At 35.7% G+C, this 72089-nt stretch overlaps 1 long non-coding RNA gene across 2 annotated transcripts; it reads left to right on the forward strand.

The window, feature by feature from the left end:
• The first annotated feature begins 24862 nt into the window (after nucleotides 1–24862).
• Nucleotides 24863–54074, forward strand: LOC143240287 (uncharacterized). Of its 2 annotated transcripts, none has more exons than XR_013021698.1 (4): nucleotides 24863–25126; nucleotides 28090–28189; nucleotides 30479–30575; nucleotides 45999–54074. It is a non-coding gene; the product is annotated as an uncharacterized LOC143240287 (long non-coding RNA). The 2 variants fall into 2 exon arrangements; XR_013021699.1 differs by having other exon boundaries at nucleotides 47784–54074.
• Nucleotides 54075–72089: the final 18015 nt, after the last annotated feature.

The raw sequence follows: 72089 nt of genomic DNA on the forward strand, positions 1-72089 counted from the left end.
GATCAGTGTTGCCATAACAAAGTCAGAAATAAATGTACTTTGAAATTGAAACCATTGATTCTGCATGTAATTGCATCACAATGTTTCACATTTGAACAAGTTTCAGCTATTTTTACTTCATTTATATTTGGTATGTAAAGCCCAAAAAATATCTTTACCATATAATATTTAATTTGCTTGTGGGGTATATCTATCATAAAGAACAATACACTACAAAGATAAATCTGTAAAACAACTCAAACTTACACTTGAGATAATAAGGCCATAATGTTATGAATTCAAGAATACCAAATATTCCACAACAGTTCTCTGTAGATTATTAATAAATTTGAATATTAGCAATTTTTCAGTGTTGTTTATTAACAGAAAAATACATCAGGCATCCTTTAAGTAATGTCCGATTTCAGTTCCAGAAAAAGATAAAAAATTTCAAATGCTTGTAATGCTATTTAATCAATAATATATCTTCCATTATTATAAAAGATTCGAAATGCTTGTAATGTTATTTAATCAATAATATATGTTCCATTATTATTAATTACTTCTTTCCAACGATTCACAAGCTTCTCTAACTGAATCACACCAATAATATCCCACCAAATGCTTAACAAGGCTTTCCTAGGGTGGAGATCCATTTTGAGCTGAGCTTTAGCCAGTGTACCCACACTGATCCATTGTCTGCGGCACTTAACAATTTCATAAAATATCCACTTTTCATTCCCAGTCACTAACCTGCCGAAAAAAAGTGAGTTACATTAACGAGAATCAAGATAAGTGCAAATGTCCACTTTTGCTCTGAGGTTGGCTTCTGTAAAATGATGGAGGACACATTTTCCAAGTTTTGACACCTTTCCAAGTTGTTGCAGATGACGATGAACTGTTGTGGGTTGAATTAAGCTTCTGTGCTAGTTCTTCAACTGTTACAGCACAATCTTCATCAAGTGCAGCCAGCAGCAAGTCATCATTAAATACGACGGGACGACCTGAACGTGGCGCATCACTTAAGCTGTTGTCACCTGATCTGAACTTCTGAAACCACTTTCGACATTTTCTTTCATTGAGAAACTCCGCAGCATAAACACCTTGAATGTTACGTGTAGTTTCTACTGCACTATTACCTTTTTTAAACTCATAAAGCATTATATGCCTAATGTGTTCCTCAGATACATTCTTCTTCATAAAGGTTTATTTGATTAATGATCTAAAAAAGTGGAGTTGAGTTAGATTCTTTTATTTGTCTGAACATTTTTGTACACGTCCTACTACATATTTTAGTCATTAAAGCTTTCTACAAAGACATAAATGATGATGCACTTTCTGAATTAAAATTTCGGACCTTGCTTGTGGAATGACCTGATATTTACTGTTATTAATTTTATGTTTCGACTGGCTTGCATGTATTCATAAATATTAGCTTGACTAATCGTGTAAGAAAAAATCGTAGGACTTATAAATGGAGAATTAATTACATGCATGTCACGTGAAAGCTTATCAATGTAAAAGGGATGGCACTATACACAGGCTCCGCCTTTACACTGGATTATCAGCTGATTGAAATATAAAATGTTCATACAGTAGTGTCATTTATTGGTATAAATCAATAACAATTAGCAATGGATACTGAAAACCGAAGTTTAATTGTGAAGATAAAGATGGTTGGTAAAACATGAAACATTTTATTTACAAGGTTTGGAATAACTTATCTTCAGAGAAACCTGAAAACATTGTTACAAAGATGATTATTACTAAAATTATAATCATTAGATTACTTAGTTATGCAGAAAAGCGGTAATGGACAGATAAAACAATGTTTATATATATTACACAACAGCCGAGTTAAGTTTGAAAATGTAAAACAATATTAAATCTAAAGATCGTGAATTGTCTGACGGTCTTACTTTCCTCTCATTATCTCATTTCCTTTTTATGGGATCGCTACCAATTAAAAACCAACTCTATTCCCTAATAAAATACTACATTTCTGAAATTCAGCTTAGAATGATATACAAATCTAGCCTCCGCGTTAAACACCTATTTCGGTACAAAGATCAAGCACCTAAACTTCTTCGTTCATGGACAAAACAAGACGACATTTAAAAACTTGAGCTTGTGAACATTTACAAGTATCTCGCAGAACACCACTACTTAAAACCAGCCACTTAACCATTCGTACAGATTCTGAAACCATAGGTCATACTAGTTCATTTAACAATTTCTCTTTCATCACCACAGGATCTTCAGACCTTGAAATAAACGTTAAATAAAGTCTATTGATAGATGAAGACCGCGAAGCCCTTGACGATTCACAAAACTCTCTAGATCTTTTTTTCAACTGATTGTATATATATATATATATATACAGCATTGTTTTATCCGTCCATTTACTGCTTTTCTTAATAACTAAGTAAACTTATGATTAAATTATTATATTATAATTTAGTATTAATCATCTTCATACGACGATTTTCAGATTTTGCTGAAGATGACATAAGTTATTCCGGAACCCTCGAACCTAGTAATAATTAGCTCTGAAGAAAACACATTATGTACCAATAGGCCGAACACATCAGAAACATCAACAATTTGATTATCAAAACGAATCGCTTATCTGAAACTAATTGCAGTACAAAACATAGGATGCAACTCAGCCATCAATATCAAACTATACTTAGCTTATATACGCCCCTGAATCAAATATGGGTGACACCTATAATATGTCCAGCAGAACAATCAAGAAGTTTCAACTTGCAGAAAACAGGAATTTAAAATTGGCCCTACGGTTTCCAAAATTTACACTTGCCAATAAAAATTACATACAAAAAACACGCAGCATGCAATTAATCAGCTAAATATTAAAATATCTAACTTTTAATTACCACAGAAAAACACAAGCAAGAAATCTTTTAACATAAACCCTGCACACAAAACAATTTTCCTACACAATAAGCATTTAACATCAAACAGCACTCACAAAAACACTTCTTTTTTAACCCATTAACTCCAAGTGCTGTAGAATTTTGTATCTCAGAAGGCTGGTATTGGTATTAACACTTTTATTGATGAGCAGAGAACAATATTTCAAATTAATAGAGAGAGAGTTTGCAAATGACCGTTACGCATGTCTGAGGAACGAAAGTATAAACAAGTACGGAATTGTAGGGGCGTTGCACTTGGATGTTAGGTTATTAATTAGTAAAGGTTTAAAGGTGTTCCTTTATATTGATTTTTACTTGTTGTATAAATATGGCTTCTTTGATTTTCCCTTTGTTTATACATGTACATTTGTTTCCCTACTTAGTATCTGGGAGTTTTCTACGGTTTTGTTGTGTTTATTTTATTTCAAGTGTTCAAAAACCTGCGAAGGTGTTTCTTTTGTGTGTGTGTGTTTTGAATCTAGTTTCCATTTTTCTGTTTCATTTTCCAATGTACAAGCAGTGGCAGCTGTAACATTGTATTTTATAAATTATGTTGGTGTTGTGTTTGTCAGTTTAGTTTTTACATAATATGGACTTTAGTTTGTTCCTGGTTTTTGAATACATTTGGTGTTTACTGGAATGTTGTGTTTTGTTATAAGTTTTTTCAAATGTTGATAAATTTGTACTGATGTCAGGAACATATGGTATGCAACAGTATAAGGTATCGAAGTTTGTTGAATCTTGGTATTTATTGTTGTTTGTTTGTTGTTGGTTTAGGTGTGTGCGTGTAATTCTTTCCACGGTTTTGGAGGAAATTTGTTGATGTTTAGTTTGTTTTATTTCATCGTTACTTTTACCTGGTGAACATTGTTTTGTGGCTGTGTTTATTTGGTTTCTTAATATGTTGAGATTTTGTTTTGTTTCATGTGCTGAGTCCCAGGAAATGTATAATCCAGTATGGGTGATTTTGCTGTGGATTTGTGTTTTGAATTGTGTATCAATTCTAGTGATTTTGAGGTAAAGAAATGCTATTTGGCTAGTTTTTCCTGTTCACAGGTGAACTTAATGTTAGGGTATATCGATTTAATGTGGTTGCAAAAGCTAAGTGTGTGTTCTGTAGAGGTGAATCCAGCAGTTATGTCATCAACATATCTGTACCAGTATAGTGGTGAGTGTTAGGCTGAATTGATAGCTTCAGATCCAATCTGTGTCACAAAAATGTTAGCTTGAACTGGTGGCACGGGATTCCCCATACTTAGGCTATTTATTTGTAGGTAGTTTTGGTCATGAACATAAAGATAGTTTGGGTGGTAATGAATTATATAAGGGTTGCTAACTCTTTGCTGGAGATGTGTATCAACGAATTGAAGTCTTGGATATAAAGCTTTAAAGTTATCTTGCAGGCTTCAGTCGTTGGAACTTCTGTGAAGAGGAAGATTACATCAAAACTGGCCATTAAGGCTTTATGATTTAGTTGATTAAGAATATATATAAAGTTAAAAAATTCTTTTAAAAAGGAACCGGCTGATGTTATATATTTAGAAAATGACCACGTTATATATTTACTGAGGTTGTAGTTAAATGATTCATAGGTTGATATTATGAATCATAATGGACAATCGGGCTTGTGTTTGTTTGTTTATAAATTTGGCGCAAAGCTACACGTTAGCTGTCACTAATTTAGCAACTAGTCATCACCACTAACCGCTAACTCTTGGGCTACTCTTTTACCAACGAATAGTGGGATTGACCATACATTATAACACCCCCACGGCTGAAAGGGCGAGCATGTTTTGTGCGACGGGTATTCGAACCCGCTACCCTTGGATAACGTGTTTCGAATGCCTTAAATCACCTGGACAGCCTAGGGTTTGTGAGATTTGTGGGTGCCGTATAGTTTTGGTGTGTGTGATTCGCTCTTTCGTTAGTAAGAATAAAGTGTTCTGAAATTGAATTGGTTTTATTTCATCTGCAGTAGTATTTTCTTTAGTTGGTTTTAATGTGTTTTTGTTGGATTTGTGTTTATTAGTTTAAATTTGTTTGTATTTGATAAGATGATAAATTTTTGAATATATTCATTTGTGTTCTTTATAACTATAGCATTGCTTTATTTCTGCACATCATTTAGTTCTTTATATTTCGAGTTTAACATGACTTTTAGTAGTTTTTCTGTAAATTACAACCCCCCCCGGCAAATACAGCGGTATGTCTCTGGATTTACAACGCTAAAATCAACGGTTCGATTCCCCTCGGTGGGCTCAGCAGATAGCCCGATGTGGCTTTGCTGTAAGGAAACAAACACACACTGTAAATTATGGATAAGAAGTAAATCCGCGTGTAACGTTTCATGACGTCATACTTGTACTTCCAGTGTTTGTAAACAAATAGCACGGTTACCAAAATTTTTCTCAATTTCTGGCCACAAATGAGTTTCTCACTTGAATACTCGGTAGACACTTAAAAAACTGATAATACGGAATTACTTCTGACGCTATTCATCAATTTATAACTCTGTAAACGTCGAATTTACGTTTGACCTCTTCACCTTCGTTTTGCTCCACCACACGCAGCAAATTCAGCTGCCATTACTTGTTCTGTACATTTAAATGCAGAAAAGTAAAGTTCTCCGTTATTGGAAACGGAGGGAAAACAGGAAAATGGTGACCCAATATTGCAAATCTACATGCACACAGGATAAACATTTATATGTTGAAGTTTGCACATCGGGTAATAAAAAAGCTTTTTTCCAGTATCATACATATAAGCAAGAGTTTCATTATTGTATGATGTTACAATATTTTATTACTCTGTCCAGACTAGTTTAACACTTAAATTAGATTCATTTGCATTTTAATATTCTATAAATAGCCTTATAAATGTATTTCATTCTTCTTTAGGATGAAGTAAGATCACAGGATACAATGTTTTTGATAATTTCTTCACCAATGACAAAAGGAAGGCGTGAACTTGCCTGACAGTTCTTTGAAAAGAAAATGGTTGAACTACCAAAGTGTTATGAAGAAGAGTTTCTAATACACAACTCGTTGAGGTAGGTAGAATAAAATTAAATAATTTACAAAATTACAATAGAAACTGTTATACCAAAAATATCAGGAATAATATTTCAATGGTGAGTTTTTAGGCCATAAATCTGAATTGCATTTGTCCTTGGAGAAACACCGTATAGGGAAGAAATAACAACTGGACATCTCTTCTGAAGTATGCAAATTAAATACGAGAATAAATATCGCAATTTTAATAAACAGTATTCACTAAATGAAGCAGAATTGATTTAAAACTTGTCTTTGGGAGAGTGTTTTATGATGTATTACTGAGAATGAGTAGAAATTTAAATGAAAACATAAATATACTTGTGTCTTAATTGGCTGTAGAGTTTTAGTGCAGTATAATTTAAACCTACGATACCATAGAAAAACTACTAGATGTTGTAAATTGTAATATGTTCAGAAGTACTGATCTCTAGCAATTTTTTTATTAGGAATTGTAATGTACACACAAATTAAAATTAAAATCAGGTGTCTAGTCATTTAAACTTCTAGTGATAAAAGAAAGAATGACGTACAACTTATAAAGACGAATCTAAACGTTTACTAAAAATTTAAGTGCATACATTTTCACATCAAATTTTGAAGTAAAATAACAGAATAGAGATGTAAAACAATTTTTGTTAAACATTACTTTAAGATAATGTGTTACAAATCATAACAAAGTAATAAAAAACAAATAAATAAAACATGTTTTTTTTTCAAATATTGATGTATCTATCATCTTCCTCTGAATATGCAACTTTCGAAAATATTCATTACGTGATAGATGAACATAAAAAAGAAAATTAGTAAAAGAAACAACACTATTTTGATATTTCTACGTATTTTTTTTTCAAACCTGTCCACCTAAATAAAAAATTGAAAACATGAATGAAGTGTTTCAATAAAAGTTGTATAATTAACTGCATAAGAAAAAAGAAATTCCTGGTGATTATATAAACAAGATTTTTAGAGAAGAAACATTCTTAAAAACAATTGTAATGATATATTATTTTAGTAAAGTTTCAAGCCTGAAGGTGAAAAAATAAATTAGACTTTTCAAGAAGTTGTTTTTTTTAGTTCAAATATATATTGGGCTATTGGCTATGTCCAACGTGGGAAGTCGAATCCCTGGTTTTACCATTGCTGGTAACCTACCATTGTTCTGTCGAGAAAGAATATTAAGAGATAACAGTTATTGCTTATTAACAGTTCTAAATAGTACGCTTGGTGTGCTTGTTCGTTGTTTTTTTTTAATTCGCACAAAGCTACACAAGAGCTATCTGCGCTACTCTTCCCTACTTTAACAGTGTAAAACTAGAGGGAAGGCAGTTAGTCATCACCACCCGTCGTCAAATCTTGGGCTACTCTTTTACCAACGAATAGTGGGATTGACCGTCACATTATAACGCCCCCATGGCTAAAAGAGCGAGGATTCAGAAAGAAGTATCAGAGATTAAAAGAAGCAACGCTCAACTACAGATACCACAAAATTTAAAAAGTCAGTTGTAACATTTGCGCATTCCATTATTATAGATACCTACAGATGATGTCACTACAAACTCAGATACAATAGTAGTAATGCATACACTGCTGGACTAAATGTTAAGGCCAATGAACAAAAAGAAAAAAAAAAATATGCATTTTGCATTGTTAGACTCAACCACTTATTTGAGTTGAGCTGCGAAAAATGAAAATAAGAAGAGGGAAAATAAAAATTAAAACTTTTTTAGCATTTAATTGGGAAAATGTGAACACTACGAAATTAGCCTAAAAGCCCTCGCTTGTGTGGAAATGATTGGATCTTTCAGCAGGACAACGCTGCAATCCACAACGCTTGTAGGACAAAGGACATTTTAATGGCGAATAACGTGATTATTTTGGACCATACAGCCTGTTCGCCCAAACTAATCCCCTTTGAAAATGTTTGGGAGTGGATGGCAAGGGAAGACTATAGAAATGGACGTCAATTCCAAACAGTGCATGATCTTCGTCAAGTCATCTTCACCTCTTGGAATAACATTCCAGCCAGTCTTCTGCAAACGCTTATATCGACCATACCAAAGCGAATGTTTGCAGTTATTCGCAATGACGGCTGTGCAACTCACTACTGAGACCTCTTGTTAGGCATTTCCTGTTTAGAACTTATTTTTGGTATGATCTTAAACTTTTGACCAGCTAGTATTTGTGCTAATTTTATAGTGTTCACATTTTCCCTATTAAATGCTAAATAGTGTTTTATTTTTATTTTCCATTTTTCTTATTTTCATCTTTCGAAGCTCTACTCAAATAAGTGGTTGAGCATAACAACGCAAAATGCATATTTGTTCTTTATGTTCATTGGCATTAAGATTTTAGCCAGCAGTCTATAAAGAATTAGTTTAAAATAGAACAAAACACTGGTCATTTCATTTTACCCTTTATGTCTGTTAATACAGGAAACGATGGATGTAGATAATCTGTTCATGATGGAATAATAAGAACTACTTTCAGTGTTTTGAGGTGTTATTAGTGAAACTGTTTAAAGAATCTTTTTCTTTCAAAACAATAAATCGTATGTTGTGAATTGGTTGAATAAATTATATTGAAACTGTTTTTTAATCTTACCACATTATTATTATTTGTGATTCTACTTCTATCGCAACAGTTTTATTTCTTTTTAGAATGATTGCATGTTGTACCATGTTATCACAAGTGTTTCAGTTTCATTTGAATTTCATTTTTTCTTTACCTAATAAGTTTCTACTTTTTACACTTAGTTATATTTTTAATATAAAATTTAAAAAACACATAAAACAATAAATAAAACGGTACTTTTTAAACCTGTTATTTAAACAAGCTAGTCTAGTTGGTTCAGTAGAAACAATACTTCTCTTCTGCTCGTTATAAATAACAAAAGTAAATCTACACGATAACTACTTTTTTGAAAGACAGGATGTGATTTAAAGGATAGGTTTGACAGTTTGTATTTCTTACTTTAAATATCAATAAAGCAAGAAGCTTAAAAGCTTCAAACTAACTTTATGGTTTCACGTTGTTTACAGTACTAATGTATTTGGTCCTTGCTGTTTGATGCCCATTTGAAATGATTGTTGTTGTGGAAACTACTGCGTAAGTAGTTGTTATTCTAACATTTATAACGAAGAATTTAAGTTTAAGATGCCACTCATTCTATATATAATCTTTTGCTTTAAACTGTTCAATTCTGTATTAAGACAGCTGTATAAGGTGTTCCAGTTTAAGTTAATCGGGAGATATAAGTTAAGACCATCTGATTATTACATGATAAATGCTTCATTTTCCTTAAGAACTCCATAAAAAAGTTATAAAGTAATTTGATGCACAATGCTACCAGGTAATGAATAGTTACATACGTCCAAGACCATCTTGAAATGTTTTAATTTTTCACCATACCAGTTGTAAGTGGATTTTGCTACTGCATGCAATATTTATAGATTTATACACTTTATGGTATTATTGACAGTTATATATTTCTGAAATTCAGTTTTCCAGTCCTTGAATGTACTGGAATTTTGTGAACTGTTAATTCAAATTAAACTTCTATCTAATTAAAACTATATGTTTTTTCAAAAAATTGTGGTTAAATTAGTTTGTTGCTAGGGGTGTGTATTAATAGGTTGGGGTCTTGGATATAGAGTTCTATAGCTGCCTTACAGGCTTCAGTAGTTGAGATTTCTAGAAAAAGAGATTATATCAAAACTGTCTATCAAAGCTTTATGGTTTAGTTGATCAATAATATGTTTAAAGTTAAAAGGTTTTTTTAAAAAGGAGCCAGCTCATGTTACATACTTCGGTAATGTCCATGATATGTATTTAGTGAAGTTGTAGTTGAATGATTCATAGGCTGACATTATAGATTGCATTTTGTATAGTTGATTCTCATGTGTTTTGTGTGTATTGGCTTATATTTGTTTGTATCTGATGAGATGTTATTCGTTCTTTTAATGTACTGATTTGTGTTCAATATATCTTGCACTGCCTTTGATTGTCAATGAAATTGCGGTCAAACCTTTCTTTTTTCTGGTGGCTTTTTATGTTCTTATGTTGGTGTTATCAGTTTCTATAGAATAGATCATTAGTCTTCTGGCTTAGCCTTCTAGACAGGCTTTGATTTTGATGGATGGATTACTTCATGGTGTTATTGCATGCAAAATTCCGTCCTTTTTTAAGCATATGTATCTCTTCAGTGTTTAATTGTTGGTCATATCAGTTAATTATGGCGTTGGTTCATAGTTTCTCGTGTCAGCATCGTTTTGTTTGTTGACACCTTAGCTGATCTAGTTTCTTGTTGTAGCAGGTCTTCTTGACACCTTAGCTGATCTAGTTTCTTGTTGTAGCAGGTCTTCTTGACACCTTAGCTGATCTAGTTTCTTGTTGTAGCTGGTCTTCTTTTCCTTGTCTTTCTTACTGTTGGTTAGATTGATGTTACACTGTATGAGTCCGCAAATGTCTGATTGAATGCAACAGGTCAGTTGATGGTCTAGATTCATCTTGTTCCTTTTGCAAGTCATTGAGTTCTTTGCATTTTGACTTTAACAAAACTGTTAACAGTTTTTATCTTGGCTAGGTTTTAACAGAACGTATTGTCAATTTCATTGTACTTTATTGCAAAAAAAAAAACTACTGGGTGAAATTGTTTGAAGTTTGACAATAATGTTCATCAAAGTATGTAGTTGTAAAGAAATACGATATTAAACTTTGATTTTTTCTATTACTTCACCTAAAAGATGATTTTCATTTGAGTATGAAAATATTATTTATTAAATCAGTTTTCACATTTCAATTGCGTAATCTCTAGAACCTCTTAAATTGACATCAAAAGTCTTAAGGTAAATGTATGTATTTTAACAAGTAATTTTCTTTTTTATCACTAAATCTATCTACTTATTCTCAGTTATTATTTAAGCTGATTATATTAACTAATATCCTTGTGACTATAAGAAGTTATTCTTGATACAATCTAATTATAGATGTGCTTGTGTTAACCAAATGGCATTTGCTCATGTCCTGTAAACTCGTGAACGTAACGCACCTTTTTGGGACAGGTTATTGACTGGAGATCAAAAATGGGTATTTTATAAAACTGTTAAGCGCCGAGAAAATGGTTCAGAGCAGGTAAACTGGCTAAAGCACAGCCCAAAATGGACCTCCACCTAAGGAAGCCTTGTTAAGCGTTTGGTGGGATATTGTTGATGTGATCAATTTTGAGTTGCTGTCACTAAATGTAACGAGTACATCACATTTATATTGTATAAAGTTAGAGCGCTTATATGTTGCACTGTAAGTTCTGCCGGATACATTTTAAGCTTTTAATTAGTAAGTGGACTTACTAAACATAATTCAGACTTTGTGGACTTAATAGGTGTGAGTATCTTGTCCACTGTTTCTAATTTTTTCTTTACTGGACTCCTTTAGGAAGCTTCAGACACTGAGGGCATAACAGAGTTGGCCAGATCTTTAATATTATATAGAAATGCATCCATAAGACTTTTAGTATTTTGGTTTTCTATTAAATGCATTCTAAAAGTTTCTCCAATGGGTTTCATATCCTAAAAGCTTTGATAATGTTAGTAAATTTTAACTGTACAACCCAAATAAAGAAGAGTGTCCATTTTGTTTTTTATGATGTTTCTTCCAATAGTTTTGGCATGTTATTAAGCAGCACTTCTAGCTTCAACTACCAGTTTTCAAATTACTGATTTAGGTGATACTTTCTCTATAGTCTTTTCTTGTACATTTTTTACTAGTTTTATTATTTCATAATATAATTTCTTCACTATAGGAATGAAAGAGATGATGAGTGGAACATCATTCAAGCAATTTATATGATTCTGAGAAAAAGATACATGTGTGTATGTGTGTGAATATATCTATACGTATATATAAAATAAGCATAAGAATTTAGTAAAGAATCCGTTGTGAGTCCTAACTGTCACCTTGAAGTCATAATGGATAATGCTTATGGCAATAGCTCCCTAATGCATTGAAGGTGTCACAGCTACCAGACAAAATCCAAGTGTTGATATTAAACTAGTCGTCAAATATGAAAAATCAACTAAACGTGTGTAGTTATCTGGTTTCACATGCACATCTCAACTCCTATTGCCTTTCACCGTCTTCAGCCAGTAGTTGGAAGACAGTTACCCGTACTTTATTATAGTTGCTAAACTAAAAATGAAACCAATTTAACACTTTCTTTCTATACAGTAATAAACTCTTCTATTACAAAATTAATAAAAGAAAATAATAAAAGCCCTTACATAAAACTACAATTCCTATTATTATGTTTCCTACATTTCCAACTTCCTCCTTATTCATTGAAAAGTCCCATCTGTGTGAATTCTTGTACGTGGTGAGGGGACCTCCCAGAGAAGGTTCTGTTCTTTCAATTTACTTCGTATGGGATCTAAACATACACCCACGTCGTTTTGCCATGCATGAAGACCCGTGAAGAGGAGAAAAGGATCTTAGTGATTGAGGGGTCTAACCCTAACACACCACGTTGGCTTTGAATTCCTGTAGACGGGCGGCCTTTAGGTGACTCCCCAGGGTCAATCAACTGTTCCACTTGGGCTAAGGTCAAACAAGTACCAGTGTTGGATGTTTGTAATAGGTGTTGTGGACATTATATCAGATGCTAGAGTTTGGGCCTAGTGCTCGTGAAACCCTGGCGTTGCTGCAGTGTACTTGTTTGGCACTGTAGTGTGTCCCCTTGTATGGCTCCATGGTGGGTGGAGTCAGTAAACAATGAAAATTTCTTACCTTATTATGGATCCTCCAAATATGAATTTAAATAAAATAATAAAATAGTGAAAAATCAGTCCATAGATGAATGACAACGTCTTGAAGATTCTGAGCAGCAATCTTCAACCTCTGTGCCATCTGTACCTCATTTTCTTTTACTACATTCTCTTTCAAACACATCTTTAGTGCAAATGTCTTCCTTTTTATTCATAATGGACTAGAGGAATTTGCCTGATCTCCTAAATCAGTCAAAAACCTTCACACTGGTGGCACGTTGGTGAAAACATGCACTTTTAAACATAGTGAACTCTTCTTTCATTCGAAGGCCATTGGGGATTAGACCCATTGAGGTTACTACCCATGCTATTTTGAATTCTGCTCAAGGAGTTATTGCTGAGAGGGATTTGAAGAACATCTCCGAGTCAGAGATCCTCGTTGGTTTCTTCACCCAAGAATTTGCTGCAGTGAGGTGCGTCTCCAGTTGCAAATATGAAATTATGATGCCGACCAATGTTTTAATTTTAACGGTTACATCACCACGTTCACCTGCCACCATCAAGATAGGTTATCTTAACTGCAAGGTGGAGCCATATGTTCTGAACTGTTTCGGAAGTTTTCAATGTCAGCAGTTTGGTCATGCAAGACATGTCATGGTTCCTTGCAGTGTGCTCGTTGCAGTAACAAGGATCATGATGCCTATGAGTGTGAAACAGACACTCATTGTGTTAGCTGTAATGGTTTTCACCCATCCTACTTTCGTTCATGTCCCAAGTGGGTGAAAGAAAAACAGGTATAGCATTTAAGAACGATTCAAAACATTTTTTACCCTGAGACTTGGAAGTTATTGTCTACCACTTCACCTCAGACGTTTGCTGCTGCACTTCGTTCTTCTACTACAGTGGGAGTGCAGTCGGATCTCTCTGTGTTTCCAAAAGAATCGTTCTCCAAACAAATGAAAAGTGTTTTGAGCTCCATGGTTAAAAAGTTGATGAATCAACTTCAACACCCATTTTGCCCCTTACATATATTCAAACAAACCTCAAAATCCACATCATTTGGTTTCAGGTACAGGAATTTTATCGGACACAGCTTCTTTCCCACCCCAGGATGCAAAACAATCATTTGCACATTTCCTCAGTCACTGGATTCCCCTTCTAACAGCAAAGACCTGCCCAAGTGACCCAGGGCCGGATCCATGGAGGTCCATAGACCTACCCCGACTAAGGACAGTAAGGAAGAAAGACGTGGTCATAAACAGAAGGGTCCTCCACCCAATTCGCCTACACGTAAATAAAAATGGCCACCGTGATACAATGGAACTGTCGAGGTTTACGTACTGACTTGTTCAAAAGGTAGCATCCTATGACAGTGTCCCGTTGAAAGTCACTGAGCTCTTCAGTACGGCCCTTTCTACTGCCAGTGTTTATCTACGGAGATTGCATGGCTGTATGCTTGATTTTATGCACCTGTTAGCAATGGTTATGGCTGAAATAGCAAAACCCACTAATTAGAAGGGGTGTCCATATACTTTTAGCCAGGTTGTGTATATTGTGCTCTTACTCGGTCAAACTAGAGTACGGGTCTCTGGTCTATGGCTCTGCCAGAACCTCGGCCTTAAAGATGTTGGACCCAGTTCATCATCAGAGACTTCGGCTCTCTTCCAGGGCTTTCCTCACCTCTCCAGTCTAGAGCTTGTACACAGAGTCTCATAAACCTCCTCTACACCTCTGCTGTTTGCGACTGTCTTCACTTTATGCTCCGAAACTTCAATCCTTATCACAGCATGCTACCTGGGGATGTGTTTTTCTTCCTCAGTTGGCCATGCATTATCAGAACAGACGATCTGTCACTGCTCCTTTTGGTTTTTGTATCCAGATGCAGTGGATGAATTGGGTCTGTCTTGGATAACATTGTTTTATCCACTGGTTATCGCATCCCACTATGAATTATTACCATCTCCTAATGTTACCTTTCTTTAAGACACCTGAGAAAAGCGGATACTCACGACTGGAAGTACCATCTTTTATTTACTGGCCATCTTTCGAACCATCGCTCACTGCTAGTAACAGTTTTTGGCAATAAAATACTGAGAATGTTCATCTTTAGTTTGAAGTACCTCAATATTTTGATCATTTATTTCGATTTATTTTGGAGTATGAAAGGCTTTTATTTTCAAAGTTATTGTTTTCAACCACAAATCCATGGGATATATATATTTATTAGATTTATATCGCAAAAGTATGAATAAAAACACTTTTGTTTCAACTTGGAACCAGTGTAGACACTAGATACGTGAAATATCAGGAAGTAGAGCCTGCAGCGCCCTTGCATTCATAGTTTGCAGCACCAGCAAATACTTATTTGAATATTATTTATTTATTTATTTAATCAAATTATACACTAATGGCTTTTTACATTTTCATGTTCATAATGTTTTAGGTACAAAACTCTTCACCAAGATACGATCCCGGCATGGCCAAGTGTGTTAAGGCGTTCGACTCGTAATCCAAGGGTTGCTGGTTCGAATCTCGGTCGCACCAAACATGCTCACCCTTTCAGCTGTGGGGCGTTATAATGTGATAGTCAATCCCACTATCCTTTGATAAAAGAGTAGCTCAAGAGTTGTCGTTGGGTGGTGATGATTAGCTGCCTTCCCTCTAGTCTCACACTGCTAAATTAGGGACGGCTAGTGCAGATAGCACTCTTGTGGCTTTGCGCGAAAATTCCAAAATCTAAAAACCCAAACCAATCATTTCAAGATTTATCTTCTATATTCTTGTGAAACACCTTCTTGGGAAGTTGCTGAAAGTAATTAATCATTATTAATTACAAAGAAAACCTATAAAGCAATTTCAAAATATACTTTTTTGATCAATATCCAGTGTAACTGTTTCTGTATTTTAAAATATCATGTATTCCTGAAATCTAATACATATGAAACTCAGAGATTACATACATATATTTTGTTATAAATAAAACCAAGTCAAAACAAAAGTCAAAAACACTACACCAGCTGTTATAAAAAAAAGAGGAGCCCAGTCACCTTCCCATAACTGTCTGCAGGCAGTGAAAGGTGATATAAATGTGTGAGGTTATACGCTTCAGCACCCACATCTTGCTCTTCTAATTTTTATTTCTTTGATGGGCCCGACATGGCCTAGCGCGTTAAGGCGCGCGCTTCGTAATCTGAGGGTCGCAGGTTCGCGCCCGAGTCGCGCCAAACATGCTCGCCCTCCCAGCCGTGGGGGCGTTATAATGTGACGATCAATCCCACTATTCGGTGGTAAAAGAGTAGCCCAAGAGTTGGCGGTGGGTGGTGATGACTAGCTGCCTTCCCTCTAGTCTTACACTGCTAAATTATGGACGGCTAGCACAGATAGCCATCGAGTAGCTTTCTGCGAAATTCAAAAAACAAAAAAAAAACATTTCTTTGATTATTTTATGTCAATATTTTTCATGTGAGACTAACAAGTGGAGGTTTAGACTGATAGATAGTGTATGCCCATCAAAATGTGTGCCCCATTTCTTCAATCACCTCCAAAACCTAGGGTACATTTTATTTCCCATGATAAAGCTTGTATCCTGGGAATCTTTCCAATTGGTGGAGCGTTTGTACATTTCTTTGTGCTTGTTTTTGTTTCGTACAAACTGATATTAGTCACAGCTTTGGATTTGCTTTTTTAATATAGTCGTTCTATTTAATTTTGTTTTAGTTTATTTCACTAAACTCTTCAGTATTACGGTTCTATATATGCTCAACGAGTATGAATTGTTGCACGTTATGTCAACAAATATGAAAATATTTATAAAATAAATTTTCTATACAAGAATACCTTTTTCGTCACTATAGCAGTATTTCCCAAACTATGTCCCACACAACAATGTTCAATTTTATTTAAATAGTTAAGTTAATACTTTTTGTATTGTAACTTATTATGAAATATTTTCCTATGTATTAGAATTAGATAATAATGATTTTACATTGAAGAACAATTATAGAAGATGCTGTATCTATTACATATCTTTGTGTTTGTTTTTTGAATTTCGCGCAAAGCTAGTCATCACAACTCACCGCCAACTCGTGGGCTACCCTTTTACCAACGATTAGCGGGATTGATAGTCACAATTATAACGCCCCCCACAGCTGAAAGGGAGAGCATGTTTAGTGCGACTGGGATTTGAACCCGCGACCTTTAGATTACGAGTCGAACGCCTAAGCCCACCTGACCATGCCTGGCGTTCCTGAACTGAGGTGTTTACTGAAAAACAACAACTTGTGTTACAATATATTCTATTTAAGAAGCAGTACATGATGTGCAGGTATACAGAAACAACTACACTGGATTTTGATCAACAAATATATATTAAAATTACTGAACAGATACTGTATATATATTAAACGTTAATTATTAACATTCACGTAAGTATGCCAGAAAGTTAGTTACAATCTCCAATTATGAGATAGAAGACAGCAAGATGATTATTAGAGAATACTCTAGTTACAAGACCTTGAAAACTAAGAGCAAAACCAGAACTAACAGAATTTAATAGATGGTAGTAAAACTTCAGTTTTTTTTTGGTTTGCAAACGTACGTTGTGAGATGATTTGTATTTAGTTTTTGATGGAGAAATGTAAATTGTGACAAAAAGTATAAGGTCTGTTGTGTTGAAGGTTCTGTTATAAATTGACATCTTTGTTGTCGTTGGACTTCACACACATTCTCAACTTTACGGTACCATGTCTATACCAATTTGCATTGTTTGAACATCAAGTCCACATCCCTATGTTTACTTTAATTTTTTTCTCAGAACAAGAAACAAGTATGAATTAGTGCTGAATGTGTGTTTACATTTTTTGAGACACCCTTTTATGTTGGAATTGATTTTGGGGGTTAGTTTTCACAATTTAAAGCTGGTAATGATTATCTTGTTTGATAACATCGCTGAAATTCTGCTCCTGATAAAAGCTCAAAATTGTGTTTTTCTTTCACTAGAGTTTCATTTCGTGGAATAATGTCAATGTCTAAGCTGCAGCAGAGTTTCTAAAGTTTAAACTTCTTATGAGTTAAATCTTCTTGTGTACAACTGATACCAATTGTTAGTTACTGGAATATTGTTCTCATGCATCTATTATAAAGATAGAAGTCTGAGGCAGAACAGATCTCTTTATACACTTGTGGCACAGTGGCTGGAATGGAACCTGTGAAACATGAACAGAGCCTCAACAACGAAAGTAACTAAGATGTTCAATAAATCTCTTATCTAAAGTCTTCAAGAAGGGGTAGTCTTTTTCTGTGGATGATTGTTCTTCATGGTATTTGCATGTGAGGTTGTGGTGTGAGACGACGCTTCTGTGAGTGTATCTCGTGATTGAGGAGGTTGTTTGCTGTAAGAAATCATGGTGTTAGTGAGCTGACCTGAATGTTTTATGTAAAAACATGCAGTAAAGGTTTATGAGGTTTGGTATAGCTTTGCACATGGCACAGATAGCACTAAAATGCTATAACTGGTGATGACAATTTGACCATCTCAATGGGATATCTTGTGAATCAGAGGGAGGGCTGTTGGTCACCAGGTTATCCATTTGGTTCGAGTCCTAAAGGGAAAGTGTAAAGAATTGTATATACCTGTTTTATAAAACCCAATTCATACAGTTATGGTAGGCTGGATGTAAGGCCAGATTAAGCTAGTGCGGGGCCTGTAACATTTATAAAGGGGCCCTAAATTCAAAGAACAAACATAAATATTAAAATAAAAATTTTTAACTTGCATAAAGAATTGTATTTTTTCATTTGTTATACAGCCAGATAATACCAGAAATATATCTGACTTTTCAGTAATAGTATTACTTACATGTAGGTAACAGTTTCAAACGTCAAAAGTAACAAAACTGCAATTTAAAAGTTACATTTGTTAGAGTTAGCATGAGCAAATTTGTTCATGATACTGAAAATGTCTATTTCACGTAGAAGTTGATGAAAGTCTTAGTTAAATTAATTCATAAAATGTCGTTCCTTCTTCTAAAATAAAATATGTATATATTCTAACTTTGCTTGCAAAACCCTGTGATATAAGGCTAAAACCGCTAACCTCACACACCCAGTCGTTCATAAAAGGTGAAGGCAGTACAGTACTATAGTAAAAATTTGGTTTGTTTTGAACTTCGCGCAAAGGTACACGAAGGCTATCTGCGCTAGCCATCTTTCATGTTTGGTGCGACTGGGATCCAAACCCGCGACCCTCGGATTACGAGTCGAGTACCTTAACCACCTGGCTATGCTGGGACCCTGTAGTAATAGAGAAAGTACATACGGAATTGGTATGCGATCACACAGCCACTGATATTGTTTGATTTTTCATTTTTCATTGGTAGTTTGTCATTTAAACTGGTTTTTGTAATAGTAGGCCCAATTACATGATCTATTTTGTATATAACACTAACATCATATTGGGTTATTTTGCAAAAGCAAGGTGTTCTCGTGAGTTTGTTTGTTTGTTTTTCAATATCGTACAAAGCTACTCGATGGCTATCTGTGTTAGTCGTCCCTAATTTAGCAGTGTAAGACTAGAGGGAGGGCAGCTAGTCATCACCACCCACTGCCAACTCTTGGGCTACTCTTTTACCAACGAATAGTGGGATTGACCGTCACATTATAATGCCTAATGCCCCCACGGCTGGGAGGGCGAGCATGTTTGACGCGACGGGAATGCGAACCCGCGACCCTCAGATTACGAGTCGCACGCCTTAACACGCTTGGCCATGTCGGGCCGTTCTCGTGAGAAAGGAAAGGTTTCCGCAGGCTTTAATATGTACGTTAAACATGCTAACTTCTTCAGATCTCGCAGATGATATTTAGGCCTAGCACAAATAAAATATTTGGCGGTGTCAACTGAAAGCAGGAAACTTACTTTTCCTTAGGCCATAGGAATATACATATATATATATATATATATACACATAAATCATAAAAATATGTCCCTTGTACGGCTGAGCTATGTAGATGATGTTTTGAATTAAGCATAAAGCTACACAAAGGGCTATCTGTGCTCTGCTACCACGGGTATCTAAACTAATTTTAGAGTTGTTAGTATGCAGACATACAAGCTGTTTAGAACCATTATAATATGGATTGAATATAAAACTAAAACTTCAACTAAACGGTTAGTTAATTTTTCGCGGCTCAGCAATGGGATGAGACACACAGAAAAATATGTTTATCGATTATGTGCTTCTCGTAGTTTCATATGCAGCCAATTATTACGATGAAATAAAAGTCAGTTGTATCCAAAACAGCTTAGAAGAGAGAGGGTTTTTTAAAGCTTTATATTTAACGATTATTTACCTGCTTTTGCTTCTCATATTAAGAAACTTTAAAATAATAATTTATAGCCTTCTGCTCTAACTTTAGTTACGTAGGCTTTTCTGCTTAGTGTTGTAGTAGCAAATTAGAAAAATGACTGTGTATCTGAAGTTAGCGGTTTCGACGTTTTACTTTCACCTTCTACTGGGACAACGTTTTTGCATGCGAGTGTGGTATCTATGTGTGTATGATCTTAGTATATGTCCTACCAGTTTTCACTGGTTGCCAGCAAATTTCGGCGTAAATTCTCTTTGTCAAACTATTTTCAGCCATGAAACGCCAAGAATACAAATACGCAAATACTTCATTTTTCGGCATGTAACGGCACGTAAATTTTAAACATTTTCAAAAAACCACTTACAGAGCGTTTCATCTATATTTTGTTTAATCAGAAACGATTGATGGACTTTTGTCTTTCGCTTAAAGTGCATAACAAAATGAACAATCCAATTTTATCAACATAAAATTTGGGAATGATCAACCCATATTGACAGCTTAAAAACATTTACCACGGGCCCTTGAAAGTGCGGGGCCCGTAGCATATGATGCTTTTGCTATTAGAATAATCCGACATTGGCCGGATGTCAGATAGCTTGAATTCTTATTTGATCTCCTCTGTGGTGATGTTTGTGATAACTATGAAAGTCTCTGGAGACCCCAGCAATATGAGTAGTGATCTTGCTTCCTTTGAAGCCAGGCACAATTTGATGTAGTCCTGTGGTTAGCAACATTTGGTTACTATACCACCTTTGGGTAAATATGACTTCTGAAAAGGAAATACAGGGAAAACAGACTTTTTCCTCTTTAGCGATGTCTGGTTGCCTAACTCAGAGGGGACCACTTTGACAGCTGGTGATATCCGTGTAGAGTTTTGTTTCTTGGACATATTAGTGACGTTCTGCTGAGTCTCAACGTGGTATGATTTGTGTTGTTTATGCCTGCAGGGAGATGTTATTAGTTTGCTTTGTTTTGATGGTTTCTGTGTATTATCAGAGCTGGGTCAAGATGTTTCTTTGAAACGTGCTGATAGAAGATCATCAAGTGTTTTGCTTGTCTGGGATCTGAGTTGATTGGTTGTAATTCTATGTCATTCACTTTCATGGTAGTACAGTGTAAAATATCTGTGCTAGGGAGTGGGCAACTCCATGGCCATTGGCCAGCTCGAGTTTCGGAATCAATTTTTCCATCATTTATTTTTATCGGAACTTTGGTTATCAGCAACTGCACTGCCTCACGTAATCGCTAAAGTTGCGCGCTTCATCACTGCCACAAACTCCGCCCGTTTTTTAACGTCAGTCTGATTTAGATGTTTGTTATCAAGTGTGCGTTGTTTTCCATGCGCTTGCAAACATATTTTTATTGCACAACTTTTAAGTGTTTAAATGTATTTTGTTTTTAATCCCATAATATGGATAAGTGGATAATTCGAAAACGAAAGAATTTGGATGATTGTGAACGCTCAGAAAATAAAGACAATTTAATTCATTCTGGCATTACTGCGGAGAAAAGAATGGCACGTGACTGGAAAAACGTGAAACGAGAATTTAATGAAAGTTGAGAGTTGGAATTTGCAGTGATTGAAGGAAATAATAAACCAGTTTGTCTTTTGTGTAACAAAGTTTTTAGGAATAATAAAGTACACAACATTTAAGTAAGCAACATTTAATAATTTTCAGAACGAATTTGATGTAAAATTTCCAGTTGATTGCAAAAATCGTATGAATGAAATAGTACGGCTTCATGAACAAAATGGGGGTCTGAAAGATTTTTATCATTGATAGAACTAGTTAAGTTAGCTAGCTATAAAGTAACTTGGATTCTAGTTAAAAAAAAAATCATTTACTGATGCTGAACTAGTAAAAGAAATATTGGTTGTGATCATTGAAACACTGTTGGAGAATTATGATTCAAAAACAAAAGATGGTATTCTTCAAAAGGTAAAGAATTTGCAATTAACTCGAAGAACAATTATCCGCAGAATGCTAGAGCTAGCGAAAGGCAACTTGCTTGAACAAAAAGACTGTTTGTATTTTTCTTTTAGCACTAGATGAACCAACAGATGTTAGTGACACTGCACAGTTGATATTTTGGATTCGATATGTAACTTCATATCTTCAAGTGAGGATAAAAATGCTTGGCCTTTGTGGATTACGAGATCGAACATGTGGAAAAAATCTTTGAAATGTGAAAATAATTCAATCTGGATTTTAAAAAAACTGCCTTCTCTCACAACAGGCAGTGCTCCCGCCATGACTGGGACGAAATTGGAATTTATTTCTCTTTTGAAGCAGCACTTAATTAAAAATAATCTGAAGTTTACGCTGCCATCTTTCCATTGCATTTTGCAACGGGAAAATGTATGTGCTCAGATGTCTAACAGTGATGAATTTAAACATTAGATGGACATTTTTGTAACAATTGTGAATTATATTAGAAGTGGGAGCTCTCTTATCCATCGACAGTTTGTTGAATCTTTGAAGAAAAGCAGTGACTGTACTTTTGATGATCTTACTGATTTTGCAAATGTAAGAAGGTTAGGTAGAGGAAAAGTCTTGGAACGATTTACGTCCTTATTTCCTCAAATAAAAGAGTATCTTGTTAAAAGAGGTAAGATTGAAAATTTCCCTCAAATTGAAAGTTTGTCACGACAGTGTGATTTGTACTTTCTGTACGACATAATGGCTCACTTGAATAATTTGAATACTAAGCTTCAGGGAAGAAGTAAAATAATAAGCGAGCAATTACAGTCTATTCATGAATTTAAAGTAAAGCTAAACCTACTTGCGGAACAAGTACAAAAGAATGATTTGACACATTTTGAAAGATTGAATAGTTTTCTAGAAAATAATAAGAACTGTGATTTCTCTGAGGTTAAAGATGATCTTTGTGTAAACTGTATCAAAAATCTATGTTAAAAATTTGAATTACGTTTCTCGGAATTTAAAAATTTGAAATTGATATTTGACTTTTTGCAGATCCATTTCAGTTTGCTTAGGACATTTCAGTAAGGATTTTTTTTTTTTTGTCATTGGATAAGAGTGGATTTGAAGACGAGATGCTTACCCTGCAAAGTGCAGAACACATAAAAGGTAAACGAGAATGATCTATCAAAGAGATGTGGCTTACTATTCTGATAAATGAGAGTCTTCCAAATTTAAAGAGAGCAATTTCAAAATTATTTTCCATGTTTGGATCCACATAGGTGTGTGAGTCAACATTTTCTACACTAGATTTTTCAAGTCTAGATATAGATCCTGGCTTACTGACATAAATTTAGAGGCAGAGCTATAATGCTCATTGAGCATAGATATCAAGCCAAATTTCACGAAACTTGTTGATGAAAACCCCATCAATTTTCACATTGAGGGTTAGCTGAAATGCAATTATTTCGATTAAACTAACATCATTTTTTCTTTTTTTGAATAGTGTTACCAACGTTGTTTTCATTAGCCACAGCTGTTGCCACTGTGAAAATAAGTTGCCCACACCTGCCTTAGTACAAGTATATGTGAATTCTAAATAATGCAATGTATAATCACCTTGACTTGTTAAGTTGTTAACAGGATCGGTGAAACTTTGCTATAGTGTTGAAATTTACATTCTGTGATGTTTTGGAAGAAACATCTTGATAAAATATTCTCTGTTACTAACACTTTTGCACAGTGCTGTAATAACACGGAAAAAAGGAACACAATCTCAAACACAACAACTAATTATTAATTGTCTAGACAAAAATATTTTTCAATAAATTTATTTATTTTTGGTTACAATGTCATGAAAATCATTTTGAAAAAAAAATGTTTTGTTCTAAGGAAAGAATTTAATAATGAAAAAGTTCATGACACTTATGATGAACAACACTGGTTATTTATTTAAAATGAGAAACATAAAGGTTTCGGAGTTCTATAGGTATGCAGATTTTTTCAGTTCAAATCTCCTGACACGATCCAAAGGAGAGGTTCAGTTCATAAGCAATTTCTTGGATAGTTAATCATTCATCACTTCGGATTTTTTCTTTCACCTTAGCGACCGTTTCGTCAATGGACGATGTCGACGATCACCCAGAACGTGGGTCATCTTTCACCGATTTCTGGGAATCTTGGAAGAATTTTATCCGCTGATAAACGACAGACTTATTTAAGTAGTCATCGCCAAAAGCATTTTTTAACATTTCGAAAATTTCTGTTCCTCCTTTACCATTTTTCACAAAAAACTTAATGCAAACGCGTTACTCTTCTTTTCTGTTTATTTCTGTTACGACAGGGGCAAGAGATACGTCTGTCTTTGAAGACGTTTTTCGCAACACGGGAATAAGATCTGGAGAAATGGTTTGTTCGTGAGGCAGATCACCATTTGTACTTTGTACACACCTTAGTGAAGCTCAGTATTTCTGTACTGGCACATGTAACAAAAGAAGTCCTGAAACTTTTTTATTAGACCTCGTACTATGTAAAAACATCAACATTATTTATGAAATGTAATGCAACAACTGCCGCGACTTATATGTCAGAGAAACAAGTATAAAAGTGAAAACCAGATCCAAAGAACATAAGAAAACATCTCACGATTTTGAACACTCATATAAGCTCAACATAACCATTGGAAACATCAACATACTAAGTAGCGAAATAAATACTAACAAACACAAAATCAAAAATGCCTTACTTGTACAAGAAATGAAACCAATAGAAAATAACCACTTTATATTTATATTAATTAATAACCTAACATCTAAGTGCTTCGCCCTCTTGAATTTAGTAACAATTTTACCTCTCGATTCTGAGATACGTGTAGTGCGTTTCTAATAACGTTCGGTTGGAAACTATATGTTAATCTGAAGATGATTTTAGAAAGTCAAAACTTTGTTCTGTACTTTATTTTAATTGAAGTACTATTACTTACGATATTCGGTTTTAGAATACATTCGAACCAGTATTATAAATGCAATTTATTAAAAGATGACCTTTCAGCTGAAGATTGCAGTGTACGTTCTTTGTACTGTTGAGAGTGAATTGGCGATGAGTGGAATGGAATTGAGGTATTTAGTAAAGTTTATAAAAATTTCTAACATTTAAATGACACTGAAGAACACGTGGTATATTTTCTAAAATATATTTGGAATATCATTTCAATATAATTTTTAAATATTTGTTTTATGTTTCTGTTCATATTCATAAAAATACCAATATAGTCCTAACTATAGTATTAACATTAATTTCAAGTTTTATCCAGGGAAGTTCAAGTGATTGTGTACTTATCGGCAGCTTCTTAGTTTTATTGATATTAGTACCAGACAGAAACGTAGTGTTTCTTGTTGTTGGTTTTTGTTAAATACCATGTATAAATTATAAAGTTTAGCTAACTCATTCAGTAATTGAAAAGCTTTTTTTTTATAGTTTAATTGCATGGTTTGAAGTTATATAGCTGAGACCGAGTTTCTGTTAAAACATCATAAATGTATTCCCTAGTTCTGACTTTATCAAACCCGAATGAGAATCTTTTTAAAACTGTTGTTAATAAACTGCTGCAAGTGCAAGTTGACTCACTGGTAGTCGTGCTTCCCTGCTATTGCCATATAGTTTTGTATAATACCAGCTGTGATAGGAGAAGAATGACATGAGATTGGTTTTTCCCTTAATTTAATTTGTAGAACAATTAGCGTGGAGGCTAGAGTTTAGGTTATATAACAGCATCATTTATTATACGAGTGATTTGTGCCAAGCTCAAATAAAACTATATAACAAAATTTTTACTTTTTCGTGTTCCTGGGCAGAAAGTGTTATTTCCCAATTGCTTCTGCCTAAAGTAAATGGAAAATATCTATTTTTCTCTTCAAACTTTGTTTTTGTGAGCTGGGTAATGAAATTTTCAAATTAGCTCATCTTTCAGAACATTCCAGGTAGATTCAGTGCTGAGTAGCTGACAGAGAATTTTCAAAAATTTTCTGGAATGTTGTAGAAACCTCAAAGCTATGCAGCTCTATAACAGGAATAAGTATCCATCTATTCCCCTGGCTCATTCAGTGCACCTCAAAGAGGAATGCAACAGCATCAAGACCTTGCTAGAATCCTTGAAGTATGATGAGTATGGCTGGAAGGTTGTCAGAAGCTTCAAAATGGTGACATTCCTGATGTGTCTCCAAGGAGGTTTTACTAAGTTTTCCTGTTATCTTTGCCTTTTGGACAGCAGGGGCACTGCAACACACTACAACAGGAAGCACTGGCCATAACAGACAGAGTTCTTTGTGGGAAGGCACAAAGTCAAGTGTGAGCCACTAGTGGACCTCCAGAAGGTGTTGTTCCTTCCACTTCACATAAAATTGGGTCTAATGAAACAGTTTGGCACAGCTCTTGATAAGGAGTCTGCAGCCTTCAAGTGCCTTCAAGACTTCTTCCCTAAGCTGCCTGGGGCAAAGGTCAAAGCTAGTGTCTTTGTTGGACCACAAATAAAGAAGATTCTGGATTGCACAAAATTCCTCAAGAAACTCAGTAGAAAGGAAAAAAGCTTGGGGCAGCTTTGTTGCAGTGGTTCGGAACTTCTTTGGCAATAACAAGGCCAAAGGTTATGTGGAACTGATTGAGGCTCTTTGTGAAGAACTAAGGCAAAATGGACTGCAGGATGTCTCTAAAAGTCCATGTCCTTGATGCTCATCGTGATAAGTTCAAGGAGAACATGGGAGCATGTTCAGAGGAGCTAGGTGAGCGCTTCCACCAAGATATACTGGACTTTGAACGCCGCTACCAAGGAGTGTATAACGAAAACATGATGGGAGATTATGTTTGGGGGCTGATACATGAAAATGATTTACATTACAGTTGCAAATCTCAAAAAACTACTCACCTCTAAACACTTTTGCTCATTTTTATGTAACATTAGTATAAATACATGTAAATCTTGACTTATATGTTTTGTTCAGACCTTATTTAAATGAAAATGTCCAAGTTTGCCTGTTTTTGCATAGAAAATAGGTTAATTTCTAAATTTCTTTATCCACATCACAAAAGCAAAGTTTGAAGGGAATAATGGCCATTTTCTGTACTTTTAGAACATAGCAGTTAAGAAATAACACATACTGTCCAGGAACAACATTTGTGTTGTGTAGTGTAATCAGCTTGTTACTGTGTGGATGGGACATCTTTTCTGATGGGGAAAGAATACATCAATCTGAGAATAATAAAGTTAAATAGGTTGCTGATTTTAAACAGTTAATTGGAACACAAATGCAACTAAGTCAAAGGAAGTAAAAAAATATATATATCCTGAGTATCAAAGGATTTTTTTCTTGGAAAGAATTTGTTTTGCTTAATAATTAACATAAAAGTTCAGCTTATTTTGAGTTGTAAGACATTAAACAATATTTTTTATATTTATGGCCAAATAAATTCTGAAGTTGATGGTATAGATACTTGCAGTTGATGTTAGTACAAACTGAGTTACAAAAGTAGTAATACGTATAAAGAATTACAGTTAAAAGTATAATAAAACTGATAATTTCATGTTATCTTCTAGGTCTGTCAATACAAAAGATGAAGTTGATAATCTGTTTATGTTGGAAAAATAAGAATTACTCTTGGTATTGTAAAGTATTATTAGTGAAACAGTTTAAAGGGTCTTTTTTTCTTTCAAAACGATATACATTGTGAATTGGGTTAAATACATTATATTTGAAACTGTATTGAAGTTAAGAAATTCTATTAACTGTTTGATTAATTCTTTCCATTATCAAATAATGAAACTGAGGTTGAGTATTTCAAACCTGTCATTTAAACAAGCTGGTCTAATAAATTCAGTAGAGAGAATATTTCTTTTCTACTGGTTATAAATAACACAAAAGTAAATCCTTGATGTTTGTTGCACATTTGAAATGATGTCTAAACATGTTAGACTTCTGAGAAATCTGAGTGACATTATTTAACTGATCAGTTGTGCACAAGTGTGTTTAAACTGGTTATAACAAGCTACATAGAAGGCTACCTTTCTTCAGTGTTGTATTTCTTACAGGTACTGTAGTCCATCAGATATTGGTTCAAAGAATAGAACAAGTGGAAGAACTGAAATTTGGAAAATGAGTTTGAATAACAAGTAAATCCAAGTCCGTTATGTAAGTGTTAGTGGTTTATTCATTGTTTTAATAGGAACTAATCTGTAAGTGTTTACTGTTTTAACATTTACTGTAAAAAATTTAAATTTCAGATGCCACTTATTCTATATTTGATCTTTTGCTTCAAACTGTTGAATTCACTATTAAAACAGCTGCATAAGGTGTCACACTTTATGTTAATGAGAAGATGCAAGTTGAGACCATGTGATATGTTACATGATAATATATAATGCTTGCTTTTCTTTAAGGAATCAAAAAAAATTTGTAAACCCATTTAATACACAGTTTTTTTACTACATAATGAACAGTCAAGTGTGTTTAGCACCACCTTGAAATGTAATATTTTACCTTACAAGGTGTAAGTGGATTTTCCTACTGCATGCAGTATTTATAGATTTCATACAGGTCACAGAACTTTAGATAGTTATATAATTCTGAAGTTTTGTTTTCCATGCCTTGAAAGCAGTGGAATTTTGTGAACTGCTAAGTAAATTACAATTCTATCTAATTAAAACATTGTGTGTTATTTTTTTTTAACTTTAGTTAAGTTCATTTCTGGATGAATGTCTTAGGGTCAATATTCTAAAAAGATACAAAATTGTAGAATATGCCACACTTAGATGTTAGATTATTAACTATAGGATTGAAGGTGCTACTTTGTGTTGGCTTAATTTTAGTTTGGGTTCTTGTTTAAGTAGGAATTATTTGATTGTACTTTTGTTTGTTTTTCTATCCCTTCTTAGTATGTTGGTGTTTTCTGTGGTTATGTTGGGCTTATATTATTTGCAGTTTTTAAAAATGTGCTAAGATGTTTTATTGTGTTGTTTTGAATCTGGTTTCTATTTTTCTGCTTCTTTCCCTAATATAAGAGTAATTGCAGTTGTCCTATTGTTTTTTCTAAATAGTGTTTGTCAGTGTCATTTTTACATAACATGGATTATAGTTTTGTACTTGTTTTTTTTTTTTAAATAAATTCAAGTGTTTACTGAAATGTATTGTTCCAAGTTTTTCCAAATGATGGTTATTTCTTTGCTAATATCAGAAATGTATGATATGCAGCAGTTTAAGGTTTTATAGTTGTTTCATTGCATTTTAGTGTTTGTTGTTAAGTATGTTGTTGGTCTAGGTGTGTGTATATAATATTTTCAATGGTTTTTGAAGTAAATTTGTTGGTGTTGATTAAGTTTTGTTTTATTTGGTTGGTTTCATCATTAATTTTATTGGGTGAACATAGATTTGTGGCTGTCTTCACTTCATTTCTTAACAAAACACAATTCCATGTTATCCTTTACTTTCATTACAAGAGAAGATGGAACTTTATAATCTGTTGATGTTGGAAGAATAAACATACTTTCATTATTGTGAGGTATTTTAGTGAAACATTTTGAATAGTTTTTTATTTGTAGGAAGCATAGACATTGTGAAGAGGTTGAATGCATTTTATTGAAATTATTTTGAAGTCTTATCACATAACTACAGTCACTTCCTCAATTTCTAATCTGCTGTTTTGTCCCTTTTTAGAATGATTACATATTGTAACACCCTATTACAACTATTTTAACTTTATTTAAATATTTTCATAACCTAATATGTTTCTAATTTACATATTTAGTTTTTTTAATACAAAAAAATGCAAACATAAAAACAATAAATTCACTGTATTTTGTGTTGATCATTGGTTTTGGTGTCCAGAAGATGAAAAAAAGGTAACTGTACTTTTATGTGATGATGCTGGTGTAAAACATTAAAATATGAAGTGTGAAATTTAAAACAATTTTAGTACCAATAATAAAAAAATGTTTAAAACCATTATAGTTTAACTGGCTTTATACTTAATCTATTGAAGTATTAAAATTCCATTTGCTGTTTGATTAATTCTTCTTATTGTTAGAAAATAAAACAGAAACCAAATCTTTCAAACCTGTTAGTTGAACAAGCTAGTGAAGTAAATTGGTTATAAATAACAATAACAAATTCACAAAATAATTACCTTTTTCAAAAGACAGGATGCGATTGGAAGAATATATTTTAGAGTTTACTGTTTTCATTTACATCTCGGTAAAGCAAAAACCTTAAGCTATAAAATTTCTTTATGGTTTAACATTGTTTTTAATACAAACATACTTGGTTCTTGCTGTTTGTTGCACATGTGAAATGATGTCTATATATATGTTAGACTTCTGAGAAACATGACTGACATTTTTTAACTTATCAGTTGTGCACTGGTATGTTCAAAATATATTAAATGATCCATGTAGAAAACAACCTTCAGCAACTTCTTTCTTACAGGACTATATCATCAGTTATGGGTTCAAAGAATGGAAAAGGTGGAAGAACTAAAGTGTGGAAAACAAGAGTGAAAAGCAAGTAAATCCAAGTTTTTATAGTAAGTGTAATGTTTTATTCATTGTTGTAATAGAAACTAAACTGTAAATAGTTATTCTAATGTTTACTACAAAAAATTTAAATTTAAGATGCCACTTTCTATATATTTTGCTTTAAACTGTTGAATTAAGTATTAAGACACCTGTATAAGGTGTTCCAGTTTAAGTTAGTGGGGAGATACAAGTTGAGACCACCTGATTATTGCATGATAAATGCTCAGTTTTCTGTAAGGACTCCATAAAATGAAAGTTACAAAGTAATTTGATGCACAATGCTACCAGGTAATGTATAGTAACATACATTCAAAACCATCTTTTAATTTTTCACTGTACCAGTTGTAAGTGGATTTTACTACGGCATGCAATATTTATGGGTTTTGTAAACTTTATAGAATTATTGATAGTTATATAATTCTGAAATTTTTTTTTCTAGGCCTTGAAAGTAGTGGAATTTTGTGAATTGTTAATTCAAATTAAAATTCTATCTAATCAAAACTTCATTTTTTAAATTTGAGTTAAATTAGTTGGTGGTTGCTTGTCTTAGGGAGAAGACTGAATGGGTATGAGATTGTAGAAAGTGCTGCACTTAGATGTTAGGTTATTAATTAACATCGGGATAAAGGTGTTTTGTATTAACTTAATTTTAGTTTGAGTTCTTGTTTAAGTAGGGCTTCATCAGTGTTGGAGTTGTTTGTATTTGTTAACTTATGTTGGTGTGTTTTATGGTTATGTTGTACTTCTCATTTGTTTTCTTTGAAACTGGTTTAAATAATTTCTTGTTTTTCTGATATAGAAATAATTGTAGTTGTTGCATTGTATTATATAATTAATATTGGTATTTGTCAATGTAGTTTGTACATAATATGATTTTTAGTTTTGTGAACTGGTTTTCAAATAAATGTAATGTTTTGATGTGAGTTTTTCTCCAGCTGTGATTATTTTTTGATAATATCAGGAGTATATAATATGCAGCAGTGTAAGGTTTTACAGCTGTTTCAATGAGTTTATTACTGTTTATTTGTTGTTGACTATGTTGCTGGTTGAGGTGTGTGTATAATTTTTTTTAATGGTTTATTTGAAGGAAATTTATTGTTGTTAATGAAGTGTTCTTTCATTTCATTGAAATGTTCCATTTGGTTGATTTCATCATTAATTTTATTGGGTGAGCATAATTTTGTGGCTATGAATATTTGAGTTTTAATTTGTGTCATGTGCTGATTCAAAGTTGTGTGTAGTCCAGTGTGGGTGACTTTTCTTCTGAACTGTTTATTGATTTTTGTAATATTGAGATTGAGAAATATTATTTAGTTAGATTTCTTAGAGAAATTTTACAATTTTAAATTTCGTGTTTCTTAAAAAAAAAGTCTTAACCTTTATATCCATTGTTGTTTGTTTCCAAATACCTTCAAAGTTTACCAAGCACTAAGAAACTGTTTGACAGTATTTTGTTGCACACCATGAATGTGCATCAGGGCAATCTTTATTTCCAAGACACACAAAGCTAGATGACCAAACTTCATCATACTTTTGTTTCATTTTTTTTATCTGTTGTTTCTAATTTTATGCTTTTACCTGAATTTTCTCTTACCTTAAACAGCTCACTGCTAGTAACAGTTTTTGGCAATAAAATACTGAGAATGTTCATCCTCAGTTTGAACTGCCTCAATATTTTGATCATTTATTTCAATTTCTTTTGGAGACTGAAAGGCTTTTATTTTCAAAGTTGTTGTTTTCAGCAACAAATCCATAGGCCGTTTATATTTATTGGATTTATATCTTAAAAGTATCAAACTTTTGTTTCAACTCGGAACTTGTGTAGACACTAGATCTGAAATATCAGGGTGAGAGAGTGGGCTGGGCACGTAACGCCCTCTGCACCCATATTTTGTAGCACTAGCAAATACCTATCTAATATTAGATTTGTATGCTTATCATTTATTCATTTAATGAAATTATATGTAAATGAATTTTTACATTGTTTTAGGTACAATCTCTTCAAGATATATAATAGATACAGCATCTTCAATGTGAAATCATTATTATCTAATTCTAGTACATAAGGAAATATTTTATTATAAGTTATAATCATACAAAAAGTATTAACTATTTTAATCAGTGATGAGAAAACCCACTTCTAGAGAAAAATATATATGTAGAAACGGCTGGTTTGGGTTGAGAAAATGTTTTATGTAGAGGAGCGAACAATGTTTCAACCTTCTTCGGTCATCGTCAGGTTCACAAAGAAAGAAAGAAGTAACTGACCAATATCTGACCACATGTTTGAAGGGGGTTGTGTAACTGAGTGTAGGAATGTAGATGTTTGATTATATTTATTAATATATAGGTATAAAGGTGTTCCTTTGTATTGATTTATTTTGGGCTTGAGTTGTTGTATAAGTAAGGCTGTTTAATTTTGCGTTTGTTTATGTTTGTTTCTTTATTTAGTATTTGAGTGTTTTCTATGGTTATGTTGTGTTTATTTGACTTGCAGTGTTCGAAAACGTGTGAAGGTGACTTTTTATGTTCTTTGAATCTGGTTTCCATTTTCCTACTTGTTTCTCCAATATAGAAGTCATGGCAGTTATCACATTGTATTTTATAAATAATGTTGGTGTGGTGTTTGTCAGTGTAGTCTTTACACAGTATAGACCTCAGTTTTGTGCCTGGTTTTTGAATAAATTTGGTATGAACTGGAATGTTATATTTTGTTACTAGTTTTTGCCAAATGTTGGTTATTTTACAGCTGATGTTGGGAATATATGGTATGCAGCAGTATATGATTTTATGATTTTTTAATTCATGGGATATATTTACTTTTGTTACTGTTTTTTTTATCTGAAATGTGACATCATTGTTCTGTGGGATGTAGTTTGGGAAACACTGCTATAGTATTTTTTGTATAGAAAATTTTTAAAAAATATTTTCATATTTGTTGACATAATGTAGAATGATTCATATTCATTGAACACATATAAAGCAAATGTTAATACTGCAGTGTTTAGTAAAATAAAATCAAAACAAATCTGAACCTCTGACTATTACTTTGTAATAAAGAAAAACAAGCCAAACTCAAAATACAAAAGCTGCACCAACTGAAAGGATTCCCAGGGTACAAGTTTAATCATGAGATATAAAATGTACCCTAGGTTTTGGAAGTGATTGAAGAGAGGGCTCACATTGTGGAGGGGATACACCATCTGTCTGTCTTACCCTCCACTTCTTAGTCTCACATGAAAAATAATAACATAAGAAAATAATCAAAGAAATAGAAATTAGAAGAGCAAGATGTGAGTGCCAAAGTCTACAACCTCACACATCTATATCACCTTTCACTGCCTGCAGACAGTTATGGAAAGATCACTGATCTCCTCTTTTTTTCTATAACAGCTGGTGTAGTGATTTTGATTTTTGTTTTGACTTGGTTTTATTTATAACAAACTATATGTATGTAATAACACATTGAGTTTGTTTCATATGTATTAGATTTCAGGAGTACATGATATTTAAAAATACAGAAACAGTTACAGTGGATTTTGATCAAATATTATATCTTGAAATTGCTAAATAGGTTTTCATTATTACTACATACATATAGTTTGTTATAAATAAAACCAAGTCAAAACAAAAATGAACCCTGAATTGAGGTGTTTACTGAAAAAGAAATAAAACTTGTGTTACAATATATTCTGTGATGTGTGTAATGTGTTCCACAAGCAGTATATGATATTCTGATATGTAGAAACAACTGCACTGGATATTGATCAACACGTATATATTAAAATTACTGACCAGACACTCTTTATGTATTAAACACTGATTATTTACATTCATGTAAATACTCTAGAAGGTGTTTTACAAACTCCAGTTCCAAGATGGAAGAAGGGAAAATGATTATTAGAAAAAGACTAGTTACAAGACTTTGAAAATTTAGTAGATGATAGTGGAACCTCAGTTTCTATTGGTTGGCAAATGTATGTGGTGAAATGACTTTAGTTTTTTGTGGGGGACTGTAAATTGTGGCAAAAGGTATTAAGTTCTATGTCAAAATGGTCTATTGTGTTGGAGGTTCTGTCATAAATTTATGCCTCCATTGTTTGACTTCACATACATTCTCAAATTTCCAGTGCCATGTCAATACCAATTTGCATTGCTCAAACATCAAGTCTGCATCCCCTATGTTTACCTTAATTTTTTTATCAAAATAAGAAATAAGTATGAATTAGTGCTGAATGTGTGTATACATTTTTTGAGACACCCTTTGATATATGAATAGATTTTGGGGGTTAGTTTTCACAATTTTAAGTTGATAATGATTCTCTTGTTTAGTAATGCTGCTGAAATTATGCTTCTGGTTGAAGCTAAAAATTGTGTTTTTCTTTTAGTGGAATAATGTCAATGTGTAAGCTGCTGCAGAGTTAAAACTCACTTCTTGTGAGTTAAATCTTGAATATTTATGTGTAAACTAAATACCAATTGTTAGTTACTGGAATATTGTTCTCATGCATCTGTTATCAAGATAGAGGTTTGAGGCAGAACATCTCTTTATGCAGTTGTGGCACAGTGGCTGAATTGGAACTTGTGAAACATGTCAACACAGCCTCAGAAACTGAGATGGTTAATGAGTCCCACACACATTCTTTCTGGGGTCTTCTAGAAGGGGTTGTCTTTTCATCTAGATGGTTGTTCTTCATGGTATTTGCATGTGAGGTTGTGTTCTCCTCCAAAATATCCATCAAATGACTTTGATAGTATTTCCAAATGATCCAAAATTTCTTCACACACACATGGAATTAGGGGCTTATCCTCATTTACCATTTCTTCGAGTGATGAAAAATTCGAAAGATTCCCTCTTAACTCGTTGACACCAAAGATGTAACTTTTTGCAGCATTTCAATATGTTTATGTTTTTTTCTTGAAGAGATACACTCAAATAGGCTAGCATTTGGTTGAATTCTTATAATTCTATTTCTCTGGGCAGATCATAGTCACGCTCCTTCAGAAAAGTTTTGACTTCTTCTCGCAGTTGAAAGAAGCGCATTAAAGTTCTCTCATGTGACAGCCAGCAGACTTCTGTGTGGAAAAGCAAAAGTGAATGCTCACTTCCAAAACCTTCACAAAGCAACTTGAAGAGGCAGTTGTTCAGAGCACAACCCCTAATCCAGTTGATGGTCTTCACAGAAGTGTCAAGGACCTTCTTCAACTTTGGAGGCAATGTTTTTGATGCCAAAGCATATTGATGAAAAAAACAGTGAGTACCTTGCAAGTGCGGAATCTCTTGTTTCATCAGTGCAAAAAATCCTGATTTATTTCCTAGCATAGTATGGGCACTGTCGGTACACACAGAACCAATGATTTGGATATCTAAATCATATTTCACAAAGAAGTCCTTCACACACTGGAAGACATCTTTCCCTTTTGTGGTTTTTTTCAGATCTTCACAGAACAGGAAATTTTCCATTATGGTGTCATCATGAAGATACCTCACTAGTGCAATGAGTTGACTGCAGTTTGCAACATCAGTTGTTTTGTCCAATTGAGAGAGATTTTCAAGAGACTATCCATGATATATGGGATAACTTGGTCCAAAATGTTCAAACTCAAATCACCAATTTGGTTTTGAATAACATAATTTGATAACAGCACTAGTTTAAGCTAGTTTGAGGCTTCTTTTCCCAGAACAATTGTTGCCATTTCTAATGCACATGGTTTTATCACCTCTTTTGCAATTCTATGGGGCTTCTTTGATGTGGCTACTTTATACACCACATGGTATGAAGCCATCAGCAATGGTTTGTTAGCAGATATAAAACCTAATTTTTGAAGGGTTGCTCGAGAATCAAAGTGGGCCCTTCTACCTTTCAACGATTTAACATCATGGCCTGCAACAGCTGCTCCACCATGCCGGTTGTTGAAGTGTTCCTGCAGCTTAGATGGCTTCAAATCTGCATTTGAAAGGGCAGCGTCACAAAGCATGCACTGGGGTTTTTGCAGATCCTCAGTTGTTCAGAAGCAAGTGAAACCAAACTTCACATAATCATCATTCCATTTCCTTTTCTCTGACATAATGAAGTTTTTTGCACAAACACAGAATCAACAATGCACTGACTACCATAGCATCACTCATGGGTTTATATACTCTGTGAAACTTTCTAGAACGTTTTCAAACGTATGTCGCATGACGTCATCAATTAATTCTGGATACTTTTGGAAATTTCTTGAGTCACGATCACGTGAATACATGACATAAATAAATAACAGACACTTTATGAAGGCATTCACAAACCTAACCTAATTAGTTGTGCCAAGTATTTAGGTCACGTGTCATGTGTTTGTTTACAGTTGTAGATTAAGATTTCGGTCTGCGCTGGTGACAGTAGAAATGATAGTTTATCGTAACAAGGTAAGCTAAGGTAAAAAGCTAAGTCTGTAACAAGAAAAACAAGAAATAAAAAATCGAATGTAATTTTTGAATATATAGGACAGTACCCTTAATATAAACAAAAAAAACTGAAATGTTATCTTGCATCCCCTGGAACACTATTTTGCACCCCTGGTTGGGAACCACTACTGTAAGGAAATAGAACATGACCAATTTTCATAAAACAGAATAGTCTTCTTTGAGACACCAGTATTTTATCTATACAAGACTCACAAATTACCACAGATTATTCTTGACCAAATGAATTTGTGGTTAGTTGGAAAACTATAACAGTAAAGATGAACTATATCAAATGAATTTAAAACTTCATGTAATACTGTTTGGGATCTGTCATTAATGTGATGTGATGAAATGGGTTTTTATCTAACCTTTCATTTAAAACAATTGAAGTCCACGCTCACCAGTTGAAGTTTAACGTCACTCAACGTCAATAACGAGTATGCCCCCCGTGAGCATCAATAACTGTTTGGCATCTCCTGCCCATGGAAGCAATGAGATGATGAACCACATCCTGTGGAATGGCTGTCCACTCATCCTTCAAAGCTACTGCAAGCTCAGGTAGAGTCTGCAGTTCAGGTTGTCGCCGTCGCAGACGTTGGTCCAACTCATCCCAAAGATGTTCGATGGGGTTAAAATCTGGTGATCTGGAGGGCCAGGGAAGAACGTTGATGTTGTGGTGTCTCAAGAAGACAGTGGTGAGGACGGGCGTCGTTGAAAAATGTTGTTGACGTGATGGGTTGCACATGCGCCTAAGAATCTCGTCGACGTATCGTTGAGCCGTAAGATTCCCTCGAATGTGCAAAAGGTCTGTTCTGGCATTGTAGGCGATGGCAGCCCACAACATGATGCTGCCACCACCAAATCTGTCAACTTCCTGCACACAGTTTGCTGCAAAACGTTCTTATTAAAGAATAAGATTTACTGCTTTCATCATGAGGGTTTAAGAAGTGTTTCTCCAATTGTGTGAGGCTTTTTTTGTTTAGCAATTTCGAATGCAATCTCACATGAAGCTTCCACTACGGCTGCACTCTGCTGCTGAAACGACCCACTTCTATCGATTCTTTGGCTTTTAAGACACTGTTCATGCCGTTTGAAGAATTTCAAACCCTTCTTTGCGTGTTCTGGATGTTTCGTCTCGAGATGACGCTTGAGTTTTGATGGTTTCATTGACTCTGCACTCAGGACAGCATGGCACAAAACACACTGTGGTTTCTCTATGCCGTCGTTGGTGAGCACAGTGGTGAAGCCAATGTAGAGGTAGCATTTTGAGTATCTGCGCCGTTTAGCCATGGACACAACTCACCTCTACTGCTTACTTATCTCCTTGTTAAAATAGAATAAAAATGTTGAATAATGAACGCTTTGCCAACTGTAGATCTTACACTGACTACTTGTGGGGGGCACAGGTAGAGTAATGATGGGGTAAGTATTGGGAGGGAAGGGAGCGTGGCCAGTCGTGCAATTCGTCATCCACCAATCAGCAACGGACATGTGACGTGTCAACAGCGAGCACACACACTTAATCACAGCTAAACAGACACACAAGTATAGGTATATGCGCGTGCACTCACATACTCACTACTCACTAGTACACACATACATACAGTTGCAGACACATACACATTCACACAGGCACATTCACTCACAGGCATGCATACATACACCTATAATATCACCTAATGACATTGAACTAATGTAGCACATGTTTTGCTTTGCACCGAAACAAAAAAAATGTAAGAGCATGAAAATGTAATTGATGAAATAAAATTAATGTTATCCCAAGCTACTTCTAACAAGGCTTCGCAACTCCCCTGCCAAGGCTTTGCTACTCCCCTGTCAAGGCTAAGCGACTCCCCTGCCAAGGCTAAGTGACTCCCCTGCCAAGGCTTTGCGACCCACCAGTTGGGAACCCCTGATCTACAGGGTTGCATGGTGGCCCATAAGCCCCTAACCATCCATATATCTTATATATCCAGTGTATCTGTGTGCTGTCCCTCATTCTCACTGCATAATATTATGTGACACCAAGTTCTGTGAGACATTTTCCTCAACAACAGGGGTTATTGTTCCAAATGCCACGGTAACAGCTGCCTTCAACTCATCATTAATATTATAACATTGTGTAGACACGATGTCCTTGATGTATCCCCAAAGAGAGTTATTACATGTTGTCAAGTCTGGACTTCTTGTGGGTCATTTCATGGGTGCCAGGGATGTTACAGAACCATGACCTATCCATTTGTCTGGAAAAGTGTCATTAAGATAATCTCGCACAGTGAGGGCAAAATGAGTCAGAGTACCATCTAGTTGAAACCAAACCTCCTCTCTGATTCCAAGTTCATCGATTTTTAGTATAAGCCATTGTTGTAACATATTTAGATATGAGGTATGGTTTAGTGGCTCGTCAAAGAAGTATGGTCCAATAACATGATGCACATTAAGTGCTGCCTATATCATGACATGTAGAGTGTTGTATTCAATTTTTTCATAATGAGGATTCTCCTTTGCCCAGAAGTAAACATTTCGTGCTCGACTCGAAAAGTAACTTGCTCACTCATTCCAAACATCACCTTTCCCTGAGAAGGGATCGTATTGAAGATTTGCAGTAACTCATCACATGCCAGCTTCCTATTTTCTCTATCAGCATCATTTAGTTCATTCACAAATGTAGGTTGCCATGCTTTAACTCCCATGTCCTTTTTCATAAAGGTCTGCATGGTTGTTCGCAGGATACCAAGTTCAGCTGATCTTTTCCTTGTCGACTTTAATGGTGAATTAATTACTGACTCTTCCACACCAGCACATGACTCTACGTTTAGCTGGTCTTCCTGAACAAGATGCATTCTTAATATTGCCAGTTTCAAACAATTTGCTCTCCAAATTTGGCATCGTTTTTCGTGTTGGTGGATCCTCATTGAATCTTTCTCTAAGTTTGCCAGTTATTGTATCCAGGGTGTCACCAGTATTCTTGGACTCGTGTACCCATGTACTTGTCACAATACGCTCTTCAAGTGTAAATGGGGTTACATCAGCCATATGTCTCTGAAAAAAAAAGAAACAAATTAATAATACATGCATAATTGAATATAACATAATAACATATGGATGGGTAGGTACTTACGGGCCACCCAGTACATTGTCTGTTTTTCAAAAAGTTCGAGAGTTAGGGAATGATTCTTAGCATTTCATAAATGCAGAACCAGAGCCCATTATACTGTACAGTGTGAAATTACTTCTCGATGTTGAGGAAGCAAGATGTACAGTTGACTGTCGCATAACATTCAGTAGATCCTGTCGATTACAGTTCATTTCCAGGCCACATTAATGACGTCTGGCTTAATTTATCACAGTAATGAGATATGCACACCAACACACAGTTAATAAATTACTGTTAATTGTAACATAACATTCAGTAGATCCTATCGATTATAGTTCATTTCCAGGGCACGTTGACGACGTCTGGCTTAATTTATCACAGTAATGAGATATGCACACCAACACACAGTTAATAAACTACTGTTAACTGTAACATAACATTCAGTAGATCCTATCGATTATAGTTCATTTCCAGGCCACATTGACGACGTCTGGCTTAATTTATCACAGTATTGAGATATGCACACCAACACACAGTTAATAAACTAAAGTTTATCGCTGGTCATAACTTACGTCCCTTACATTGATCTTCATTCGATGTCATTATGCTACCGTTCTAACTGGTAGAAACCGACACTTCTGTTAACAAATAGATGTTTCTCATGATCAGGGTTGCCAGATCTGAATTGTTGAAAGTAGCAAGTTGAAGGGTTAAAAAAAACAAACTTGTAATTAAAAAAGCCCAATATTTTTTTTACCAATTGATAAGCTTTTTAGAGTAACATTTTAATACTTAAAGCAGTGGTGCACAAACTTTTTGAGTCAGGGGCCCAAACAGACTTCTTGTAACCATTGGGGCCATAAAAATGTGAAGATTAAAATCGTCCCACAGTTGTTTCACATATGATGGACATCACATTAAGAATACACAAATAATGATTACATCAAAGAGTTTGCACATTGTTACGAAATAATATCAAAATAGGGCTCATAAGTAAATCTCAAAGAAAAATTGGAACGCGTGAGATTTCATAATTACGGAAATATTACGTCATTGAGCCAATGATTAAATGCCTATGCATTAACGAGATTTGCTTATTAAATTTTTTTATTGTTCGACACAAATGGAACCATCCAGTATCTAATCTAATGCATATTCTTCGATAGTGCTTAATCTTCACACAGGCACGAACTCTAAGCACTCAAACTCTCTATGTTTGACTTTCCCATTGGAAACCGTGGTCCACTTGGCGACTCGTTGCAGGCCAGATTTGGCCCTCGGGCTGGACTTTGTGCACCACTGCGTAATATGGCAAACGTTAAAAGTCTTAGAACGTAAATCACGACCAAAGCAAGCAATAATAATGTCATTGTGCATCATGTTTAGATACCCGTAACACAGAAGAGTTAATGTAAAAAGCCTTATTACGAAAATTATGGCCAAAGCAAGTAATATTAATGTCAGCTGCAAATTGACAATACTATCGCTTGCTTTGGCCATGAGTGTCATTTTAAGGGTTTTTAACGATTTTGTGGTAGAGCAGAAAAATCAAAATGTTTTATTTTTACATATATTTTCAATGTTACGCTTGTGCCTGCTTCCGAGAGCAAATCAAATTGAAGCGAGGCTCTAACGTATACAAACAAACTCGCATTTCATCATCGACTGTAAGAAGCCTCTCTCTCATTCTGGCTTTAATTTCAATCAATGCTGAAAATTCAATTTCACAAAACCACAAAGATGCAAATGAAAGCAGAACTTCAACTACTTTTGAACTGAATGCATATATGAATTTTTAATGGAGATCCAAAACTCATCAAAGCTGTTTTCGGGAAACAATGACTAATAAAATTTGTCATTTCATAAATCATTGAGCTGTTCTTCCTCCTCAGTTGTAAGATTTGTTGTCTCGTTGATTCCGAATGGATAGGTCACCTAGTTATATTTGTTGACAGCAAGTGACGGGAAGTAATATTCTAGTGCGGACTGTAGGTCGCTTAATGTGTTCAAAATTTGAGGGACAATTTTCTTCTTTGACAGACATTTGTTAACAGAAGGAAAACAATCAAGGACTCCTTTCGAGATCTTATTCTTCCACAGTGTCTCCTTTTCATCGAAGGCCTTCAGTTTGGATGTTGCAGTAATAATGTTTTCAGATGGTCCTTGGAGACTTAAGTTCAGAGAGTTTAATTTGTCAAACAAGTCAGAGAGAAATTGAACCTTCAGCCACCAGATCTCATCATGAAAATAAAATTTAAAACCTGCTTCCTCAACCTCCAAGAAAGAAATTACTTCAGGTTTCAGTTGGACAAGACGCTTTAACACCTTTCCTTTTGAAAGCCATTGATCTTCAGTGTGATACAGTAGCTTTTTGTAGTCTGAATCCATCTTCTCACAGAGAAGAGAGAAAAGTCGAGATTGAAGTGGCAGAGTCTTGATGAAATTTACCACTTGAATAACTTAATTCATAACAGACTGTAAATCTTTCGGCAAAGATTTGTAGGCAAGCGCCTCTGTGAATCATGCAGTGAACAATCCTAATGTTTAGATTTTGTTGGTGCACCAGAGTGGCAAATCCCTTCTTTTTTTCTTGCATTGGACAGCCATTGGTGCAAATGCTCTCACAGTTATTCTAATGTAATTTGAAGAGCAAAATATTTTTAATCACCAACTCAAAAATTTCTTGGTCTTTTGCTGTACTTTTTGTGCCACAATAAAACATAACAGTCGAACCCTTGCTGTCGAGAATGAAATGAGTTCAGTGAAAATCATCCAATGTTTTGGAAGGTTTCAGAGTGTCTCTATAGTAGCTTTTTTAACTGATGTGTTCGACTTGCTTGTAAAATCTCAACAAAGTTGAATGTGTTTCAAAAACTGGGGCACACCTGCCAATATCTTGTGGCACACAGGTTGAGAATCACTGCCCTAAACTAATGTGAAGTCCAGATTATAGGTGGTCTTTTTCTTTTTTGAAAATATATTTATTGGGGTAAGTGTTTAGGACTATCCTCATTATGTATGCAGTACCTGTCTAGTTCACTTACTAGTTCATTTTTTTCTTTTTCTTCAATTTTTGTTAAACTAATTTATTGAACTATGTAGGAGTTAACATGCTATTGTTTCTGTGTGCACACATTTATGCATGAATTCTGATGAGGTAATTCTGGGTACTTTATAAGTAGTGTATTTTGTATTGTTTGTTGTAGTTTTTACTTACATTTACCCATGCCTGGACTGCATAGTCAATGATGGGTCTGATGTATGTTTTATATATTTTTACAATGTTATCTGCCGTTGCTCAACTATTTGTACCAGTTAGACTCCTAGCATACTTTGTTCTTTGCCAAATTTTTGTTTTAATGTTATTTGTGTGCTTTAACCATGTCAGATTTGAGTCAAATGTTTGTCTTTAAAATTTTGTGGATGTAGCATTTTGAAGGAGTGCTCCATTCATATTAGATCTGAGGTTGTGCTTTTTCATCTTTAGTTAACTTGGTGAATACTACTAGTTGTGTTTATTTTAATTGTATACTTTTGACAATATTCACTTATACTAACTTGTGATTGGAAATTTTTTGGCTGCTATAATTGGTGTTAGTACACTTTTCCAGACTGCCACATCATCAGCAAACTGTGAGGAGTATCCATTACTTGGATGTTTTACAGGCATATTATTCACGTACATGATGAATTGGATAGGGCTGATCACTTGTTCTTGAGGTACACCAACTTCTGGAGTAAAACACTGTAAGCAGGTCCCTTCAACATTAACTCTACATATTCTGTTTTCCAGAAAGTTAGATATCCAGCGAATAATTCCTTGCGGTTGTCCCATTTCTTGCATTCAGAACCAGAGATCGTTGTGCCATACAGTGTCGAAAGCTTTCTCATTGTCAAGAAAGCAAGGGACGATGCATTCTTGTTCACTAAAAGTGCTAAGAATTGGTTCTGGTAATTTTATGTTATCTCAAGAATGTGGAGAGTATTACTGTTTCTCTCAAGAATTTTGCCTGCACAGTTGGTTGGTAGCTGTTTGGTTTATTGGCTGGCTTTCCTTCTTTATAGAACATTAATGCATTTGCATGCCTCCAAGAAACTGAGATATAACCAGAGTATAATGATAAATTAAAATTGCTGTGAGATGTCCAATTAATTTCGGGGTCACATTTTTAAGGAGGACGGCTTGTATATCTTCTTCTGCTGATGATTTTTTGTATTGGTTATTGCTTGAATTCTTATATGGAAATTGTGTTTGTGTTGTTGATTTGATAGTTATTTAAGTTGACTGGGAAGAATGGATCAAATAGTTCACTGTTGTTCATTATAAAATTGTTTACTTTGTTTTAAAAGTGTGCATTCATGTCTGTGTCGTTGTGTGTCCTAAATGTATTTTGAAATTGTTTGAATGTTTAGGCTTTTGCTTTATTTGTATGTACTTTGGTATTGTGTTCTAGTGTGTCTCCATTTGTGAATCTTTTTACGTGTATCCAAAATTGTTTCGGATCTGTTTTTTCATTTAGTTGGGAGCAGGAATTGTCCCATTTTTCTTGTTTTAATAATTTTACTTCAGCTCTGATTTGGTATCTTGCTTTATTTTTTTGTTTTTTTTAATTCTCTATGATTTGTCTTCTAAATTGACGTCTATGCTTCATTAGTGTTATTGGTTGTTTGTGCAGTTTCCATGCATTATTTATGGTTTTATGTTGTTGTTTTGATATTGCTTTATTTTCTGCAGTTTGAAGGCACTCCGTGATTATAATTATTTGACATTAATTTTCAACATCTATTTTATTTTTAGCTGTTTTCATAATTTTGTTTGCTAGCCAATGGTGTAATTCTTTTTGGTATTTCTTCTAATGTGCTTTTTGATAGTAAATTTTATCTTTCCTATATGTATTTTTATGGGGGGTGAGATCGAAGACACACCATACAGGTAAATGATTGCTGTCAACATTTTTTTCCCACATGAAATTTAACTAGTTTTTGGCTCATATTATTCGAGCTTAGGCATATGTCTAGTATATCATTGGTATTAGTGGTATCCGTAGTAAGTATGTCATCATTCAGGAAGGCAATGTTGTATTCATCTATGAATTGGAGGAGAAGTCTTCCATTTGCATTTGTGGAGTTATATCTCAAGGTTGATGTGTTTACTGTTTAAATCTCCTATTAGAATGGTGTTTTGAGTGTGGGGAAAAATGTAAAGTAAATTTAAGTGTATTTGTTTTGTAGGGAAACAATACATTCCTGCTATTGTAATGGTAAAACAATTATTTAACAGGATATCGTTAGTTATATGTTCGTTGTTGCTGATGATTTGAATATCAGTAACTGATAGATTTATTTTGTGTGACAGCAACATTCTTTGTTTTGTAAGGTTTTACATAATATTACAAATTCTGGGTTAGTTTGTTCCATTATGTCTTCGATATCATGTTTCTTGGAAACCAGTACACCTTGGATGTTGATATATATATGACAGAGAATTTAGGTTGATAGCAGTGTTAATATTTATGGTATGTAAGGTATGATGTATTTTTTGTGTTTATTTGGAGATTAAGGCAATTTGTTGTTTGTGTGGGTTTTGTGTACTTGGCTATAAAGTCTGTGACGAAATTTGTAATTATATTTACAAATAGGATTGTCATATGTTTCCTTAGTGGAGTTGTCATTATCTTGTGGTTTTGGTATATGTGTGTATTTGTGTTTTATCTGTGTGCTATTGTTTGTCACATCTGTTGGTTTTTGCTGTTTTTGGTAGTTGTGTGATTGCTTTTTTTAAGTGTTTGTGCATATGTTATCTTGTCTTGTGTCAGTGCTGGTTTTGTTTGTTGTGTATGTGTCTGTTGTTTCATTGTCATTTGATGGTGTGTTTTTTATTTCATACAGTTATGACAGAAAGTGTTCGTACCCCTGGGTCCTGAGTGGTTTTTTGCTCATAACTTAAAAAGTATCACAAGTAGGATAATGAAACTATATTTTATTATAAATATACTCTTCAAAAAGAGAAAGGCAAAATTTGAGACAAATTGTTAACAAGTTTATTCCAGGTAGTTCTGTATGACGTTTGAAACTTTGCACATTCACTGCTGAACATCCAAAGTCTGCAAAGGCGAAGTCCACGCTCACTAGTTGAAGTTTAACGTTACTCAACGTCAATAACGAGTATGCCCCTGTGAGCATCAATAACTGCTTGACATCTCCTGCCCATGGAAGCGATGAGATGACGAATCACATCCTGTGGAATGGCTGTCCACTCAGCCTGCAAAGCTGCTGCAAGCTGAGGTAGAGTCTGCGGTTGAGGTTGTCGTCATTGCAGACGTCGGTCCAACTCGTCCCAAAGATGTTCGATGGGGTTTAAATCTGGTGATCTGGAGGGCCAGGAAAGAACGTTGATGTTGTGGTGTCTCAAGAAGACAGTGGTGAGGACGGGCATTGTCATGTTGAAAAACATCGTTGACGTTCACCATGATGGGTTGCACATGGGGCCTAAGAATCGTCAACGTATTGTTGAGCCGTAAGATTCCCTTGAATGTGCAAAAGGTCTGTTCTGGCATTGTAGGCGATGGCAGCCCACATCATGATGCTGCCACCACCAAATCTGTCAACTTCCTGCACACAGTTTGCTGCAAAACGTTCACCTTGGCAACGGTAAACACGGGTCCTTCCATCCTGCCTACGAAGCATAAAACGTGATTCATCGCTGAACCAAACATGCCTCCATCATCGATGAGGCCATACCCGATGTGCCCGAGTCCACTGCAGCCGTGCTTGACGATGTTGCTGGGTGAGGATGACGCCTCTAAATGGACGTCGAGGTCGGATTCCTGCATCTCGTAGACGGTTATGTACTGTCTGATCAGAAATCCTACGCAGCCCTGGTATGGTTGAGGCAGTAGACGTCGCAGTGGTGGTCCTATCCCGAAGGTGATGTAACCGGATGTAGCGATCTTGTGCGGGCGTAGTCACACGAGGTCTGCCAGATCGTGGACGGTCACGAGTTGATCCATTTTGTTGGTGACGATTCCATAGCCTTGTGATGGTGCTTGGGTGGACATTGACAGCTCTGGCAACATCTGATAGAGATTCGCCTGCTTCCAAGCGACCAATGGCATTGTTGCGTTGTGCTTCAGTCAGTCTTGGCGTAACTGTATTGCGTGTCGGTGGCTTAACACTGAGCTATGGAAACCGAGAACCCGTCACTTTTATAGGATTTTGCACATGTTGCACTTGCAGAACATGCAGATCTCTCAGACAAATTTATTGGACACGAATGCGTTTTGGCGAAAAATCCAATGTTTTCCTCCGTTTTCAAGGTGCACAACTTTTATTGTCATTTTGGTCTGACAATCGGTGCCTTAACACGTGTAACATCACATACTCTGAGCTTGTAATGTTACTACATATATTTCTCTTTAAAATAAAAAATATCCCTTTGCATTTCTTGTTTTGAAGAGTATATTATATTAACACACATCTACATAAATTGAATGACAAATAAACTGTTTATAAACAAATAACCAAACATAGGAGGGGTAGAAAGTGTTTGTGCATCTACTTTAATGGTCAGTTGTGCAGCCTTTCAGGTGAATTACTTTGCGCAATATCTCCTCTTAGCCCTCCATGAGCATTTGACAGTACTCAAGTGGTATTTTCTTCCATTCTTCTTTACAGAAGGCCTCCAACTCTTGCATGTTTTTTGGATCACTCTGATGAACCCTGGTCTTCAACTCATGCCAAACCTTTTCAATTGGGTTGAGATCGGGTGACTGCGATGGCCACTCCAGGACGCTTGTATGGTTCCTCTGCAACCAAGATTGCACATATTTCAATGTTATAGTTAGACCTGCTTTGATACTTGTTGTTTTATTAACATCCAAGGTTGTTTTTGTGTCAGTTTGTACTTTAATTTCGTTGGTAGATACTCGCTGTACTGCAGTATTGGAAGAATCTTCCAAATAATCTTCATTTTCTGAGTTTTCAGTAAAACTTGATAATCATTTTTCTTTGAGCTTTATGTTTTTTTCTAGTGTTGCTATCTTCATCTATCGTGGATAATTTTTTTGCTTCATTACAAAGCAACATTAGAGGTGAAGAGTTTGTTACTTAAGTCTAATTCAGTATTTGATTTAACCTGTTGACTGCCAAGTATTTCAGCTGCCACGGCAGCTCCTGTGCCGAGTTTTTTCAGCAAAATTAAGTAATTTTTAAAACAAAGGAAATAAGCAACAAATACTATTTTTTCTCTAAGCCAAACTTATAGTAGTACTCAAAATGAAGAAATATGTACAAAACATGAAACAATAATGCACAAAATGTCATTTTTGGGTATTGAAATACGTGACACATTTAATAATTCACTTTCATGTGAAATGTTTTGAAGCAGGGATCAACACAAAAAGCCACTTTGCAATCAGTACATTCATATCTGCTTTCTCTCCTCATGGATTGGTCAGAGCACACTTTACACTTTCTAGTGTGGTACTTTTTCTTTTCTGTTTGGGGAATAAGTTTTGGGAAGTGACGTTCTGTGAGGCGAAGGGGGTTTTCCAAGGAAGACCGGCAGGCCTTTGGTGGATTTTGGGCACTTGGTGTGGTGATCTTCAATCAGGGTATGGATGACACTGAGTCTAAACTCCAGGAGAGACAGGCTGTTTCCCAGTGATTTGTAAACAACCAAAGCATTGTACACGGCTATATCCATCATGTGAAAAAGTACTTTTTTGTACCACTTTACAGCCTTGCGCATACTCGGATAAGCATGCAACGCATTGTCACATAATTCAGTTCCTCCCATATAACAACTATAATCAATGACACATTTTGGTTTTACAATAGCTGCACCAGTAGCATGGTTGATCTTTCCAGTGTTTTGCATGGTATTGTCATGTATTGTACTCAACATGAAAATGTCCCTCTTATCCTTCTAGTGAAAAACACCAATGTTGTCTTTTTGTGTCACTTCCATTTCTCCCCTTTGGATAGTTGTGAAACATTTCAGCATCCCAATTTGATTTTTCATTACTGTCCCACACAAATAGGTGTCACAATCAAGCAATGACTTTGCTAAAGTCTGACTTGTAAAAAAGCGATTCAAATAGAGCTTATAACTTTGTCCAAACAATGGTTCCATCAATGTGCGTACAACACGTTCGCCTTGTCTGCTCTCTTTAGTGCTGTACTGTGTAGTAGCACGATTGTAGATGAAAAAGTCCCAAACCTAGCCCTTTTAGATGGAATGTACTGTCGAAATCCTAGACAACCCTTCTATAGTATCAAAGATTCATCAATACAGACATGTTCGTTTGGTACATATGAGGTTCTAAATTTTTCCCGTAAATGTTCAATAATGGGCTGTATCTTGTGCTGTCATTGGTCAACAATATTTTTCTGGGTATTGTCAACAATGTGTAGCATTGATAGCAGCAAAAGAAACCAGTTTTTTGACATGCACTGACCAAAAATGGGTGTGGGAAGTAAAGGGTCAGTACTGAAGTACATGAAAATTGTTGGTTTTCTTTCTATGCCCATTAGCATTATCAGACCCATAAATTTCCTTCTCATTAGTTGGCTTCCATGATTTTACTCTAGAATGTTCCTTCAAATCAGCATGGGCCATCATAGTTTCTGCATATTTATTGGTCTATGTTACAATATGGTTTACAATTGTGGGAGGGAAGAACTTTTGAAAACAATGAAAGGGCTTTGAGTCTTGGCTTAAATTGTACTGGATACCATGATTTTCTGAGAAGGGGTTTATAACTGGAGCAGCAAAGGATTCAGCATTACAATCATTGTCAGTAGGGCACTTTTTCTTGGAACTGTTCTTACCACGACTTGCAATTTTACATTTACTCCCTGGTGTTATTGCCCGTTTAACAGTGCTGGTTGATGGCTAGTTATCATCATCTTCACTAACATCTGAGCCTTGTATTTTCATATTTTTCAAAGAATTTTCAAAATCCGAATCTTTTCAATCGCCACTGCTATCTTAACTCCCAACCAAGTTTAAAATACAACTCTAATGCTTCTTCATGTTGGATCGATAGTGAAACAATTTGTAAATTGGTCAAATGCATGATTGGTACTGACATCTAGCATTGAGGTTAGGTATTATTGAGAACGAATTAACTCGTCCATGGCATGAGATGAATCTGTTTTACTTCTGTATTTTCTTGTGGTTTATTTTCATCAATTGATAGCCTTTTTTGTGTTGCATTTGCATAGTCCATAACATTATCTTCTTTTCCACTTTCAGAAGAAATTACAACTTCTGATTTTATAACAGTGGCAGGAATAATCTCCAACGGTTTTTCTTTTCTCGTATTCTCAACAAACAATTATACGTTAGAAATTGCGGCTGCCATTAAGGTTAATGGGGTCATGGTTAAAGTTAAATAAATGAATTTTATCAAATAGGTTTCAAGAAGCACAGATCAATGTTTTAATAGATCCTACTAAACCAATAGTCTTTTTAGTATCCACTCTCATCACCATCTCCAATCCATTGTTCAGAACTATTACTACAAAACTTTCTTAACCCAGTTGAACAAGCCTACAGTTATGTTTTGAGGATAAAACTAAATATGAACTTGTATAATTAAATAAAATTAACCAATATAAAAGAGTTAAGGATAAATGGAAGGATAAGAGATTCAGATATTAAAAACATGGTGTCAAAGGAAACATAATATTTATCACCAGAAAAATCAGACAAATTATCAAGAGAATTTTATCAACACATAAATTAAAGTAAACATTTAAAATGGGGGAGTTAACTTGTAAACAAACAAATGTAACTGATTGAGTTATTAAGATGAGAAATTATGAACTAGTGATAAACTAACTTATAATTCATGTGACTGATAGTAAATAGAAATTGTATATTTGGATACTTAAAATCAATGAAAAAGTTGTGGAACAAATCATTGCAATGGAACATTAAAGAACTACGAAAATGACATGAAGTTGAGTAAAAAGTAATCCCTAATCACTGTAGTGAACCAAAAATGAGTAGGTACACAGTGATGGAAGTAGAATTGTCTGTATGACAAGTATGGTGTAACAGAATAACTGTTGTTACATTCATAATGGCTTATATTAATGTGAAATGTGAGTATCCATAAGAGGAGTGTAATAACAGACTGAAGGATTTCACAACATGGACAGGTTGGTGGTGAAAAGGATGTACAAGTAGAAAAAAGTGTAGGTTTAAGGTAAATTTGATAAATATGCTGTGTGTAAATTGGAAGACTGCAGTTGCTTGTGATATTGTCAAATGGACCAATTTGATGTGGTGAGGATATACAAGTTGAAATCATTATTGTTGTGCGTGGAAAATGAACAAGATATGTTACTGGTTATAAATAATACACATGAATAACTTGTGTATTGTGGGGGTTTGAAATATTAAAGACAAGTATGTATTCCTTATATGTAAAAGTTATACATGTACTTTAAAAGTCTACGCTCATTGTACTACATACACATTTGTGATATTAAGGATTACAATGAATGTATGCTGTAAGGAAGAATCTGTTGTCTCTTTACCTTCATATTGTAGGGTTTAAGGAAAACAGAATTTGTACTGAGGATTTAAGTTGTTATTAAAGCAAACTATGTTGAAACTAATTATGTATGATTTATGAAATATTAATCTTAGAATAATTAGGTGCTACCGTAAATTAACAAGAATTGAAAACATTTTGCAAGGTATTACTTGTTTGATTTGTTTAAAGTATCTGTAAATGTTACTAGGTATCATTGTTGAGATAGATACATGAAAGTTGGTTGAAGATTTTCAATTACAAAATTGTTATTTCAAATGGAATGCAACAAGCAGACCCGATATGGTCTTGTGGTTAAGGCACTTGAATTACAACCTCAAGATCATGATTTCAAATCTGTGTCACTGAAGAAACTTGTAGTATATAGGTGTAATCTGGGCCAATTGTGAGAGAAGATTCTTGGCTTATAAAAGTACCAGCTGTCCCCAAACTATTTGGTATTAAGTTCGTTGTTGAGAAGATGGAATTATGTAAGTGCTTAAAGGAGAAGAATTTTATAAAAAAGATTAATCATCATCAGTTTTATTATTTTTGAAGCATTGTAACAGATGCAAGTTTGGAATATTGAGTAATGTGTTATATATGAATCATAAGTGTCTGTAAACAAACTATTTTTGACAGAAAAGAAACCATACATCAATGATATGCAAGAGTGCAAAAAGAGCTTACTGGAAAGCCAGATTGTAAATAACCTTGTGGGTTTGTCGTAGCAAATAGTCATTTTGTTTTATCACAGTGACAAAGTGAGAAATAAAAGTGGAAAGTCACATTGCATATTTTGAGAGAGATTTACGAGCAAGGAAACCAGAGTTTCTTATGCAGGATGTTGTTACCAGAAAACATGTAAAGTCAAGAGTTATATGGATCTTTAGCTGTAATACCCAGAGATGAACAGAGAACTCTTGAAGTTAAATGACCTTCATATATTTTTGTTCTGATAAAGAATCACATGCTTTGTTGTGATTATGGAATCTCAGAAATCACCTTGTTACAGTATTGTTAAAACTGGTCTAGAATCAGAACAACCTGCATTGCTGTTCAAAGTCTTCAGTTAACTAGAAAAGTAGTTCATTGTACTAGTATTGAATTTCCAGTATCCAACTTCCATGTAAATGAATATACTTTCTCAGACATTAACCTAGAAACATAGAAATTTTGTTTATGTATTGAGATGAATATTAAATAAAGACAATTATCTTAATTAACTTGTTACTAAAAGTAATTCAACTAATGTTGAGAATGCTGTAAGTAATATTAAAAAATAAGATTAGCTTGTTTATATATAATTATCATCATATGATGTGTAAAAAATTAACTTTTTCAACTTTTGGAAATCTTAATATAAATTCCTGGAGTTGATAATCTTATGTACCAAAAAGTGCTCAATTAATTGCAGTACATCATATGAATACTGTATCATATGTTCTGTTACACCTAACATGCCCAATACATAGGTTTGTGTGTGAAGAACAATGCAGTATTGATTATGCTGTCAGTGTTGTCAACTATAAAAACTTAGAAACTTTTTAAATTGAAAAAATGTACATCAGATCTCTGGATAGTAGTATGTTAGTAAAATAATGTAATAGCTGTTTCATCAAAACATATTCAAACTGTAAAGAAAATACTAATACCTTGCAGATATGTTGTTTTGTTTATACTTTTAAAATACATACAACACTATGTAGCGAGTTATTTTAATTTGTCAGCATTTAATTAAAGAGTTGTGTGATTACAGTCTAAACAGCATGTGATTTATTATATGTTAAAAACCTTATTTCTCAGATGTTTATTTTCTCCATTACAAAACTGCTATGCTTAAGTTGTTATTTAGATCAAAATTCCTGTTTGGTTTTAAACTTGTCAAACACACTAAAAATAAAGATATTCCAAAATGGATCAAACTAAATACTTGTCATTGTAGTATGTGCTTGTATTTTATAATGCTGTATAATTGTATAATATTGTATATTTATGTTATGCTTTCTTGAAAAGTTTAATGATACTAGGTTATATGTTTTTTTGTTTATGCAAGGTGAAGGTTTTTGTTGTAATAATTAACTGTTGAACCTGATGCAAAATTATGTTCACTGAAATTTTATATTCCATTTCTCATTTATTTTAAAAAATTAAGAAATTAGTAACATTAACAGAACTCCTAGAAGTAGGTTTTGTAAGGATACTTCTAATTCTTACTGTGGTTATTGGCAAACAATAAGAAGGTATTTTAAGTCTTAGTGTTGTTATAAATGAAATATTTCTTCATTACATAACTTTTATATTATAGTGGATTTTTAAAAAAAATTAATTTCTTCTAACATTTTGTAGACTGCATGTATGTTAACATAAATAACCAAATTGTGTAAATAGCTAATAAAATTTATTAGTTGTTGAAAAATATACTTTTGTTTTACTATTTTATTCACCACCAAGTTCTGTTTTGTACAACCAACAATTTGTTTTGCTAGTTTCCTACCATGAATGTAATTTTTTGGAAACATTTTGATGTGTTATACAATGTTATTACCAAGTTATTTAAGAATTTTAAGTTGCATAAAATACTTTACAGATACAGATCTATCTTTATTCATTGTGCTGAAGATACAACAATCAAGGAATTTTCAGTTCTAGCGGGTAGTGATCTGAAATATATTACACAGTATTTAACAAAATACTATAATCTTATCAAAGAGAGAGCAGGTATTAATCTATTTGCAATCATTGGTAGTTTATTTAAATATGATAGACTTTGAAGCTATAAAAGTATTGAATTTCAGTGGTATTTATAACGGTAATTTCTATTTACATAAGCAGCGGGTTTTTCACAAAATTTTAAGTCATAATAATTGGAGAATATTATTTTTTGACGTTAGTTAACACAGAACTTTCTATAACAATGTTGCTCACACAAATTACCACTGTTTCACAGTAAATGGACAGTTGCAGGACAAATTCTTTACTTGAGAACACTGTGCATCCTAATTTTTTTTAAGTTAAAGCTGAAGGAAGGTATTGTTTAGTGGGCTGAACTATTAATCAAGTTCATTTTTCTCAGGCCTGGATTACTATAATAGAAGTTGTTACTAATATTTTGGATGGATTTATAGTTATATTTCTGAAACATTGTAATATCATATTTCATCAAAAATAATTTCTTTCAAAAGTCATTTTAGGTTTATTTTACTAGTACTGCTTGTTGGTTTTTTGCATTGTTTTACTAAAAAAAATTTAGCTATGTTATGGAAAAAAAAATGGGTGTCATTTTAATAGTTTTGTTTTTGCTTTTTCTACCTAAATGCATGTTGTTTTTCAGCATTTTTTAATATTATGTCATTTCAATGGTAGGCTAGGAAACATAATAAACAATTTGTCTTTGAAGTATATGAGCATGGTTCTTTACTAATTACTGATGTTACTACTAAGATGAGATGTTGTGAGCCAAACTGTTTCTTCAGTACTGTTTTATTGAGGTAAATCTGCTCTTTGTTTACTTCACTTCTAACAAAGATGTTGAAAGGCCAGAAATATATTGATTAAAGTAGGAACACCCAAAAAAGTCTGGAAATTTAATTTGCAAACTATTTTCATTGATTATGTTAGGGGCTACCAACCAAGCAAACAATACCTAAATAATTGTTTTGCATTTTATTGTGGTGGAAATATATATTTAGAAACATTTTATCCTTTTACAAACTACACTCCTATGTTTAAGTTTTATTGTTGGGCTATTATGTGATCTGTGAGCTTAAATAATAAATTGTTTACTAATGTTTAGTTTGGTTTATTCTACTTTTTAAAAAACATGTAATCTTATATTAAAGAGTTTTATAAAGAGCTGGAAAGTTTGTGTATATTGTTACACAATATATAGTTTGATGACTTGACAAAATTTGTTTGGGATTGGTATAATACCAAATTTACTTCATACACATACATATGTCTAGCTCTTAGTAAAACATGCAAGTATATGTTCCCAAAAGTATTTTTACTGGATACATGTTTGGGTTAATGATAAAGTCAGTTCGTCTGAGATGCTTAAACAACAGAATAATAAGTACAATAGGAAAATATTACTTCCTCCTAAAGATTTACAAGCTTCTGAATACTTCTACAAAATTTTTGTGGAGTTTGAAGGGAGGAAAAGAATGTAGAAAGGGGAGTTTTGACATCTTCATGTGTTCCAAGCTCTTTTCCATCAACCTTGGCAAACTTTAGTATAAATGATAATCAGATGGGGCGAGGTCTAAATAATAAGAAGGATGGTGAAGTTTTCCCAGTCTAGCTTTTCAATCTTTGCAGATGTGATCCTTGCTGTATGGGGCCATGTATTATACTGGTGTAACGCAACATCTTAACGCTTGACCAAAGGAGGTCTCTTTTACTTTCAGTGCAACATTCAAGCACTCTAACTATTGACAATAGAAGTTTGATGTAATTGTTACATTGAGTAGCAGCAACTCTAAGTGAATCCCAACAACAATATCCCATCAAATGCTTAGCAAGACTTTCCTAGGGTAGAGTTAAATTTTGGGCTGTACTTTAGCCAATTTACCTACACTGAGCCATTGGCTCAGCACTTAACATTTTTATAAAATATCAATTTTTCATCTCCAGTCACTAACCTGTTCAAAAGAAGGTAAGTTGTGTTCACAAGAGTGCAGAGAAGTGCAGATGTCAACTCTTGTTCTAAGTTTGGCTTCTGTCAAATGATGGGGGACCCATTTTCCAAGTTTTGACACCTTTCCAAGCTGTTTCAGATGACAGATGGTGAACTGTTGAATTAACCTTTTGTACTGGTTTTTCAATTGTTACAGCACAATCTTCATTAAAAGGATCCAGCAGCAAGTCGTCATTAAACGCAACAGGAGGAACTGAATGTGGCACATTACTCAAGCGGTAGTCACCTGATCTAAACTTCTGAAGCCATCTTTGACACTTTCTTTCATTGAGAGATTCTGCACCATAAACATTTTCAATGTGTAGTTTCTACTGCCTTTTTTTTAAACTCATAAAGCATTATATGCTTAAAATGCTCCTCAAACACATCCATCTTCATAGGGGTTTATTTGATTAATGATCTGAAAAAGTGGAGTTGGGCTAGTTTCTTTTATTTGTCTGAACATTTCTATATGCGTCTTACTACATATTTTAGTCACTAAAGCCTTCTTCAAAGGTAGAAATGATATTACACTTTCTGTATTAAATTTTTGGACATTACTTATGGAATGACCTGATATATAATGTAAACATAATACATATATCAGACAGTAATTGCTCTCTTGCTTGTGTGATTTCACTCGATCGTGAGAAAGCCTTTGACAGAATAAGTCATAAATTTGTGTATTTTGTAGTAAGAAAATATGGAATTCCAAACAAAGTAATAACATTAATAAACGAAAATGAAACAGCAAAAATAAATGTAAATGGGCATGATGATAACGTAACTTTGACAATAACAACTGATAACTCAGTCTTCAAATGTATATATACACTTGACACTTTCTGCAGTGCAAATGGCTTTAAGATAAACAGGGGCCTGGTTTGGCCAGGTGGTTAATGCACTCGCCTCATAATCTGAGGGTCGCAGATTCGAATCTTCATAATACCAAATACACATGGGGGCATTATAATGTGATGGTCAATCCCACTATTCATTGGTAAAAGAGTAGTCCAAGAGTTGATGGTGGGTTTTGATGACTAGCTGCCTTCCCTCTAGTCTAACACTGCTACATTAGGAAAGGCTAGCACACACAGCTCTCATTGTCTTTGATACTTTCTTGATAACAAAGTTTATCAACTGCTAATTTTTGATTCCTTTCAATAGTGGACACAATTCTATTACAATAATAACACCTGCTTTTCAAAAGGAATCTTTAATACATTTGCTAGATTCGTGTTTAACATATATAGAAATGAAATATTTTGATTTAGTTTATTATTGTTTGTTTCATATTAATATAATCTAGACCATCTATTACTTTGATGTTCCTAATTGCAGAGACACAAAAGACAAGCTGTGTAAGAGTTTATATTTGTAACAATACTGAAGAATGTATCATTCAAGATACATTATGATAAATATAATTTTGATAACAATACGTGGATGTTTCCAACATCCTTAAGTGATAAAAATGATTAATTGATTGATTTTACTCTTACATTGTTGCTTTTACTAATTCAAAAATATGGCAAAGTTTAAATGAGCCAAATTGATAATTTCTTTAATGTATATTTTAAAGTAAACTTTCCAAATTTATCACCAGTGTGAGTAAAGATCGAGTTGTAACCTTACAACATTTTGAATCTGTTTCTATCCTGCGTAACAATTTCTCAGAGTATGGATCTATAACTTGTAACAAAATTTGAAATATTCATGTGTTTACAAATGTTTAATGTAATCACTCCAGTAACATGTTTTAAGGGTAAATAATAAATGTAACAATTATGAGATAATATTTTGCTCTCACAACAGATACAAATACCTACAATATGCAATTAAGCAATACGATACATCAATTTTCAAACACTAAAGTTCTAGTTATGATTATGTTGCTAAGTTAATGTTTAATATACAAATACCACAGACTTTACTTTCCTCTGGACTCTGTGTAGATTAAATACATTTGTGTTACATATGACCTTAAAATTACAATACATAAACATAAAGAATAATTTGTCGTATTTTACAGAATTTTTGCAACTTTTATGTTTATCAGCTCATTACATATACATTACTGACTTTTGTACAGTTCTAAAGCCTGAATATAGTGTAAGAATATAAAACATGGATGGTTTCAGCTTATTCATGAGGAGAGGTACAGAAATCGAGTATCTTGCAGCAAAATAGAATGAAAGATGAAATCCCAGGACTCATTTATCTTCTAATTCCATAGTTGCTTGTTTATGATATATTTTGATAATCTTTAAGTACCTTCATTATGTGAAATATTATATTCTAATAGAAAAGTTCAAAACAAAATCAGTGATGTCGAGAAACCCACTTGTTGAGAAATTTATATGCAAAAATGGCTTGTTTGGGTTGAGAAAATATTTTACATAGAAGAGCGAACAACGTTTCAACCTTCTTCGTTGTTCGCTCTTCTATGTAAAATATTTTCTCAACCCAAACGAGCCGTTTTTGCATATAAATTTCAAAACAAAATATTTCTATAACAAAAGTAATAAACTGGGATAACATATGGGTTGAGGTGGTTTTACAACAGTTAGCTCTTGTCTTATATACTATAGTACCAGGATTTACAGAGAAAGCAGTAAAACAATTACAAGAAACACATAATATATTTATATACATTTTAATTTTATTTGAAAAAAAAAGTCAAGGGTCAAAGTGCACATATTTAAAAATTTAATAACTAGCAATGTTTTCATACATTTAATCACACATGTACATATATACATACACATCCATTCATTCTTATAAATAATTAAAATTTAACAATAGACAGCTAGTTAGACATGGTATTTGACACAGAGAAAAGCAACTGAGAATTTATTTGCTATAGTACACAATAAAAGCAAGTAACCTAATTTCCAGGTTTATATGGCTATTGCTTTGAAAGGTTTTTTTAAGTACCCTATCTATTCAACAAGGGTGATACTGTCTGGTTTCAAGATTAAAATATGCCAAGAAGTAGTGAGTGGCAATTATAAATTGCGAGTCTTCCAGATTTGGTACTAGAATGAAAAAAAAAAAACTGCTGTTGACTGGGCATAAAAATTAGTTTTCAAATGTTAGCTTTGTTTATAATAAATATACAGACATATACATAAATGTTGTGCTAAGCTAGACATTACACATACATATAGCATGAAAGTAGGTTTGTTGTAATAATTGAAAAAATAAATAAGTTCTTGGCATGGCTTTTAACACACAGTACAGACTTCATACTTTACAGTTTTAAGTGCAGTGTTAGTACAAGTTTATAAAACTTATAAACTACACCATCAAATAATGGTTGGTTGGTTGATTTGGTATTTTATGGCTCAAAGCAGCGAGGCTATCTGTTTACTAAACATCCAGTAAAAAGTTAAAGGAAATTAAGATAAAGCAAAACACTTTATAAAAAAGATAAATAGCATAAAACCAATGTTTACATCTTGTCTGCAACATTAAGAGAAAAACTACAGTAACACAAATTGTAAAGGACTTTCTGCAGCATAATTGTAATTATCATAACTCACCAGGAATACTAACAGGTAAGTACAAAATTCACTGTCAGTCCCCTGAAGTTGGCCTTTCCAGTCTTAGTTTTGAGTTATTTGATGTTAAAGCCATTTTCTAATTTCAAATTGAACTAGATGGTCTGTAATTCTTAAAGGGTAATCACATTAAAAAGGTCTAATCTATAAATTAAAAACTGAGCTGGCATTAAAAAGATTAATGGCTTTTAGAAAACTGAAAACATTTCCACTTAGTCAGGAAATAACATGTTTAAAATGGTTCTGTTATTGAGAGTCCTAACAACAGCAAGAAAGTAAAAATGTGGCTTATTGTGATCTGAGTGTAACAGACTAAATATTGGTGCATTAGTTCCAGATAAAAGAAAATGACGAGTTAAAAAACTGTGACCAATACATAGTCTAGGTAGAACAACTTCCTCTTTCCGATCCTTACACAAGCAAGATGGCCAAAGTCCAATATAGGGTTTTATTCAGAAAAGCATGCTTTTGCATTGCTCACTCCAAGTTGACTGCCAGCTGGCACAGAGCCAAGCTTTGAATAAAGGACCATAGTCCATGTATGGAACAGGCACAGCAGTGACAATGCCAGAGCAGATAGATTTAGGTGCGGTGTTGGCAAGCTTGTTTCTGCAAATAGTAACGTGGCATGGTATCCAGAACAGGATAGAAGTATATGTTAATAAGAAATTGGCCAGTCAGTTTTGAATATCAGTGAGAACAGGGTGTGAACTAACATGAAGTGATTCCAGGGTCAGTAGAGAACTAAGAGAGTCAGTCTAAATAGTGCAGTTTGAGTACTGCTTAGCTTCTATGTGATCCAGGGCAAGAGAACTGGCATACAGTTCAGTAAGGAACACAGAAGCTGTAGAGGGGATTCTGCATGCAACCACTGAACCACAACCAACCATGACAGAGCCCACACAGTCACCTGATTTCAAACCATCTGTATAAATAGGAATGGAAGGATGGTTCAAAAAATGGTCAGCAAATAGCAGACAGTATATCCAATTGGGAGTGTCTACTTTTCTCAGATGACTTAAAGTTAGGTCACATTTGTGGACTGTAATAAGCCATGGTGGGATAGGCCTACCAGTGTATACAGCAATGTTATCCAAGGACAGACCCAATTCATCCAATTGCACCTGAATATGAAAGGCAAAAGGACAAATGGCAGATCATTTGTTCTGAAAAAGTATGGCCCACTGAGGAAGGAAAACACAACCCCAGGTGGGATGCTTTGGTAAGGAAAGAAGTTTTGAAGCATATATAAAGACAATTGCAAACAGCAGAAGTGCAAAGAAGGTTCTTGAGACTGTGTATAAGCTCTGATCTGGTAAATTGCAGAAAGCCCCAGTGCAGAGCCAAGGCCCTTGATGATGAATGGGGTCCAGCATCTTTAAGGCCAAGGTCCTGGCAGAGCCCTAGATGAGTGACCCAAACTCGAGTTTCAATCAAATAACAGCGCGATATATCTTTAGCATGGAACATTGATCCACTCATTAAGTGGTGGAAGTGAGGACACAGAGGATGTCCAGTGCTCTTGTACATTTGACTCATAGCTGATTGATGTGTGGTATAAAGGTCAACTTATGGTCAAAGATAAACCTCAAGAACTTTGTCTCAGGGACCACAGGCAGCACAACTTCACCAATACAGAGTTCAGGATCAGTGTGAATACTCCATTGGTGGCAAAAGTTCATGCAAATGGTTTCAGAGAGAGAAGTTAAAACCATTTGCTGTGGTCTACTTCAATAAATGATTGAGGGCAATCTGTAGCTGCTGCTCAATATACCTCATGTTCGACAACTAACATGAGATGTGAAAGTCATCAACATAGAGCCTGTTTGCAATAGTGCGAGAGAGTTGTTCAGTGATGGCATTAATCTTTATACTCAAAAGTGTGACACTCCAACTTCCTGTAGAAAAGAACTGGGAAGTGTTGAATTCACACAAACTTGAAATCTCCTGTCCATTAAAAAGTTTTTAATAAAAATGGGCAAATGGCCACATAACCTACATATATGGAGGTCTCACAAAATTCCATATTTCCATGTTGTGTCTTGAGAAAGGCTTCTCTGATTGACGTTTCAAGCCAAATCAGGCAATCCATAGTGAAGAGCTGTCATTGGAACCCACACTGGGTGGGTGAGAGGAAGTTGACTTGAAGAAACAAACAAGATGAGCATTAACCATCTTCTCTAAGGTCTTACATAGCTTGTCAAAGCAATTGGACAGTAGTTTGAAGGAATCTTGGGATCCTTCCCAGGCTTAGAGAAAGGTATGACAATAGCCTGGTGCCAGGTATCAGGAAAACATTTTCCTGCCAGATCCCATTAAAAGCAATCAGAAGAATAGCAAGAGAAGCAGGAGATGTCACAGCATTTCATAGTGTACATCATCAGGTCCAACTTATGTACTGCTAGACCGATGAAAAGCCAGTTTGAGTTCCACAAGTGTAATGGGATTTTTATCGTCACAGAGAAATCAGCTCAAAAGGAAAGGTGATTGCTCTGCCCAAGCCTTGATGGCTAAGAAGGTGGAGGAAGAAGCAGAAGTACTACATACCTGGCTTTCACCTAGAGTATCAGCAATGTATTGCCCACTGACCTTTCGAATGTTGTCCCATAGGACTTTGGAACTGGTGGTAGAAGATACACCAGTTGTGAACTTAATCCAAGATACCTTCTGGCTTTGACATGTTACAGATCAAGCAGGTGTACAGGCCTGCTGGAAAGCAATGCAGTTTGAGGGTGTTGGATATCTACAGAAAGTACCTCAGGCCCGTTTTTGAGCTTTCTGTACCATGTGGCAGGCAGGATTCCACCACAGGTGAGGATTTCATGGTGGATGTGTAGAGGTTTTAGGAATACATTGGGCATTTTTTTTGTATATTACACTCAGTCACTGTTGCCACACAGTTATCTATTGATGGCAAACAGACGATGACAGGATCATGTTCTGCAAGAGCAGTGAAAGAGGTCCAGTTTGTGTAATCCAGCTTCTACCGTGGCACGTGTGTCAGGTGGCATCGACCATGGCCAGTTTCTCTCAAACTTATAGGAAAATGATCACTTTCTCGTGGATTATTGTCAATACACCATGAAAAATTGGAGAAAAGTGAAGGGGAGCAAACTGAGAGATCAGTAGCCGTAAAGGACTGACTAGGTGCATGAAAATAAGTAGAAGAACCAGTATTGAAAAGAGAAAGGTTGTGATCAGAGAGGATACAATCTACAGAGGGACCTCTCTTATCAATATCAGCACTTCCCCAAAAAGTTTCTCTCAAACTTATAGGAAAATGATCACTTTCTCGTGGATTATTGTCAATACACCATGAAAAATTGGAGAAAAGTGAAGGGGAGCAAACTGAGAGATCAATAGCCGTAAAGGACTGACTAGGTGCATGAAAATAAGTAGAAGAACCAGTATTGAAAAGAGAAAGGTTGTGATCAGAGAGGATACAATCTACAGAGGGACCTCTCTAATCAATATCAGCACTTCCCCCAAAAAAGGATGATGTCCATTGAAGTCTCCCAGAATTAAGAAGGGAAATGGCAACTGTTCAATGAGAGCATCAAGTTTGGATAGATCATAGGTCTCTTCAGGCAATAGGTAGAGAGAACAAACAGTGATGGTATGACTCAAGGAAACACAGATGGCTATGGCCTCCAAGGGTGTGTCAAGTGGCATAGACAGGGTGGCACATGCAGCTCAGGGTGGGAAATGCCTCGACCTGGAACCAAAGGATGTGGATCTTGGAATTTGTTGGAATGTATGTAATGCACAGAGGTGGGTGTATAAGTTGATTTATCAACTTTTTTAACTACAGAGGTCAAAAGACTTCATTGGTTTCGAGAACAATTCTTTTGGAGGCACAGAGAGATCCATCTGCACTCCCACAGTAGTAGTGGAAAAAAGTGCAGCAGCATATGTCCAAGATGAAGTGGTGGACAGCAACTTTTGAACCTCAGGACAAGTAATGTTGTGAATGGTTTGAAATTCTCACCTTTTTTTTTCTAACCATTTAGGGCAAGAATGAAAGTAGGATGGGCAAAATTCATTGTAATTGTTGCAGTGAGGGTCTGCTTCACATTCATAGGCATCATGGTCCTTGCCACCACAACGAGCACATGTCATGGAACCATGACATGACACTGGAAACATCAGAGAGGGTTTGGAATGTATGGGTGTACCCTGCAATTAATATAACTGCCTTTATGGTGGCAGGTGGACATGGTGATGTAAATGTCAAAATGAGGATATTGGTCAGCCTCGTAATTCCATCTGTGAGTGGAGATACGCCTCACTGCACTAACTCCTTGAATGGAGAAACCAGCAAGAATCTCTGACTGGGTAATATTATTCAAATCCTTCTCAACAATAACTACCTGTGATGAATTCAAAGCAGCATGAAGTGTAACCTCAATAGGTATATCCCCAATTACCTTTGAATGCAAGAGGAGTTCACTGTGTTGAGATGTGGATGTTTCCACCAATATGTCACCACATTGAAGCTTCTTTACTAACTTTGGAGAGATAGCAAGTCCCTCTTGCCTCTTCTGAATGAAAAAGAGAGACATCTCCCATAAAGGTTTGTTTGAAACAGACTGTAGTATAAGAAAATGAGGTACAATAGGTGTTACAGATGTTGAAGATTGCTGTTCAGAATCTTCAAGACGTGGTCGTTTACCTATGGACTGTTTTTTTGCTATTTTTTAAAGTTTTTATTTGGAGGATCCATAATAAAAAAAAATTGAATATTTCAGTGCCCACTGACCCCACCCACCATGGAGCCCTACTAGGAGATGCACTACAATGTCAAACAAAGACACTGCAGCAACACCAGGGTTTCGTGAGCACTATACCCAAACACCAGCATCAGACACAATGTTCACAACACCTGTTGAGAACATCCAACACTGGAACTTGGTTGACTCTAATCCAAGTGGACAAGCCGACTAACCCAAGGGGTGCACCCCAAGGCTGCCCGTTTACAGGAATTCAAGGGCAAAGTGGTGTCTGTTAGGGTTGGACCCCACAGCCATCAGGATCCTCTCCTCCCCTTCACAGGTCTCCACACACTCTCAGAGGAGGTAAACTGAAAGAACAGAACCTTCCCTGGGAGGTCCACTCACCACGTACAGAAATCAACACCGAGGGGTTTTAAGTTGAAATTCACAAAAAACTGAACTATCAAAAGATATTCGTAAAATTAAAAACTTAACATGGTATGCAATTTTCTCTACTATTCTCTTATCCTAATTATAATACAATGTGTAAAATCAAAGGTAAGTTAAACAAATTTGGACAAGCATAAGATGATTTAACTTTTTTCCAATTTCAACAAATGGCTTTTTTTTAATTTATTCATTTCAAACTTTATTTACTTTGTTGTTGTTTTTTTTATTAAACTTTAGGTAAAATATGCTGCCATTCTGTGTCCAAATGAAATCTAAGATATTAAAGTTTAAAGAATTAAACTCTTGATACTTAATAAAAATAGTTATATTTACTAATGCAATGGTAAAATGTAACACCTTAATATCAAGCTTAATCAAGGAAAATGTCTCTTTCTCTCTTATTTATTATCTATTTGTGTTATTACCTTTGACCATCTGAGTTATCCTAGACTTTACTATCATAAGTGCCCAATAGTAAAACTAAGAAAAAACACAGAATATCAAAATAAAATGTATAAAAAGTAATAAACTGATAAGATTATCATAAAGAAGTAACTCATTATTATTTAGATAAAAAATACAGTAACAAGATTACCATAAATTTATCTTTAACATTATTTTCAGTTTAGAAACACTGCTTTATCTCTTATTCATTTCAAACTTCATTTGTTTTGCATTTTATTTAGATGTTGTTATCAGTATATAAATGAAAACTTAGAAGAAAAAAAAAAAGATGAATATAAAAAGAATATTATAACAAATTAGTATTAAAAATGAAAAGATGTTTTATGTAAAAGAACATTTTCCAGATGTAGCTCTGAAAAAAAAAAAGTCTTAAGAAATTCCTGTGTTTATTTTTTTTCCTAAAACGTTTTCTGTTAATGACTTAATATGGAGATAAATTCCACCATACCAAAGTTAACAAGAAACAACAAAAAATTTGAAAGAACAGAATAGGCACATAATTAAGTCATTAGGATAATATAATTACAAGTATATTTCAAAATTACACCTTTGAGTTATTACCTGTTGTTCAGAAAGTTGGAAGTCAATGACTTGTAGGTATACTGATGTAGCTGTAATTAGATTTTTTATTTAACTTCACTTTTATTACTACTAAATATATGATCTGTAACAAATATAAGCAAAAACAGCCCTATTACTCTTGTTAACATCGAATTATACTTCAGGAAAAATATTGAGGAACAAAGTTTTATAACTGGTAGTGAAAAGTTTTCCCAATATGGTCTATGAAGACATCATGTTAGAAATTGGGCTACAAACCTTATTATAAAGTACGGTCATGTGAAAATATTAGGACACCCTATGAAAACCTCTGTATTTTTGTAACATTTTTGGATATATATAGATATTTAATCTCAGTTTTAGCAATACTGAGGGATTGTAGGAATATAACTAAACAATTAAAATTCAAGAAAAGACTATGATCTTCTGTAAGTGCCATGCAACAAAAATGCATATTCGAACTAAGGAAAAAGTTAGGTCTCCCTACCCCCTAATAGATAGTGTTCCTCTTTGGCTGAAATAACTACAGTGAGACGTTTCTTGTAGCCATCTACTAGTCTCTGACATCAGTCTGAAGAAAGTTTGCACCACTCCTCAATGCAGAATTCTGTCAGCTGTGAAATGTTTGAGGGGTTTCTTGTATGTACAGCCCGTTTCAAGTCACCCCACAGCATCTCAATGGGATTAAGATCTGGGCTTTGACTCGGCCATTCCAGAACTCTCCACTTCTTAGTTCTCAGCCAGTCCTTGATGGATTTACTGGCATGTTTTGGGTCATTGTCATGTTGCAGGGTCCAGTTCTGCTTCAGCTTTAATTTTCATACAGATGGACTCATTTGATTCTCAAGCACCCTCAAGGCAGAGTAACAGCTGATACCTGGCCCTACCTAGTATCGAAAAGTATGACACTGGAGCCTGCTCGAAGAACAAGTTGTTCCAAACAAACCAGATGACGGAAAAGCCCCGCAACCCTTTCCCAGATCTCTGCTTATTTCGGCCAGATGACCAACCTGTGCAAGACAGACTTTACCTGGGTGTTACACACAGAACACAACTCAGTTGTACATGAGTTCCACAGGTAGGTATGCTCCCTCACCGCCAGGATGTTGTGCACCACATGCCAATTGAAAGCATGAAGGTAGGGATCAACATGGTGCAGTGCAACGTGACCCCAAACAATGTCCCACGACAGAGCAGGGTGGTATCATTCGATCCTGTGGGAACATGCAGTGACCAGCAGGTGGTAAAGAGAACAGGAGTCTGTCGGTACATCGGCAAACAGGGTACGACACCACCGTATTGCAGCAGCAGCGTCAACGTACCAGGAAGGAGGGTTAAAACACATTGGTGTCTGTAGACTCATAGGAACACCAAAGAGCCTGCACCCCATGCCAACCAAGAATCCCACTAGGTGGCAACAAGAGTAACCCTCCAAAGGCAAACAGCAAAAGGTAGCAGACAGAAGAAGGGAAGACACTGGGTCCAGACACATGGGATGCCCAGACCACCCCTGTGTGGCAGCAGCATCAACGAGTGCTGAGACACTACCACAGGCTTGCCACCCCACAGGAAGGCATAGATAAGGTGTCATGGCTCAACCAGTGCAGTCATCCAGAGAAAGGATGGCCCCAGGTACCAGACCAAATGGGAGAATCCTCCTCCATACCACCTCTGCCCTGTCAAACAGATGAAAAGTACAGTATTGGTAATCGAGCATGACCGAAACAAAACGCTGAACCACCCCTTCCCAGGCAGCCCCAGGGCCAGCGAGAAAACAAACCTTGAAGCAGGTAATCGGGGAGGAGGTCTAATCCAGACCAAATGAGAGAGCAGGCAATCGATAACCAACACATAAAGCGTTGGGGACAACAGGCAGCCCTGACGAACCCTAAGTAAGATGGGAAAGGAAGACAACAGACACCCGTTAATCAAGAGCCTTCTCGAAGCAGTTGGATAAACGGCTCGCACGTACCAGACAAAAACAGGAGGAGGCCACATCTCTCCAGAATGCACCACAGAAATCCATGGTAAACTCGATCAAAAGCTTTGCTCTGATCGAGGAACACAAAGACTGCAGGTATATCCCAATCTGTGATGTAATGGAACAGGTCCCTGAGAAGCACCAGATTTTGTTGGATACTTCTATCCTGCACGCCACAAGTCTGAGTGCAGCAGACCAATAAATGCATGACCGCACCCAAACGGGCATACAGGACCTTAGAAACGATCTTTGCATCCACATTCAGGAGAGAAATGGGGCACCACGAGGAAAGATCTTCAGACTGGCTGGGATCCTTACAGATAAGTGTAATTAGCTCATCCATCTTTCCCGGCGGCAGAGACCCCGCATCAAGACAGTTGTTAAAAAGTCGGATGAAGGAAGGTCTGACAACATTCCATTGGCAGTCCATCCAGCCCAGGACACTTACCAAGTGGCATGGACCGAATGGCTGACCAACACTCACCCAAGGAGACTGGTTTCACCAGCTGGTCGTAAAAGGAAAGGTCGAGGGAGGGCAAAAACCAAGTAATGTCATCCCACAACCCCTCGTCCACGGGCGAGGCCGAAAACAAACGGCGATAGTAGCTAAGATACGCATCCAGAATGTCGTAGATGTCAGATGACGATTGACTATTCTCCAACATCCGACTGGAGATATGGTGGGTCTTACCCATCTCCCGTACCTTGTACAGCAGAACCCTGGTGGCAGTTCTGGGATCAAGCGACTTGATCAGACTAGAGATGCTGTTGCACAGAACACCTTGGAATAATCCAAATCTATATTCTTACACAGCGTCTCAGTGTTCGAGAAGACGCAGAGAACTGTCAGTCTAGCCATGAAGCAAGGCAGCCAAGATGTTCTGCTTGCCCAAAAGGTCAGGCAGTAGGCCAGCAAAAGCCACATAACAGCTTGCCTCAGCAAGGAGGCACAGGCCTTCTTGAGACCCGCCCATCAAGACCTGGTGACAAACTTGACAGAGCAGAGCCCCCAAACAAGGGCAAGCAAAGCATCTCCAACCCCATTCTCGGCAAGGAGGGAGACGTTGAGCCTCCATACACCAGGGCCCCGAAAAACGGGGATAAAATCCTGGAATGTGGCATAAAACGCCCGATGGTCAGACACAGCAAACAAGACGTTCCTAACCCAATGAACAGCAGCCTTGCTGAGGTTTTGCTGTGGGCCAGGTGTCACATAGAAACAGTCAAGGCGACAAGAAATGCCCTGACCAGACCAGGTAGCTATAGAAGCAGACCCGTGCAGTGCACGCCAGACATCAGAAAAAGTGAAATCTGACAGAACTGCACACAGAGACTGTATACACTGATCAACTGAAAAAAATATCACTCTCAAACTTGTCGATGGGAGGATCCAAAACGCAGTTGAAGTCGGTCCCAAGGACGATATCAGCCTGTGTAATCATGAACCTGTCAAAGCCTGAGAGGAAGGCATCCCGCTCTCTGGTCTGGACAGGTGCATAGACATTGACAAGCTGAAACTTACGACCCCCACTGACAACGTCAATATACACCTGCCCCTCAGCATCGCTATGCGACGCTAGGATGGTCCCCAGAAAATAAGGGTGGAAAAGGATCCCCACCAAACGCGAACGTGCAGTGCCAAACGACCAGAAAGCACAGACAGGGTAATGGGAAGAAAACGAAAAATGGGTCTCCTGCAAAAATATTTCATAAACTGCAAACAGGGAGAATGTGTAAAATTGCTTAGCAATGCTACGCATCCCCGGATGTTGAGCGTGAGGCAGGAAAACCCATCAACCAATCAGAGGGGAGGAATCAGTGACGTTTCTGCTTCGACAAAATTGGCAGAGGCAGGGGAGCATGCAGCCTTTTAAGGCCACCCGATCCCACTCCTCTTTGCAGCAGCGGCTGCCGACATTTGACCACTGCTGCTGCACGCGAAGGACATCCAGACCAATGTCCAGCAACAGAATGGGGCTGCAAGGCCCCCACACCTCCCCATGTCTTCACTCAAGCCAAAGTGTAAGGGAAGATTGGGGAAGTCCAGAAAACTGGCAAACGAGCTTGGTGATGGCAGCTCGTCCAGCATCGGGGTTTGCACCACGGGGGAGGGGGCCAGAACAACCACCATCCCCTGAGCCAAAGCCATGGGTCCCTCAGAATCCCCAGCCTCAGCAGCAGAAGCAGCTCGAGGCTCCACAGAGTCCCCAACCAGCTCTGCAGACCCATCCTGAACAGGGTGGCAGGACCTTCCTTAGAGGGAACCACCCCCACACAAACAGAGGGGACAGGACCCTCCACAGAGGGAGCCTCCTCAACACCAACAGGGGTGATGGGATCGTGGGCGCCCACACACCACCCGACAGAGCCCCACGGAGACCAGTCAGCCAGACAGGTGTTAAAAAGACAGACGAAGGAGGGTCCGACGACATGCCACACGTGGCTGTAAAATTCCACTGGCAGACTATCTGGCCTAGGACACTTACCAAACAGCATGGAACAAATGGCCGACCAATACTCACCCAAGGAGACAGGTTTCACCAGTTTATCGTAAAAAGAAGGATCGATGGAGGACAAAATCCAAGTAATGTCATCCCACAACCCCTCGTTCACGGACGAGGCCAAAAACAAACGGCGATAGTAGCTGAGGCACACATCCAGGATATTGGAGATGTCAGATGACGATTGACCATTCTCCAACACCAGACTGGAGATGTGTCAGGTCTTAGCCATCTCCCATGCCTTGCACAGTGAAACCATGGTGACAGCTCTGGAATAGAGCAACTCGATCAGACTAGAAATGCTCGCCACACAGAACAGCCTGGAATAATCCACATCGATATCCTTACAAAGTGTCTCGATGTTTGAGAGGACCCAAAAATCTGTTGGTCCACCATGAAGCAAGGCAGCCAAGATGTTCTGCTTGCCCTGCAAGGCTAAGAGACGGGCCCGCGAAAGCTGCATGCCAGCTTGCCTCAGCAAGGAGGCACAGGTCTCCTTGACACCCGCCCACCAAGACCCAGTGACAGACTCGACAGAACAAAGCCCCCAAACAAGGGCAAACAGAGCATCTCCCACCCCATTGTTGGCAAGGAGGAAGATGTTGAGCCTCCTCACACTGGGTCCCCGAGAAACGGGGATAAAATCCCGGAATGTGGCGAAAAACGTCCGATGGTCAGACACAGTAAACGAGACATCCCCAACCCGATGAACAGCAGCTTCGCTGAGGCTCTGCCGTAGGCCAGGTGTCACATAGAACCAGTCAAGGCAACAAGAAATGCCCTGACTGGACCAGGTAGCCATAAAAGCAGACCCATGCAGTGCATGCCAGACATCAGAAAACAGGGACTGTGGAACCTGGCATTCGACCAAAAGGTGGCTCTCTTGGCCACAATGGCGACACAGACGACGCATTTCCGGGTAATTACACATTACCCAGAACCCTTGCACCACAATGAAGTGTGGGACTGGCTTCTGCATGTCCATACACACACGCCTGATCCCTGTACACACCTTCGGGCGCGACTGCTGCCCCTCATGTTCAATTTTTCGCACAGTACCATACGCCAACAACACGCCCTTGACGACGTCATGGGACATTTCAAAGGGTGCCAATCGGAAGGTGATCCACTTAATGTTCTGCCTGACCAGCTCAACAAGCACACGTTGGTCCCCAAGGAAAAGTCTCACTGGTCCAGCAAGTGACAGGCATGAGCGGCTGACGTCAGCGTCGCCACGTAGCGCCCGCTGCCAAAATTCTGGAGGCACTCAGTATGGCTATCCCCGACAGCAGCATTCAAGGTGTCTATAACCGCCGAGGGTAGCGAGGCTGCGGGCACCACGAAGCAAATGGACTGCAGCCGAACAGAGTATGGCCATATAGCCACAGCCATACCGACCTACACAATACTGTTCACACACAAACACACGAAACAGCATAGACAATGCACTCGATAGCCTGAGCCATGCAGTCATCCAGAGGAAGGACGGACCCCAGGTACCAGACCAAGGGGAGAATCCTCTG

The sequence above is a fragment of the Tachypleus tridentatus genome, chromosome 13 (assembly GCF_004210375.1).
Source record: "Tachypleus tridentatus isolate NWPU-2018 chromosome 13, ASM421037v1, whole genome shotgun sequence".
NCBI lineage: Eukaryota > Metazoa > Arthropoda > Merostomata > Xiphosura > Limulidae > Tachypleus > Tachypleus tridentatus.